Below are 60948 nucleotides of genomic sequence, written 5' to 3'. Positions count from 1 at the left end.
CACAACACATCTATATGAGTTCCCTGAGGGGTCTAGCTTCCAAAAATGGGTCACTTGTGGGGGGTTTACACATTTTAGGCACATCAGGGGCTCTCCAAATGCGCCATGGCATCTACTCCAGCCAATCTTGCGTTCAAAAAGTCAAACGGTGCTCCTTCCCTTTCAAGCCCTGCCGTGTGCTCAAACAGTGGATTTCCCCCACATATGGGGTATTGGCATATTCAGGAGAAATTGCACAACATTTTTTAGGATCTATTTTCTTCTGTTTTCGTTGTGAAAATAAAAAAAAAATTGGTCTAAATTTAAATTTTTGTGAAAAAAAGTTAAATGTTCACTTTTTCCTTTCACATGGCTTTAGTTCCTGTGGAGCACGTAAATGGTTAATAAACTTCTTGAGGGGTGCAGTTTTTAGAATGGTGTCACTTGTGGGTATTTTCTGTCATATAGGCCCCTCATAGTCACTTCAATGTGAGTTGGTCCCTAAAAAAAATGGTTTTGTAAATTTTGTTGGAAAAGAGAAAAATCGCTGGTCAACTTTTAACCCCTCTAACTTCCTAATGAAAAAAATAATGTTTCAAAAATAGTTCTGATGTAAAGTCGACATGTGGGAAATGTTACTTATTAACTATTTTGTGTGATATAGCTGTCTGGTTTAATGAAACTTTTTGAAACTTGCGAAGTGTTTTACCACTATCATGAAGTACAATATATCATGAGAAAACATTGGTCTCCGTATTGGTGGGAGCTTTTCCCGCGCTCCAGAGTTATGACCTCACAACCTGACACTGGTTAGAATTGAAAAAAATGGGCCTGATCCTGAAGGTGAAAGCAGGCTGGGGGTGACGGGGTTAATGATGATAATATAAATATGTTTTACATGATTTGGACATAATTATAATAATCTACAGAATAAAATCTAATATGTGATTATCACCAGATTCTGATTGCAGTGTAAAGAAGTAAAATCGACACTTAGATTGCAGAATTGTGGCCTCTTTGTCCCTCCCAACAGAAAAGTTCTAGAAGTTATTCAGTTTATTGTTTGTAACTGAAAATCTGGGAAATGAAAATCCAATCTAATATCCTACAAATCCAGCAGCCATAAGGAAGGATAAAAAAAAACATTAACTGTATCCAGGGGAACACTTGGACCTCAGGAGAGGAAGAAAGATTTCTGCAGACAATCCAATGTGTATTGTGTTAGATTTATTAGTTCCCTGCGATGTGATACAGCAGAATCTGCTCCGCGGCCAGGAATCAGCGGGAGATCCGTGACTTCACAGCACATGATGGGCGGAAACACGACCACTGCTCTCCGCAGGATCATTAGTGATGTCTGAGCTGCAATTCGAGGAATCATAAAAAGTAGCAGATTATCGCAATCAGGTTGGGTTGGCGTCTGGGAGGTGGACTGGACAATGTTACTTGTAACCCATTGGTTTCTGCCCATTTTAGCTCAGCACAGCTCTGCGCAGCGAGTGTTTATGGGGAAATCACTGTCAATCATTAGAAGGACCGCCTACTGGACTCCTAGACTCTTCTCATTTAACATTCATCTCCTCAGCATAAAGGGGTCTGCTGTGTACATTCATTTGGTAGGATTTATTGCCCCCTTTCTTAAGCGTCTTAAAATTTGTAACTGCAGGTATTGAGATCAGGAAGAAATCTGCAGGACACAAAGGCAAGCTGTAGATTCTAAAGCACAGTGGTAAAAAGCAATCACTGAAAATCAGAGGGAAGCTGCAGGCACTGATAATCAGAGGGAAGCTGCAGGCACTAAAAATCAGAGGGAAGCTGCAGGCACCGAAAATCAGAGGGAAACTGCAGGCACTGAAAATCAGAGGGAAACTGCAGGCACTAAAAATCAGAGGGAAGCTGCAGGCACTAAAAATCAGAGGGAAGCTGCAGGCACCGAAAATCTGAGGGAAACTGCAGGCACTGAAAATCAGAGGGAAACTGCAGGCACTAAAAATCAGAGGGAAGCTGCAGGCACTAAAAATCAGAGGGAAGCTGCAGGCACTAAAAATCAGAGGGAAGCTGCAGGCACTAAAAATCAGAGGGAAGCTGCAGGCACTGAAAATCAGAGGGAAGCTGCAGGCACTGAAAATCAGAGGGAAACTGCAGGCACTGATAATCAGAGGGAAGTTGCAGGCACTGAAAATCAGAGGGAAGCTGCAGGCACTGATAATCAGAGGGAAGTTGCAGGCACTGAAAATAAGAGGGAATCTGCAGGCTCTGAAAATCAGAGGGAAGCTGCAGGCACTGATAATCAGAGGGAATCTGCAGGCTCTGAAAATCAGAGGGAAGCTGCAAGCACTGAAAATCAGAGGGAATCTGCAGGCACTGAAAGTCTAACAAGTAAAGGGAAGCTGCAGGAAATAAGAAGTAAAGGGAAGCTGCAGGAAATAAGAAAGGGAGGCTGCAAGAACTAATAAGTAAAGGGAAGCTGCAGGAAAGAAGAAGCAAAGGGAAGCTGCAGGAAAGAAGAAGCAAAGGGAAGCTGCAGGAACTAAGAAGTAAAGGGAAGCTGCAGGAACTAAGAAGTAAAGGGAAGCTGCAGGAAAGAAGAAGCAAAGGGAAGCTGCAGGAAATAAGAAAGCGAAGCCATTGGAACTAAGAAGTAAAGGGAAGCTGCAGGAAATAAGAAAGGGAGGCTGCATGAACTAATAAGTAAAGGGAAGCTGCCGGAAAGAAAAGCAAAAGGAAGCTGCAGGAAAGAAGAAGCAAAGGGAAGCTGCAGGAACTAAGAAGTAAAGGGAAGCTGCAGGAAAGAAAAAGCAAAAGGAAGCTGCAGGAAAGAAGAAGCAAAGGGAAGCTGCAGGAACTAAGAAGGAAAGGGAAGCTGCAGGAAATAAGAAGGAAAGGGAAGCTGCAGGAAAAAAGAAGTGAAGGGAAGCTGCAGGAAAGAAGAAGCAAAGGGAAGCTGCCGGAAAGAAGAAGAAAAGGGAAGCTGCAGGAACTAAGAAGTAAAGGGAAGCTGCAGTCCCTAAGGCTACAGATATTATCTAAAACAAAGAAATTTATATATGTTATAGCTATGTCCCAAATTTTCAGCAAAATTCACATAATTGTCATTCTCATGAACTGGAGGTGATTTTTTATAGATCTTTCCATGATCCTTATGCACACTCCACAGATTCCCATCAGGGCTGAAAGCCATGAAGTGGGTGAGCCTCAGCCAGCCTCTTGTCCCAACTTTAGTTGTTGACGCCAGCCAGTCCCCGGGTTCGGTTGGTGGATTTCCCTTCACGAAGCTGTCATCTTTGCACACAGCGTATAGAGTGCCATTTGGATGGAAGCACAGCGCTTCGTACTCGTTCCAGTTTCCACACCCGATTCTGGTGGCTACGGAGTGACGCCAGCACACATTTTCGTTGTCAGGCTTCGGACCCTGGTACAAGTATCCATTATGTGTTGCTCCATACAAAGTTCCATTCGGATGGAAGAAAATGATCTTAAATTCATCCCATCCGCATTTCCCGACTCTTCTGGCAGCACTAAACCAGTCGGTGTCTTTATTGGAAGGCAATGGCCCCGTGTACAGATCTCCATTCCGGATACAGAACAGGGCGCCATCAGGGCTGCAGGCAATCTTACTGATATTATTCACTTTTCCACAGACCGGGGTCCTTCCATTAAAATCATCAAGATAAAATTTCGGAACTGGTCCGATCTTCAGATTGAAGTCTTTAGTGACCACGAGCAGCTGAGGGTCTACAAATGGGTTACAAAACACATAAGTGTAAGATTGTAATTCTACTTACAGTGAGCGATGAAACTTTATAAACTATTGTAGAACTGCAAAATAAAATCCATTGAAAGTAATGAAACAGATGAACAAATAATGAATTTTTACATTGCATTTGTCTTAGAAACAAGGTAATATTTTCAATAGTAAGTCCCAAAGAATTAGCTGCAATTCCTATTCTATCATGATTCCCAATGAGAAAATTTGTCGGAATTCCAATTTGTCTGAACAATCAAGTATGACTAGGGAATTACCATCAGCTTTATTCAATGTGAATGGAATGTACATTAAATGCTCTGAGTTTTCTATCTCTAAAGGCAGTAACATAACACAGTGGTCACTATTAACTTTATCGGCGGCCATAGCATTGCACTAGAGTAAAGATATGCAGTCGAGCCTTGGGTTCCTTCTCCTTTGCTCTCTGTCTGCAGGTCATTTTCGACCTGTGATCTAGAGAATGGCAGGATCATGCACAGGGCATCAGAGTCCCAGCACAAGTACTAGGATTTCATCATATTTAAAACTTTGCCAACTTTTTCGTTCTACTGCGCCAAGACGCTGAGTGCGCTGGTGGACTCTCCATGATCTGGGGTTAGGTAAGAATATTGTGTTCATTTTTTTAGTTTATCACACAGTATTTGTATGCACATTTGGGCGAATCATTCTGAGTGATGGGGACTGCTGTGGAGCCATGTTAGTGGGGTTCATTATACTGTGTGGGGGCTGTGGAATTGATGTGAGGGCAGCACACTGTGGTCAAGGGCTGTGGCTGTAGTCGTACTGCGTGTGGAGCGGCTATGGGAGTCATCATACTATGTGTGTGGGGATGTGGGGGGCATCATATTGTGTGTTGGGGACTATAAAGCATCATAGTGTGTATGGGGGACTTTTGGGGCCATTATATTTTGTGTCAGGCTGGTACAGCTATTATACTGTGTGTGGGGGACTATGGAGCCATCATACTGAGTTGGAGGCTGTGGGGGCCATAATACTGTGTTTGAGGATGTGGAGGACATTATACTGTGTGGTGAAGGCTGTGTGGCATCATACTATGTAAGGGAGGCTGTGAAGGCCATCAAGTTATGTAAGAGCCTGGGTAGACCATTATACTGTGGGGGAGGCTGTGGGAACCATCATACTGTGTGTTTTGGGATTGTGGATCCATCATAATTTGTCAGTGGCTATGGGGTCTCTCTTACAGTGTGTTGGTGACTGTGGGGCCATCATACTATGTGGGAGGCTGTGATGGCAATTATTCTTGATGCAGGGGGTTATCATACTTTATGTGGAGAGCTATGGGGGCCGTCATACTAAATGTGGGGTGCTGTTGAGATTATCAAACTATGTGAGTTGCCGTGGGGGCCATCATACTGTGTGGAAGGCTGTGGGGGCTATCTTACTGTATGCTAGGGACTGTAGTGCTATCTTACTGTGAGCGAGGCAGTGGTGACCATCATACTATGTACGGAGGGTATCATATTGGGTGTGGGGAGCTGTTTAGGCCATCATGCTATGTGTGGGGTGCTGTTGGGATGATCATACACTATGAGGGGCTGTGGGGGCCATAATACTGCCCGTGTAAAGGTGGTGTAGCTCTACACAAGCAGAGCTGTGTCCCAGGGCAGTTAAGATGGAACTTGTGATCCGGTGACTGTGATGGTGAATGCAGTGTATGGCAGGCGAGTAGGGCTATCTTTGTGGGAAGCTGTGGTGACCATCATACTATGTACGGAGGTTATCATATTGGGTGTGGGGAGCTGTTTGGGCCATCATGCTATGCGTGGGGTGCTGTTGGGATGATCATATGCTATGAGGGGCTGTGGGGGCCATAATATTTGGTGGGAGGATGCAGGGTACATTATACTATGTGTGTGGGTCTCCGGAGGACATTACACTGTGTTGTTACTCTGGGGTCTATCATACTGTGTGGATGGCCAACTGGGTCATCATACTATGACATGGGCTGTGGGGCAGCTATACTATATGGTGGGGGCTGTAGGGTCACCACACTATGTGAGGGGCTGTGGATCCATCATGCTGTGTAGGAGGCTGTTGGACCATTATACTGTGTGTGGGGGGCTTTTAGGCCATCGTACTATGTGGGGGCTATTATACTGTGTGGGAGGTTGTGCGCCCATCAACATTAGTGTGTGGGCATCTTTCTGTGTGTAAGGGACTGTGAGACCATCATACTGTGTGGGGGGCTATAGGGGGTATCATATTGTGTGGTGGAGATTGTGGGGATCATACTATATAAGAGGCTTTGTGGGCCATGATATTGTTTGTGGAGGTTTGTGGAGGCCACCATACCATGTGTGGTAGTATCACAATGTGTGGGGGAATTAGGGGATATTATTACTTTTCAGGGGCATGCAGAAAGATATTAAATGTTAAGTGGTCACTTAAAAGACATCATTAAATTTAGGAATGCTCAGGATATTGTAACTGTCTAAGGGACATATGGAAGGGTTTATTACTTTCTAAGACACTCACAGAAGGAAATCAAAATTTTCTAAGCTGTAATTTTACCATCTAGAAGGAACAAAGACGGAGTTCTACTATATAAGGGTCACAGTGGTTGGCATTATTATGTGGGGAAGTAAGAGGAGCTGTTACTGTACCACACGGCAGGTGCAGTAATAGGGAAACATATGGCAGCAGGGACTCAGCATTGGGGTATCAGCAAGATGTGGAGTTGTGCAAGTTGGAAATAGATGGATTGGTGCTGGAAGCAGTGCCGCCATCAGGGCATTACTGCCCTGACTGGCGTATGGGGCCCGATCAGCAGAGGGGGCCCGCATCGGGCCCCATCACTTCTACCCATCGGGCCCCACTGCCCCGCCCCCAGTGGTAGGATTCTGCCGATCAAGTAACTGAACCTGCATCCAGGACAGGATTGGAGACATGGAGGCAGGATGAAAGACATGGGGGCAGGATTGGAGACACAGGCGGCAGGATGGAGGATGGAGACATTGTGCGGGATGGAGACAGATGGGGTAGGATCATGGGGCAGGATGGAGACAGATGGTGCAGGTGTCATGATATAGGACATGGTTAATGTCCTGCTCTCTCAGGGTTAACTTTTGCTGGCCTTCCTTTGGATCTGGGAGGGGTATTTATACTCCAGACTAGGATTCCCTGTCAGCTATACTGTTGTTCTGGCTGTGTGTCAGACCCCCTGGTGTGCGTGTATACTGCATTGCTTGATTGCCTTCCGTGTATCACCCGGTCTGTCCCTCACTCTGTTCTCTGTCTCACGTTTTGGTACTATTGTCTTCTCCGGTTCTGACCTCCTGGCTTGGCTATTGTTACTCTGTTACTGTTTGTCCCTATTTTACCGTTTATTGCCCGTTCTGGTTTACTGAACTATTGCTACATCCTGAATATCCGTTCTGTCTAATCCTTTGATACTGTCGTGCTATCTCGTGCTTTGACCCTTGTCTGATCTGGTTTACGCCCCTGTCTATGCCCCTTGGTAACTTTGTCCCGTAGTTACCCTTCTAGGAGTTTTCCTACAGCTTCTAGCTCTCTGGAGCTTAGGCCATGCCCCCAGCAGTCATGTACTTCAGGTCCTGTTTGTCTGAAGCATGCATCTTTACCACTGCTGCTCCGCTCCACAGACATCTTTGAGCACAGTTTGTTTTACTCAGGACACGCGCACTGGCTCAGTGAGCAAGTGCAGTGCGGTGTTCCTCACAGCAGGATCATGGGGCAGGATGGAGACAGATGGTGCAGGATCATGGGAGCAGGATTGGAGACACGGGGCAGGGTTGGAGATAGATGGGGCAGGATTGGAGACAGATGGGTCAGGGTTGGAGACAGATGGGGCAGGGTTGGAGACAGATGGGGCAGGGTTGGAGACAGATGGGGCAGGGTTGGAGACAGATGGGGCAGGATTGGAGACAGATGGGGCAGGGTTGGAGACAGATGGGGCATGATTGAAGACAGATGAGGCAGGATGGAGACAGATGGGGCAGGATCATTTGGCAGGATGGAGACAGATCATGCAGGATTATGGGGCAGGATGGATACAATGGAAACAGATGGGGCAGGATGGGGAATCATACGGTGCAGAATGGATACTCATGAGGGCAGGATGGGAGAACATATGGCTGAAGCCAGGAATGAGACACACGGGGGTCAGGATGGGGAATATTATTACCATAGGGACTAATTAAGGGATATTATTACTGCAGTGATGTATTTATTTTATTTTTTGAGTATACTGGTTTAAATGGGGAGGCGGTCCTGATACTGTGCAGAGTGATACTATGTTGCCTTTTTTCTTCATGTGGTGTAATGTAGAAGTTGGGAAACAAATAAGTAATGTGTTCTGCAAGCGGAGCTCTAGATAATTGTGTTATTTCCTGCAGAGACAAGCCCTCGCTGGAAGAAGTGATGGCAGTCTGTGCTGGATGAAAGATGAAAAGTGAAGATGAAGGACTTCACCTAGAGATGTCCCTAGTGAGTCAGTGTGTTACCTATACAGTGACACTATACACTGTATACTATATACAGAAGTCCTGTGTATAATGTCACCACCAGTGATCACTGTATTACCTATATATTATATACAGAGCTCCTGTGTATAATGTCATTGATCACTGTATTACCTTTACACAGACACTACATACTAAGTACAGATCTCCTGTGTATAATGGCACTTATGGTGATAGTATTGTTTTTTTTATTACTGATCAGTATTGTAGTATTCAGTCACTATGTGGTGGCAATATGTGGTCTGGCCATGGTGTGGCGGTATTTGTTCCTTATATGTGGTATTATTGGTCACCATGTGGTGGTAATATGGTGTCTGGTCATTGGTGCGGTGGTATTTGTCCCTTGTATGTGATATTATTGATCATTTTAAAAATTAAAAAATAAATAAACATATACCAAAATTGTATTGGATATTTAACAAATGTTTAAAAGGATAGAGTAGAGTAGGGCCTGGCCAAAAGAGTCTACCATGTTGTGGTGGCGGCTTAAAAAATCTTTTGGCCAAAACAAAAGCTGCTGGCTATATGTGTGTTCTGGTGATGGGAACTGTTAATGTGTGATTGGTAAGAAGTGGAACTTTTCCAAGAGAGAGCGGTGGGGCTGTGGACAGTTTGAGGGATGGAGCCTAGGCGGAGTCTCAAGGGGGCCCCGAAAATTTTGCCATTATGGGGCCCCGAAATTTCTATTGGCAGCCCTGGCTGGAAGTGTGAGAAGTCAGATGTGCATTTATTGTAATCACTGTAGAGCATAATCTACCTCTGTAAAAAAATAAAATCAAAGTTGCATGGTCCTCAAATGTCCTGCTGCTTAGCCCTGATTCTAACCGATCATTTCCACCGGTCACATAGCCATACTCAGCATCTTCCAATGGCTGGCATCTTTGGCAACTCTTGTACTTACAATGCCACAGAATATATAGTTGTGTCGCTGTCTACTCAGCGCTAGAGAAAGGCAAACCCAAACCGTAATGTTCAGGGTCTGTACCGGACCCCTAGTGTACATGTATGGACGACGAACACGGACTTCTCCCGGAAGTCTGTGTCACAGTTTGGGTTCGGCAGCCTGAACAAACCATCTTAAAAGACTGCAGTGCAGCCAATCAACAATATTTTCCTGTGTGGGACCTTCCAGCCCCATCACAGTCATTTCAAGTATTGACATGGCTGTGATTGGCCGGCAAACAATGTTAAAGAAAATATATAATAAAAAAAGGTTTGGGGTCCACTCTATTTTTGATAACAAGTGCAGGTAAAATAGACAGCTGCAGGCAGCAGCCCTCAGCCATTTTATTTATCTTGGCTGGTTATCAAAAATAGAGGGGCCTCAACGCCGTTTCTGTAACTTATTTAAATTAATAATTTAAAAAACGTTGAGGGGTCCCCCTTAATTTTGACAACCAGCCAAGCTAAAACAGACAGCTGGGGACTGGTATTCTCAGACTGGGAAGGATCACTGACATGTGACCCTCCCCAGCCTAAAAATAGCCCTCCGCTGCCCCCAAAAAAGGCGCATACATTTAGATGCAGCAAATCTGGCTCTTTCCCCGGCATTTCCCACTTGCTCTGATGTGTTGGCAATTGGGGCAATATTTTGGGGTTGATTTCAAATTGCAATGCTAATTCCTCTGCCACCCTCTGCTACTCTTCCCTCGTTCGAGGTGCACTCCGTCTGCATCTATTCCCCCTCCAACTGGATGTCATCTACCGCCCCCCAGAATTAGCCATCTCCATCTTTCTCGATCACTTCACCACCTGGCTGCTCCATTTCCTTTTTGCTGACATCCCCACCATCATCATGGGCAACTTCAACATCCCCATTGACACTTCCAGCCCGGTTGTCTCTAAACTTCTATCACTCACGGCTTCCCTCGGCCTCACTCAATGGTCCTCTGCGGCCACTCACAAAGATGGTCACACGCTGGACCTTATCTTCACCCGTCTCTGTTCCCTCACTAATCTCAATAACTCACCCCTCCCCCTGTCTGATCACAACCTACTGACATTCTCTTCCCTGTCCTCTCCTACTGCGCAACCCCCACTGCATAAACTCGCTCACCCTCACAGGAATCTCAAACACCTCAATTTACAATCACTCTCTGAGTCCCTTCTCCCTCTTACAGACATAGCTTCCCTTCATGACACAGATGCTGCTGCCACTTTTTATAACACAACAATAACAGCAACACTTGATTCGGCTGCCCCCCTCATGCAGAGCAAAACTCGAACAATCAACAGGCAGCCCTGGCTGACCAGCCTGACCAAAGAACTGAGACGGGTTTCCAGGGCCCCTGAGTGGAGATGGAAGCGAACCCATTCTACTAAGCACTTCAGCGCATACAAGCAGTCCCTTGCTAGCTTTAAGTCCACGCTCTCTGCCGCAAAACAAGCTTACTTCGTATCTCATATCCTCCCTGTCTCACAACCCTAAACAGCTCTTCAACACTTTCAATTCTCTACTCCATCCCACAGCACCTCCTCCCTCTCCTCTCATTTCTGCTGAAGACTTTGCCTCCTTCTTTAAGCAGAAGATCGACACGATTAAACAAAACTTTGGCCCGCAGCCCCCAATGCCCCTTTTAGCTGCTCAGCCCTGTTCTGCAAAAGCCAGCTTCTCCACCATGACAGAAGATCAGCTCTCCACCCTTCTGTCAAGATCACACCTCACCACTTGTGCCCTCGACCCACTCCCGTCTCACCTCATCCCTAACTTGGCCACAGTCTTCATCCCATCGCTAACACACCTCTTCAACCTTTCACTTACAAATGGTGTCTTTCCCTCATCCTTCAAACATGCCTCAATCACACCCATCCTCAAAAATCCCTTCCTTGACCCATTCTCTATGTCTAACTATCGCCCGATATCTCTTCTCCCTTACGCCTCAAAACTACTGGAACAGCATGTATATATTGAACTGTCCTCCCACCTCTCCTCCTGTTTCCTCTTTGACCAGTTACAATCTGGCTTCCGACCGCATCACTCAACTGAAACTGCCCTAAGGTCACTAATGACTTACTCACCGCCAAGAGCAAGCGACACTACTCTGTCCTCCTTCTCCTGGACCTGTCCTCTGCCTTCGACACCGTAGACCATTCCCTCCTGCTACAGACTCTCTCATCTCTTGGCATCACAGACTTGGCCCTATCCTGGATCTCATCATACCTAACAGACTGAACATTTAGTGTCTCACTCTCACACACCACCTCCTCACCTCGCCCGCTGTCTGTCGGTATTCCTCAAGGCTCTGTCCTAGGACCCCTACTATTCTCCATCTACACCTTTGGCTTGGGACAGCTCATAGAATCCCACGGTTTGCAGTATCACCTCTACGCCGATGATACGCAGATCTCTATCTGGACCCGACCTCACCTCCTTACTGACTGAAATCCCACATTGTCTGTCTGCTATCTCAGCCTTCTTCTCTGCACCCTTTCTCAAACTGAACATGGACAAAACAGAATTCATCATCTTTCCCCCATCTCACTTTACCCCTCCACCAGACCTATCCATCAATGTCAGTGGCTGCTCTCCATCCCCAGCCCGCACGCTCGGTGCCTCGGGGTGATCCTCGACTTTGCGCTCTCTTTCAAACCACATATCCAAGCCCTCGCCTCCTCCTGCCACCTCAAACTCAAAAATATTTCCCGGATCCGCTCATTCCTCAACCACGAAACCACAAAAACACTAGTGCATATGTGGCGCCCCTGAGGCTTCAGTCGCCACAGAGGTACTGCACCTTCTCCTAAGGTGTAGTGCCCCACCATCCAGGTAAGGTGGGAACTCCTGACCACACTCCACACCTGCATTCCACACACAGGATAGTTCAGTGGGGCCACCTAACAGCTTCAGGCTGGGGGTTAGCAGAGCACCCCTCGCGGAACCCTGCTTCGTAACACGAGATGTGCTGGGAGGAGGGTGGAGTGAGATGATACAAAAGAGTGGGAAGAGTGAGTTAGTTGGTTAGTTGGAAAGAGAGAAAGAAGAGTGAAGATGGGTGTCTGAAGGACGTACTGCAGCAGGTCCCAGTGATCTGGGCTGCTGGCACGAGAAAGACCAGAGAAAGAGACTGATAAGATTGATAACCTAACCTTCCAAGAGAGAGAGAGAACAGATCGGAACAAAGGAGAATAGAAGGACGGTGGGAAGCTGGTTGAAGAAAGATAGAGAACCCTTCCAGTCCAGAGCGCAAAGGCCGGTGCCTGGTCCCCGAGGTTGATTGGATCTTTATGTCCGGCAACAGACACCGGAGGAGTAGTGAGCCACTAACGCCTTGCTCCCATCATAGACTTGGGACACAACAGCAACTGAATAGAGAGCCGGGACTCATACAAGTAGAGACTAGGAACACCTAGAGAGAGGCATTCCAGGGTAACTAAGTACTGGAGTGCTTCGCACCTAAAGGCGCATTGGAGGAGTCGTTCAGTAAGGTACATATTGGCGGAGTGTGGAAGGGAGAATCCTATCCTGCCTGGAGGTTGACTGGAGCCCTGACCTGGAGAGCACAGTACGGAGGCAGGCAGTTGTGTGAACTGCAAACAGTGAGTAAAGCTTTGGAACCGCACACCCTGGTGTCCTCCAGTTATTCTGCACCGTTACACCTGAGTACCAGCATCCATACCATTCTGTGCCTCTCCTCATCCATTGCACCTACACTGCCCTGGGACTACAGCTCCACCTGTGGGGAGCTACACCATCTTTGCTGCACCACACCATCAGTCCCAGTGGATCTGCACACAGCGTTGGCTCAACATCTTACTTGCGAAACACCACGGGTGGCATCACGAACTATTCTAATAAACTTTAACACCATTAACATCACCGCCATTGATATTGGGCACCCAGGACCACGGACCGGGTCACTGCTGCTGTGACACACATTCCCCCTGACACCGGCCCGGTACCGAGTACCCCGCTGCCCTTGGTGTGAGGGGTGACCCACATGCTCTTATCATCTCCTGCCTCGACTACTGCAGCCTCCTACTCTCTGGCCTCCCCTCTAGCACTCTGGCACCACTCCAGTCTATCCTTCACTCGGCTGCCCGACTAATCCACCTGTCTCCTCGCTATTCCCCAGCCTCCCCCTATGCCAGGCCCTTTACTTGATTCCTATTGCCCTGAGGCTCCAATTCAAAACCCTAACCATGACATACAAAGCCATCCACCACCTGTCTCCTCCATACATCTGTGACATGGTCTCCAGGTACCTACCCGCATGCAACCTTCGATCATCTCAAGATCTCCTTCTCTACTCTCCCCTTATCTCTTCCTCCCACAACTGCATATAAGACTTCTCTCGTGCTTCCCCCATACTCTGGAACTCTCTGCCGCAACACATCAGACTCTCACCATCAACGGAAACCTTCAAGAAGAACCTGAAGACCCACCTGTTCCGACAAGACGACAGCCTGCAATGATCCTTGGTCTACTGAACCAATGCACGACCTGCTCTACCCTCTCCTACTGTATCCTCATCCATCCCTGTAGACTGAGCCCTCGCGGGCAGGGTCCCCTCTCCTATGTGCTTGTGTGTCCCTTGTCTTAAACATGTTTATTATACTTGTCTATATTTCCCCTTTTCACATGTAAAGCGCCATGGAATAAATGGCGCTATATAAATGCATAATAATAATAATCTGGACCTGTTGAAGCGTGTGTAACGCGAAACAGCTGTAGTCTTTTTCCCTGCATGTTGTTCACGCACCTAGCCCTCAAGCTGACCTTGTCCAACTAATTCAATAAAAGACTATGGTTTTTTAACGGATTCCACGAGTGCTGCATTTTTCTTCATTTTTTGGCTTTATACTATGTGTGGTGTCATGCAAACACCGGATTAACCGCTGTGAATATCGTCCAGACGCCCGGATTTCAGATATCCATATCTCCACCAGTGAGTAGACTTTGCTTGAGTGCCGTTTTGCTGTTTCTCTCTGTTTGCTACTTTGCACGACTCCTGAATCCAACATCTGCCTCAATAATGTCTTCATCTCTTGCTACATCTTGGGTGGAATTTGCCGGTATCGTTCTCGAATTGGATGAGCGTCCCAGGTCAGTATCTCGTGTGTGATCGCTTCTGTACAGCCAAAATCTTCGGAGTGACGGGCGAATGTGGCCTGATTTTCCCACAGCTTAGCTTCTATTGCCCGCACACGCTCAGGGCCAAGAGCCTTAACATCCACTTCCATTTGGTCAAGGATGATCCGCCCATTCCACTCTGGGGATGGCTTCTCTTCGGGGCCCCGCAACGACTGCCAGGGTCCACCCCACACCTTCGATCGGCAATAAAGACATCTCCTTCTGACTCACCACTTTGCCCTTGGGTAGGTACACCTGGGCCATATCTGTCCCCCAGAGCAAGCTGACTTCCCCGGGGCCCACGTTCAAAACTCTTATGGGGATGTGTCCTCGCTGGACCACAGCTATCGTACGTGCTATCATGACTTCTTGGTCCGCTCCTCCGTCTACCACATGCTGAACTATCACCTCCAGCCCATCAAGGTTGCTATGAGTCCCCACTGTAAGGTGTAATATACTTTCTCGCTCGGGAGGCAGGATTACAGACTCCTTCGCAGGAGCCCTGATGACTCCTACTGCCTGATAAGACGGCACACTCTTCTGCGTCCCACAGACACGGATCAATTGCTGAAGGGCTTCTTGAGTAGGCTTTGTGTGGCAGCCTTCTTCCAATAACTGGGTCCCCGTTTGGTGAACATTATCTGATCCAATTCTTGTAGGATATTCATTCCCAGTACTACAGTCATGGCCAAAAGTTTTGAGAATGACACAAATATTATATTTTCACATGATCTGCTGGCCTCTGATTTTTATGTGTGTTTGTCAGATGTTTTTATCACATACAGAAATATAATTGCAATCATATTATGAGTAGCAAAAGGTTATATTGACAGTTAGAACGAGTTAATGCAGCAAGTCAATATTTGCAGTGTTGACCCTTCTTCTTCAGGACCTCAGCAATGCTCCCTGGCATGCTCTCAATCAACTTCTGGATCAAATCCTGACTGATAGCAGTCCATTCTTGCAAAATCAATGCTTTTATTTTGTCTGAATTTGAAGGTTTTTGTTTGTCCACCCGTCTCTTGATGATTGACCACAAGTTCTCAATGGGATTAAGATCTGGGGAGTTTCCAGGCCATGGTCCCAAAATCTCTATGTTTTGTTCCCTGAGCCATTTAGTTATCACCTTTGCTTTATGGCAAGGTGCTCCATCATGTTGAAAAAGGCATTGTTGATGGCCAAACTGCTCTTGGACGGTTGGGAGAAGTTGCTCTTGGAGGACATTCTGGTACCATTCTTTATTCATGGCTGTGTTTTTAGGCAAGACTGAGAGAGAGCCCATTCCCTTGGCTGAGAAGCAACCCCACACATGAATGGTTTCAGGATGCTTGACAGTTGGCATGAGACAAGACTGGTGGTAGCACTCACTTGGTCTTCTCCGAATAAGCCGTTTTTGCAGATGTCCCAAACAATCGAAAAGGGGATTTATCAGAGAAAATGACTTTACCCCAGTCCTCAGCAGTCCACTCCCTGTACCTCTTGCAGAATATCAGTCTGTCCATGATGTTTTTCCTGGAGAGAAGTGGCTTCTTTGCTGCCCTCCTTGAGACCAGTCCTTGCTCCAAGAGTCTCCGCCTCACAGTGCGTGCAGATGCACTCACACCTGCCTGCTGCCATTCCTGAGCAAGCTCTGCACTGCTAGTAGCCCGATCCGCAGCTGAAACACTTTTAAGAGACGGTCCTAGCGCTTGCTGGTCTTTCTTGGGCGCCCTGGAGCCTTTTTGGCAACAAGGGAACCTCTCTCCTTGAAGTTCTTGATGATGCGATAGATTGTTGACTGAGGTGCAATCTTTCTAGCTGCGATACTCTTCCCTGTTAGGCCATTTTTGTGCAGTGCAATGATGACTGCACGTGTTTCTTTAGAGATAACCATGGTTAACAGAAGAGAAACAATGATGCCAAGCACCAGCCTCCTTTTAAAGTGTCCAGTGGTGTCATTCTTACTTAATCATGACAGATTGATCTCCAGCCCTGTCCTCATCAACACCCACATCTGTGTTAATGGAGCAATCACTGAAACGATGTTAGCTGGTCCTTTTAAGGCAGGGCTGCAATGATGTTGAAATGTGTTTTGGGGGATAAAGTTCATTTTCTAGGCAAATATTGACTTTGCAAGCAATTGCTGTTAAGCTGATCACTCTTTATAACATTCTGGAGTATATGCAAATTGCCATTAGAAAAAATGAAGCAGTAGACTTTGTAAAAATTAATATTTGTGTCATTCACCCTACATCTCCTCCCTTGTTTCAGTATACCACCCTACCCGCGCCCTCCGTTCTGCTGATGACCTGAGATTAGCATCCTCAATAGTCAGAACCTCCCACTCCCGTCTCCAAGACTTTACACGTGCCACACCAATTCTTTGGAATGCACTTCCCAGGTCAATACGATTAGTCCCCAATCCCCACAATTTTAAGCGTGTCCTGAAAACGCATTTATTCAGACTGGCCTACCACCCCAACACATTAACCTAATCTATCCCTGTGTGGCAGAGCCAAAAGTTTTACCATAACCAGGTTCCCCGCATCATGTTCCCACATGCTTTATGCCTCCATTAGCCCTCTGTGTCTGTACTGTTACACACTTAACATTATATTAAACAGGAAAAAAACTGGGAGTACAAGTCCAATCACATAAAAGGAGCAAAGTTTATTAAACATATAATACTGACAGTTACATAAATGACAAAATATACATAAAGGATCAGATAAGTATCTGCTGCTTGTTAGTCCTAAGAAATTAACAAAATAAAGTGCTTAGTGCCTGTAACAAATATGGGCCATATTTGAGGGATATAAAGGTAAAAGAGATCCTAACAGGTGCGCCTCCTGAAAAAATCACTATCCCAAGCCATAGTGCTTACCCATACTAAACTTAGCCAAGGACCACAAGCAGCGCCGCCACCAGGTCCCTCAAATATGGCCCATATTTGTTACAGGCACTAAGCACTTTATTTTGTTAATTTCTTAGGACTAACAAGCAGCAGATACTTATCTGATCCTTTATGTATATTTTGTCATTTATGTAACTGTCAGTATTATATGTTTAATAAACTTTGCTCATTATTTTTATGTGATTGGACTTGTACTCCCTGTTTTTTTCCTGTTTAATATGTTATGCGGGAGTGTCTATTTCCCATTGAGACGACACTATATAGTGGGCGACTCTACTGGGATTTACATTTGGTTCCGTATGGTTTTGTTTTATACACTTAACATTATGACTGGTCCATACAATTCAGGGTAACTGTTACCACCCACCTTTCGTGTCTCCCTCTTTCCTCATAGACTGTAAGCTTGCGAGCAGGGCCCTCACTCCTCTTGGTATGTGTTATAATCTACTGTATGTGATTATTGTTATGCTGTAATGTCTATTGTCTGTACAAATCCCCTCTGAAATGTAAAGTGCTGCGGAATATGTCGGCGCTATAAAAATAAAATTTATTATTATTATTATTATTCTCAAAACTTTTGGCCATGACTGTACAGGCACATCTTCTTTGATGGGCTCAGGGACTAGTAGGATCCCTTTCTTTCCTACTTCTTGCCCACAGATTGAAATATTCATCTACACGACCCCTGCGACTGGGATCGGCTGTTGATTGGCAGCAAACAACCGGATCAATGTCTCCTTCTCTGGCTTGGCCAGGGCTTGAAAATGCTGTTTGAAATATGATTCTGGCATCGCTGTCACTTGTGACCCGGTATCTATCAAGCAATCCACTGGAACGCCCTCAAATTCAGCACGCAGGATGGGACTCCCAGCAATCAGGTGTTCATTATGATAAGAAGTGGCCTCTCTTCTTTTTTCCCCCACAGAGTGCCGCATTACTGCGGGGGTTGGTAGTTTAACAGCGGCTGTTGCTGGCTTTGAGCATAATTCCGGCAGTCCCTGGCAAGGTGCCCTTGTCCTCCACATTCCCAGCATTGGATGCCTCCTTTTTGCCGAGGGGCACCCCAAGCCTGTCTTTGTGCCTCTGATGCCTGGCGGGGGGAAGCATGCACCCACTGAACCCTTAAAGGTCGGGCCAAAGGATGGTTATATGAGTGCGCTGAGACAGACTGTTGTTCTCCCATTCTTTGCTCCATCCGGGTTAATTTATCTTGCATACTGACAAGTACAGACTGCTGCAAGTCGTGTACTACCTGGACCAGCGCCTCCTGATGATTTGGGTCTGGTATTGGCACCCTGGACACGCATCATGCCAGATGCGTAACTGTCTTCCTTGCTTCGGGCCACTGCTTCTGCCAGGATTTGACGGAATGAAAGAGTCGGATCTACACGGACCCATTCTGACAGTGCTCTCCTCAAGGATGTGCTATGCAGTCCCAGAATGAATTGTACCCCAGAGTATCCGGCCCATGCCACCAAGCCCATCCGTCTATTTCCTTTGCACTTCTGCCAACACTTCCTGCAGTGCTGTCGCATACTGAGAGATCCCTTCTTCTTCCTGCTGCAGTCTAGAGAAAAATTTGTCGTGGAGGTGTCCCGCGCTAGCGGTCTCGCCGTAGCTCTCTTCCAGGAATTTCACTAGCTCCTTCAGGGTACTACGGGTGAGTTCTGACTGTAGACAGACATTTTTACAGGCCTCTCCCTCCAAGGCAGTCAATGCAATGTCCACTTCAATGTCGGTGCTGATGTTATAAATCTTCAGGGTGCTTTGCAGCCGGGACACCCAGTCAGACAGGGGCATATTATTGCCATCAAATTTTGGAAGCACACTAAATATGGTGCCCATAGGGAGTGTCCTTGCAGGGGTTCCACCAACGCCCACAGCATCCCCACTAACACTAGCATTTTTGCCGTTGCCGCTTCCTGCCTGCATCTTGGTGATAGTCACTGTCATGGTTTGCTCAGCTTGTGGGATTAGGTAGTGAGGAGGTTAATGTGGACGGCCTCACTCTGAGATTCTGGGAGGCTTTTTATAGCCTCATTGTGGGCTCATTCCTCGTCGCTTATACACAGACCCTTGGCCGAGTGTGTGACCCTGGTGTGCTTTGTGACTGTGATACTTTGTGCTAGCTTGGTTTTGATCCGGTTCTGTCCCAGTTACGAGTTCTGCCTATTCCTTTTGTACTGCTCTGCTATTCCCATGTATGACTCTTTTGCCTTGGACCTGACTACTCTCTGACTGCCTCCCTTGTACTGCGTTGCTATCTCTGTGTATAATTCATTGCTTTCGTTCTGACTATTCTCTGCTTGTCCCTCTGGTACCGCGCCGTCCTCCCCGTGTATGACCCCCGTTTGTCTGACCTGAGTTTCCCTAGCCTTTGCTCCAGGATTCCTGTAATAGAACCCTATCCTGCAGCAGGACGCTAAGCCACGCCCCCTGTGGTCACATGATCGTAGGTCATTTACTGCTAAACTACTTTCAGTGTTGCAGGTCCTGTTGTCTGAACTTTCCCTGCAGTATCGGACCCTGGGCCCTCCCGTAGTCTGGGTGAGTTACCCTGTTCTGCCGCGGCAGTCCGCTGGCGCTGACACGATCCTGATAGTCACCCTGCTCACAGCGCCACTTGAAGAGATGGCCCAGGGACCACCACAATGATGGGAGACTACAGCATGCAAGATGAGGTGCAAACAACAAAGGGTTAATTTATTTACAGGCAAGGGATGCAGTGTTAGGAAAGAGTAAGCAGGGGTATGCAATGACATAAAACAATTTACAAAAGTGATATTCTCTAGCTGGACCGTACAAATGGCATGGTGCACCAACTATTACAGATCAGTGTATTTCTCACCAGCCACACGGCTACCGTGCTCTGTCTATTGCAGCCTATCCTAAGCCCTAAACATGTGCGCACACGGGGTTAACACTCACAGTACAGTTGGTGTTGCAGTTCCTTTCTGGGAGCCCCCTGCAGTTCTCTGCAAGATGAAGCGACGTCCTCCCTGGAAGCTCTGTGCAATGTGGTCTTGTCCTTGTGTGAAGACCCCGAGCCTGTTCCTTCCTTGTATATCTTCGTGGCTCCTCGCAGTAACACAGGAAAAACCACCTTTCTTATCCCCAGAAGGGTACACAATCCCACAGGTTCAGTCAGTTCTAAGCTGCACGTTTTTCTCCTCACAGAATCCAGCACGCCAGCTTCCTTCAGACTCCAAGCTCAGAACACTCCCTGGAAACACAGCCCCTCCCCTCTCCTTAGCTGGAAGAGCAAACCAAAGCAGATGTCAGGGTCCTGACAGCACCGGCGTACAGCCTCCGCTAAGCAGGGACTCACCCGCACCGTAGGGACCCCTGGGGACAACAGCCGGAAAATAAAGATGCACAGGACCAGAATGGAATGGAAGTTTAGCAAGCCGGCACAGGACCTGCGGTCATGTGAACGGTCATGTGACTGCAAGGGGGCGGGGCTTAGCATCCTGCTTTCAAAGAAGGTAGAAAACTCAAAGTCGGGCAAAGCGGGGGTCATGCACAGTACAGGCAAGCGAGGTACAGGAGGGATAAACAGACGGGAGGTCAGACAAAGCCAAAGGTCATACACAAGATATCAGTAAAGTACCAGGGATGAGACAGAACGGATAGTCAGGGCCAAGCAGAGATCAAAAACCAAACAGACGTAGAAGGTACCAAGCAGAATCCAAAGCGATATCCAGAGAACAGGCCGAGTCATACACAGAGAATCAAGCAACCAGAACACAGCATTAACACACTCAGGGGTCACCACACAATGCCAAGGGCGAAAGTATAACTGACGGGGGATGGGAGCTTCCTGAGGCTATAAGAAGCCTCCCCAGAACCAATGAGAGGCCACCATAATAGGTTCCAGGTGTGCAGGTGAGAGTCTGCACTGAGGTCAGAACATTAACCCCAGCAGTGCCAGTCACCCAGCACTGGTATCATGACAGCAGGCTTTTGAAGGGTAGAATGGAATGTACCATTGCATCAGCCATGGGGGTGCTGTCTCTTAGAGGCAGCGTGTCTCTGCTGTCCATAGCAATGTCAGGCCCTTACAGTAGCATGAGACGGACTCTACAACCCACACAAGTGGCTCAGGTAGTGCAGCTCATTCACAATGGCACATCAATGCCAGCTGTGGCAACAAGGTTTTCTGTGTCTGTCAGCGTAGTGTCCAGAGGTTGGAGGCACTACCAGGAGACAGGCCAGTACACCAGGAGACGTGAAGGGGGCTATAGGAGGGCAACAACCCAGCAGCAGGACCGCTACCTCAGCCTTTGTGCAAGGAGGAACAGGAGGAGCTCTGCCAGAGCCCTGCAAAATGACTTCCAGCAGGCCACAAATGTGCATGTGTCTGCACAAACAGTTAGAAACCGACTCCATGAGGATGGTCTGAGTGCCCGACATCAACAGATGGGGGTTGTGCTCACAGGACGCCAAGAAGAAGACTGCGTTTTCTACGCCGGACAGATGCTTCCATTATGTCTGGATGCAAGGGACTGCAAGGGACTCCGGCGACCTTCCAGAGAGCTATGGATAGAATCCTTGAAAATCATATGCAATACATCGCTGCATACTTGGACAATATTGATATCTTTAGCCCGGACTAGGAGAGTCATCTAGAAAAGGTCCAAGCATGCTTGATGCTTTAAGGAAGGTGGGGTTTTTAAAAAACCCGAAGAAGTGTGCCTTGGGGAAAGAAGAAGCCAAGTATCTGGGTTACGTAGTGGGTCGAGGCACGATCAAATCCCAAATCAGTAAAGTGGAGGCAATTCAAACATGGCCGAGATCGCTGTCCAAGAAGCAAGTTAAAGTCTTCCTGGGAATCGTGGGATACTACAGGAAGTTCACCCCAAACTTCGCCATGATGGCTACGCCCCTGACTGACCTCCTTAAAGGGACGAAATCAGTAATGGTTAAATGGTCTGAAGAGGCTTAGATGGCTTTTTAAAATATGAAAGGGTCTCTATGTAAGCAACTGGTTCTGGTAGCCCCTGACTTTCAGACAGACGCCTCAGATGTCGGTTTAGGAGCAGTCCTTTCCCAGAAGATACACGGGGAGGAGCACCCTGTTCTCAACCTGAGTAGAAAGCTGCCCTCATGTGAGAGGAATTATTCAGTCATAGAGAAAGAGTGCTTGGCCATAAATTGGGCTCTGGACACCATACGGTACTATCTGGTAGGACGTAAATTTAGATTCGTATCCGACCATGCCCCACTCAGATGGATGAGGGAAACAAAGGGTAAAAATGCTAGGGTCACCCACTGGTTCTTAGCCCTGCAAGACTTCAACTTTCAAGTGGAACATAGCACAGGGAAGCTACATGGTAATGGTGATGCCCTCTCAAGAATCCCTTGTCTGGTAGTAGAAAGTGCCAAGCCCCACAGCTTAAGGCAGAGAGGGAGGTATGTAAGGAGGCTAATGGCCACGTAGTCAATGGGAGGTATGTGTCACAGAGATGGTTGCTCTCTGTGATGTAACCCAGAGCATTTTTCCTTAGTGCACGTAAGCACTAAGAGGTTCCTTTGGTGCACCTTTGTCCGGGTTGCGGGTAGCTATGAGAGATGGGCGGGTCTGGCTACACCACTTCCAGCACAATGTTGCTAGGGCCCATGCGTGCTCTTATCAGCTCTATGTGCACCCATGCCCTCTCTATGGTCCTGGAGGACTTGACCCAGAAGTCCCTGTGCTCTTGCCTTATATCAGGCTACCTCTTCCTATGGGAGGTGCCTGATTATCGTTGTGCTTCCTGCACTCAGGCGTCCTTCCCAGCACGCGCTCTGTCTAACTCAGTACTCAGGCATGCTCCTTTGCACGCGCCATGCTTTGCTCGCACCCGGGCGTGCCTGTCTGTGCACACCATATGTGCTCCTGTGTACTCGTCTTGCACTATCCAGTATCTAGCGCACTCCGGTGTACACCTTGTATTGTCCTGTACCCTCCGTGCTTTCGTGCACTTGTCCTGTACTGTCCTATACCCTGCATGCCCACGCTTTGCACACTCCTGTTTTCTGCACACTCCCTGTTGCATCCTGCAGACACACTCATTCGTGTCTCCTGTGAGCCAGCCACCTGATTCCAGCAGTCGTGGCACCTTACCCCCTTGGGCCTGCCCCTGACACTCCCTGTACATTATAGGGGGTGGTCCTCACTAGGTCAGCTTGCCCTAGGTGGATTGGTGCCACGACCCAGAGGGTCCACTCCAGGGGTCGTCACAGAAGTAACTTGAATCTGACAAAAGTAATAATAAATCAAAAAATTATGAAAATGAACAAATGAAAGTCAAACATTTTTCAACCATGCTTTCACAGAATTTAAAAAAAAAATAAAACTCATGAAATAGGCTTGGAGAGAAATGATGGTTCCTTAACTAAATGTTTTGTTGCACAACCTTTTGAGGACATCATGCAATCAAACGATTCCTGCAACTGTCAAGGAGACTTCTGCACCTCTCAACAGGTATTTTGGACCTCTCCTCAAGAGCAACCTGCTCCATGTGTCTCGTGTTTGGAGGTTGCCTTTTCCAGACGGCATGTTTCAGCTCTTTCCAAAGATGCCCCATAGGATTTAGGTCAGGCCTCATAGAAGGCCACTTCAGAACAGTCCAATGATTTCCTCTTAGTCATTCTTGGGTGTTTTTAGCTGTGTGTTTTGGATCATTATCCGGTTACAAGACCCATGACCTGCGACTGAGACCAAGCTTTCTGACACTGGGCAGCACATTTGTCTAGAATCCCTTGATAGCCTTGAGATTTCATTGTACCCTGCACAGATTCTAGACACCCTGTGCCAGATGCAGCAAAGCAGCCCCAGAACATAACAGAGCCTCCTCCATGTTTCACAGTAGGGACAGTGTTCTATTCTTGATATGCATTATTTTTCCATCTGTGAACATAGAGCTGATGTGACTTGCCGAAAGCTCCATTTTTGCATCATCTGTCCATAGGACATTCTCACAGAAGCTTTGTGACTTGTTAACATGTAGTTTGGCAAATTCCAGTCTGGCTTTTTTATGATTTTTTTTTCAACAATAGTGTCCTCCTTGGTTGTCTCCCATGAAGTCCACTTTAGATCATACAATGATGGATGGTGCGATCTGACACTGATGTTCCTTGAGCTTGAATTTCACCTTTCGAAGTTTTTCTGGGCTCTTTTGTTACCATTCGTATTATCATCTCTTTGATTTGTCATCAATGTTCCTCCTGCGGCCACGTCCAGGGAGGTCGGCTACAGTCCCTTGGATCTTAAATTTCTGAATAATATGTGCAGCTGTAGTCACAAGAATATCAAGCTTCTTGGAGATGGTCTTATAACTTTTACCTGTAACATGTTTGTCTATAATTTTCTTTCTAATCCCCTGAGACAACTCTTTCCTTCGCTTCCTCTGGTCCATGTTGAGTGTAACATAGTAACATAGTAAGGCCGAAAAAAGACGTTAGTCCATCCAGTTCAGCCTATAAAATTCTGTCAGAATAAATCCCCAGATCTACGTCCTTCTAAAGAACCTAATCACTGTAAGATAGAATATTGTTACGCTCCAGGAAGACATCCAGGCCTCTCTTGAACCCTTCGACTGAGTTCGCCATCACCACCTCCTCAGGCAGGGAATTCCAGATTCTCACTGCCCTAACAGTAAAGAATCCTCTTCTATGTTGGTGGAAAAACCTTCTCTCCTCCAGACACAGAGAATGCCGCCTTGTGACCGTCACCTTCCTTGGTATAAACAGATCCTCGGAGAAATATTTGTATTGTCCCCTTATATACTTAGGCCTCTTTCACACATCAGGTTTTCGCCGTCAGGCGCGATCCGGCGCTTTTGACAGAAACCGGATCCGGCGAAATGCAATGCCGGATCCGGTTTCCCCCCCATTGACTTGCATTTGCGCCGGATCGCGCCAGATGGCCATGCGTTTCATCCGGTTTTCGCCGGATCCGGCAATGTGTTGCGATCCGGCGTCTGGAAAAAACGGCTACTGTAACGTTTTTTGTCTCCGGCGAAAAAGCCGGACACGCCGGATCCGGCGCGTCCGGCTTTTTCACACAATGAAAGCCTATGAGCGCCGCAATGCGCCTGATCCGGCGAAAGCCGGATCCGGTGGCCGGATCCGGTTTTTTTGGTCTGAGCATGCTCAGTAGCTCTGCCCACAAGACATATATAAATGCAAGACAGTGGGACCCACAGCCACACCCAACATGCCACCCAAGAAAGCAACCAAGCGCAGCAGGAGAAGGCAGGAGACCACTGCAGCACCATCAGCACCACCACCACCCCAAATGGAGCAGCAAATGGAACATGCTGAGGAGGGGAGTCCAGCAGCAGATGAGAGACGGTAATTATCAAATCCCCCATTCCTCCAAACTAGGGCCATGGAATATCAAGATATTCATTGGCCCTTTGTTTCTCTTTATTCAACAGCCGCCCAAGAGATGCAGCAGCAGCAGCAGCAGAAATGGCATCACTGGCAGCAGCAACAGCAGCAGCAATACCCACAGCCATGGAGTCTGGCCATCAACAGGACAGCACATCTTCTGGGAGCCCTCCCTCGCATCGTCAGCGTTTGACGGTAAGTTTTTATTTCCAAAATCCATCATCTCTGTAATATATGTCTATTCATTGCCTTTTATTTCAAAACAGGAATCACAAGATGAAGAGGAGCTCCCAGAAGAAGAAGGAAGGGGTGGACAGACACCTGGAGTGGGCTCACAATTGGTAAGTTTTTTGCATCAAACGCAGAAACACAACATCACACTACACACAACACATAGAAAACAATGTTCTGCAGACCACACACAGCAAACAAATGCCTACATCCAAAGACATAACATTTTTTGTTTTCTTCTCTAGTCTTCCCAATCTGGTGCTCGGCCAAGAGGTCCTCGCAGTGCCTCCCAGGGTCGTCGGCGACAGCAACGCGGCGGTCACCAGCGTGTAAGTATAAATATTTTTGCTTTGTTTTTTTGCACTTTTTATTTCATTTCTTTTGTGGAGGCTAATTATGTTATTTTTGTCTTTTTCTTTAACAGCCTTCACAGCGTGCTCCCGACTCTGACGGTGAGGATGGAGGGACTGATGTGGACCACCTCATCGATCTCGTCAGAGAAAGGGAGCCGCTCTGGAATATGGCTGACCGCCGCCACGCTGACCTGATCGTTACCCGACGACTCTGGGAGGAAATCTGTTCGCTCCTTGTGGGCCGCTGGGAGGACCTCGATGTTCGGGCCCAGATTAAAGAGCGTAAGTATATACAGTACCGGTTGCTTGATGTAAACCAGTGTTTCCCGAACTCCAGTCCTCGTGTTCCCCACGGATCATGTGTTCAGGATTTCTATTTACTATGGAAATCCTGAAAGCATTACCCCTGGGGACCATGAGGACTGGAGTTTGTGAAACACTGATGTTGTATACTAACCACTCCTTTCTCGTTTCAGGGAACAGAATTGTGAATCGGTGGCGGTCTGTGAGGGATCGTTTCAAGAAGGAGTTCAATAAAGAGATGCGGGCCCCGAGTGGATCTGGAGGACGCAGGAGCAAGTACAAGTACGCACGAGCCCTGTCGTTCCTCCGGGAAACAATGGTCACTAGAAGGTAAATATTACACACCACATGTGAAAAAAAATGTTAGATGTAACTTTTTTTTTTCAGCCAGGGCCATACCATGTCAGTATTTTAATTGTTTTTTTTTCTCTTTATTCCACAGCACGGTGAGCAGCACTCGGGAGCCTGCACGATTGGACCCTTCTGAGGCGATCCCTGAGGAGACCGGCACCGAGGGACACTTCGACCGCCCCGGTACATCTGCACCTTCCCAGCCTTCCCACACATTCGACCCATCTGTCCCATCCACCAGCACAGGAGCATCGTGGCCGCCTACATTACATGAAGCTGCTGGTGAGGAGATCGCTTTCCCTTTACCCCACCCTTCTGCCCCTGCCACCTCTAGTACACCTGCGGGTACTGGGCGACAGCGGCAGAGGGGTCAGGAAAAGAGTTATGCGCAAGAGTTCTTGCATCTGAATGCATCTTTCCAGAACTGTCTAAAAGTCTTGTCAGAGCAAATCTCCGCAGGCTTTCAGCAGATCAACTCCAGCATTCTGGAGGTGAAGACACTTCTGCAAACCATGCATTCAGAAGCAAGATCTTCGCCAAACCACACCTTTTTCAGGTCTGTTGTGGAGCGCATGGCAACACTATCTCCTACCCAGCAGATGCATGTAATGCATTCGTGCCACGGTGCTCTACAGCAGGTTACCTCCCAACCTCCACCTCCCACCACTGTAGTTCCTCCACCTGCACCCCCTCCAGCCACTTTCCATCCTCCCCCTCCTATTACATCTGCACCCCCTCCAGCCACTTTCCATCCTCCCCCTCCTATTACATCTGCACCCCCTCCAGCCACTTTCCATCCTCCCCCTCCTATTACATACCAGCAACCTCACCAGTACCAGCAACCTCCCCAGTACCAGACATCTCCCCACTTCCAGCAACCTGCCCCGTACCAAACTCCTTCCCCGTACCAAACTCCTTCCCCGTACCAAACTCCTTCCCCATACAACTTTCCATCAACATCATCTGCTCCTACAGTCCCTGCCCAACCCTCCACTCCACCGCCCACCACCTCTTCTGCCTCCCACATGTCCACCCATTCTGTAGCTTTTTCCACACCTTCACCTCTAACTGTTCCTTCCCCACCACGATCCCAGTCCTCTCTCCACACACCCAGTGTCGAAGTGTCCCGCAGCCCCTCCAGCAGTATTTCCACCCCACACTACACAGATTTGTAATGTGTGTTTTTTAATAAAAATGCCCATTGGGTTTAAAACCTTTATTAAAAAAGTTTTTTGCACTTTAAAAACATTTTACAAAAAAAAAAAATTTTAAATAAAAGTTAAATTATCGTTTCACATTGGTTGTCTGTCATTTCTTTCTGCGGCGAACTATGTTTAAAAAAAAGGTTAAATACAGGGTATTTCAAAGGTAAAAAGGTATTCAAAACCAGGTATATAACTGTGGGTAAATTTTAGCTTTTTGCCACAGTTGTGTTCCTGGTTGTGTTTGAAGCAAAGTATTTCACCGAAAAAGTTGTGTTTATTGTTGGTGATTTCCTAACAATGTACACAACTTTTGTTAAAAGGTGAAATACTTTGCATAAAACACAACCAGGTACACACCTGTGGCCTAAAGCTAAAAATAGAGACCATGACAAGATAGCCAACTTTGGTTGGCAAAGGTATATACTGTTGGTCCAGAAGGTACACAAGTTTAGGGCACAAATCTCTCACACTCTGTCATCCCAGTGTACTCTGCCTTGAGGTGACATAAAGTATAGTGCAAAATTGTCCCTCATTACTGAAACCGTCACAGAACTTCTAGTGGTAATATTTCCAATGACAACATCCATCTTCGCCAGTAACTTGCTCTTCTCTCCAACCTGCACTTTCTTCTCTACAACCTGTCAAAGAAGGGCTGTAGGAACACGCTATATATAGTTTTCCAGTAGCCAATCCCGTTCGGAAGGCCACAAGGGTCAATTTTAAAAACCGGATCCGGCGTAATCCGTCGAAAAACGGATAGAAAAACGGATGAACCGGATGAGACGGATCCGGTTTTGTCTGTCAAGAACAAGACGGATCCGGCAGAAAACCGGATCCGGCACATCAGGTTTTACAAAACATTTGCCGGATCCGGCATTCCGGCACGACGCCGGATCGCGCCTGACGCCGAAAACCTGATGTGTGAAAGTAGCCTTATACATGGCTATTAGATCGCCCCTCAGTCGTCTTTTTTCTAGACTAAATAATCCTAATTTTGCTAATCTCTCTGGGTATTGTAGTTCCCCTATCCCCTTTATTAATTTTGTTGCCCTCCTTTGTACCCGCGCTAGTTCCATTATATCCTTCCTGACCATCAGTGCCCAAAACTGTACACAGTACTCACATGTGCGGTGTAACCAGAGATTTGTACAGAAGCAGTATAATGCTCTCATCATGTGTATCCAGAGCTTTTTTAATGCACCCCATGATCCTGTTTGCCCTGGCAGCCGCTGTCTGGCACTGGCTGCTCCAGGTAAGTTTATCAGTAACTAGGATCCCCAAGTCCTTCTCTATGTCAGATTTACCCAGTGGTTTCCCGTTCAGTGTGTAATGGTGATATTGATTCCTTCTTCCCATGTGTGTAACCTTACATTTATCATTGTTAAACTGCACCTGCCACCTTTCGGCCCAAGTCTCCAACTTATCCAGATCCATCTGTAGCATAATACTATCTTCTCTTGTATTGACTGCTTTACATAGTTTTGTGGATAAAAACTGAGGAAAGAAAGAGCGCAATAGGGTCTTATCTGGGTAAAAGTTGGAATAAATTCAAATGGTATCTACTCACCTTTACCGAAGCAGATTAAAGCATGTAAATCAATGTCAGCCTGCTGTACGCCCGAGGTTCACAACCGTGACCGCCAATGTAACTCCTTTTGGATAAAATATTTAGGCTTACTGTGCGCTGCTGAGACCAGGATAAAATTCACCACATAAGGAACTTTTTAAATCTTTATTCCCAACGTGTTTCAAAGTGAAAAACCACTTCTTCTTCAGGGGATGACATATAGATAGACTATATGTCATCCCCTGAAGAAGAAGTGGTTTTTCACTTTGAAACGCGTTGGGAATAAAGATTTAAAAAGTTCCTTATGTGGTGAATTTTATCCTGGTCTCAGCAGCGCACAGTAAGCCTAAATATTTTATCCAAAAGGAGTTACATAGTTTTGTATCATCTGCAAATATCGATATTTTACTGTGCAAACCTTCTACAAGATCGTTAATAAATATGTTGAAGAGAAGAGGCCCCAACACCGACCCCTGCGGTACCCCACAGGTCTCAGCGACCCATTACCATTTATAACCCCCCTCTGCTTTCTATCACTCAGCCAGTTACTTACCCATTTACACACATTTTCCCCCAGACCCAGCATTCTCATTTTATGTACCAACCTCTTGTGTGGCACGGTATCAAACGCTTTGGAAAAATCAAGATATACCACATCCAATGACTCACCTTGGTCCAGTCTATAACTTACCTCTTCATAAAAACTATGATACCCACCATGTCACCACACAGCACAGTGAGGATCTGTAGCCTCTGTACAGGCCACTCACTGACTCCAGGATTGTAGACAGCTGTGATGCTAATTAGTGGACACACCACGATTTAACATGTCCCTTTTGTCACATTATTTTCAGGGGTACCATCATTTCTGGCCAGGCCTATTTCATGAGTTTTATTTTTTTTCTTAATTGTGTGGAAGCATGGTTGAAAAGCAATGTCTGACTTTCATTTGTTCATTTCATTTTCATAGATTTTTATTTATTATTTTTTGTCAGATTCAAGTTATTTCTGTGACCATTGTGGGTTTTTCTGTCATTAAATGAGGGGTACTGTCACGATCAGGGGTGTGACCTTTGGCCAGCACACGGCTATCACATGGGCAGGGGGCTTATCTTACTTATCCCACCACTGCCACAATGTGATGAAAAACAGCAAGCTAGTCTTGACCTATCAATTTACCGCAAGGGTTTTTTTTTAGTTATCCCACCACTGCCAACAATGACTTACAAACTTCCGGGATTTATGTATATCCCACTTTCCAGTTCCGCTTTGGAGCTTGCATCTCCCAGGCACCCCCTTTACCGTCAGGTCAGTCAGGGAACTGCACCTAGGATAATTAGTCGCCGGATGGGCTACTTGTTTTGCACTGGCTATTAGGCCCGCTGCAGCGAGGGAATTATAAATGCTTTGGCCGCAGCCACATAATCAGCTTATAAGACCCACTCTGTCACTGCCAGCGCTACCCACCTAGCCAAAACACACTTCGCTGCCACCAGCTTCCGATTTCTAGATTAATATTTTAAATTAATACAGGGGTTCCGAAGCCAACCCAAATTAGTAGCGTAATCAACTTTAGGCACGTGTAAATTCATCATAAAACATAGAGATCAACTAGTAATAATTTTATATTTTACTCCAAAAGGTAAGCAGTGTTTACAAAAGGTATAAAAAGATTTTACAATATGAGTCGATTAAATTATGTGCACAGCAATAAAAAATAAAAAAGAGGATTAACAGAAGAAAAGAGGCACTCACATGTTACATAGATCATTTCAGGCAAAATCATGCTGGTGGGAGGAGCCAGATGTCCCAATGCATTGGGGGATCTGGATGCAGCAGTTTCCCAGGCTAGAATAAGGGCTGTCCTGCGTGAATGTGACTTATACCCCTGGGCTTGTGACATCACTAAAGGGGCTGACTTGTGACAGTCCTCCCCCTGCTTTCAGAGTTACAGTCTGGCTAAGAAAACTATAATAATCATATCTCGCAGGGGGCACCTCACATGGAAACGCACATAGTATCATCTTATTCAGCTTGTCGCTGGTGTTCATTCAAAAGCAAACACGAAGCATCGGGCTGCCTCGGCTGCGCAGGAATCCACTTCTCGAATTACTCTGAAGCTAGAACTGGGAAAAACATTGGCTAAATCGTCCCATCTAAGAATGTCCCGGATATGTAGTTTTTATTTTTCTATCACAACCTCACATCGCTTTATGTCCACATGATTAGATTCTCATTATTGTCTATGAGAAGTCATCACATGGTGGAAAGACAAAGAAGCTCCCTGCTGTGAGGAGGAAAATCACTCACTGGTGTCTCAGGTTACACTGAGTGTGTGTGCAGGCTGGGGGGGTGGACAGTGTCAGGCTGTGAGCAGAAATTTGCAGGCATGACAGGCAAAGGGAAAAGAACAGGGGGGTCAAACCCTCACCACTGGCATAGCAAAGTTCAGTATGTGAATAGCAGATTCTGGAATGGTCCGGAAGGTGTGATAATAGGAAAAAATACATGACACTTTACATTATCGTTACAGGTACCAACAATTTTGACCGCGTGTTTGTATACATATATAAATATATATATATATATACACTGTATATATATATATATATATATATATATATATATATATATATATATATATATACAGTGTGTCCGTAAACTCATGGTGCACTTTTGACTAGTCACAGGAATGTATACCAGTATACCATGATCCCCGGATCTGACGTCCTTAGACTTTTCGTTTTGGGGTTATGTGAAGCAACATGTGTACATTGAACGTATCAATGACATTAATTACTTAAAACAGAGAATCACAGACGTTATTCACTCTGATACACCTGACGTCTTTACCCGTGTGTGGCAAGAACTTCACTATCATTTGGATGTCTGTAGGGCAACAAATGGAGCCCACATCAAACTGCACAGAATAGGTATGAAACTGGGAGAGTTTTTCTTTTATTTGAGGAGATTTCACATTTCTATCGCTTTTTGTTGCTTTCCTGTGACTGGTCAAAAGTGCACCATGACTTTACGGACACACTGTATATCTAATATATAAAGCTCAAAGTGTGTATGTATGTATGTATGTATGTGTGTATGTATGTATGTGTGTGTGTATGTGTATGTCCGGGATAGGCATCCGCACCGTCGCAGCTACAGCCACAAAATTTGGCACAGTCACACGTCTGGACCCCGAGAGCGTCCTAAGCTATGTTGTGAGGCGAAATTTTAACCCCACACATTCCAATTCACCAAACAATTTTGCCCCTGTCTACATACTGGGGAAAATGTATGTGCGTGTCAAGCCCCGCCCCTCATTATGTCATAATGCCCCTATTTGCATACTGGGGAAACAGTGTGTGCGTGTCAAGCCCCGCCCCTCATTATGATGTCACAATGGTTGCCATGGCGATGCTGATGTCATCAAGCCCCACCGCTCATTATGATGTCATAATGGTTGACTATGGAATGGAGGATGTGTGATGGGTATATGGGCACTGGACTATGGGATGGAGGATATGTATGACAGCTATATGGGCATGGGACTATGGGATGGAGGATGCGTGATGGGTATATGGGCAATGGACTATGGGATGGAGGATATGTATGATGGGTATATGGGCACGGGACTATTGGATGGACGATATGTATGACGGGTATATGGGCACTCGACTATGGGATGGCGAATATGTATGATGGGTATATGGGCATGGGACTATGGGATGGAGGATATGTATGATGGGTATATGGGCATGGGACTATGGGATGGAGGATATGTATGATGTGTATATGGGCATGGGACTATGGGATGGAGGATATGTATGATGGGTATATGGGCATGGGACTATGGGATGGAGGATATGTATGACGGATATATGGGCACGGGACTATGGGATGGAGAATATGTATGATGGGTATATGGGCACTGGACTATGGGATGGAGGATATGTATGATGGGTATATGGGCATGGGACTATGGGATGGACGATGTGTGATGGGTATATGGGCACTGGACTATGGGATGGTGGATATGTATGATGGGTATATGGGCACGGGACTATGGGATGGAGGATATGTATGATGGGTATATGGGCACGGGACTATGGGATGGAGGATGTGTGATGGGTATATGGGCACGGGACTATGGGATGGAGGATATGTATGATGGGTATATGGGCATGGGACTATGGGATGGAGAATATGTATGATGGGTATATGGGCACGGGACTATGGGATGGAGGATATGTATGATGGGTATATGGGCACTGGACTATGGGATGGACGATGTGTGACGGGTATATGAGCACGGGACTATGGGATGGAGGATATGTATGACGGGTATATGGGCACGGGACTATGGGATGGAGGATGTGTGATGGGTATATGGGCACGGGCCTATGGGATGGTGGATATGTATGATGGGTATATGGGCACGGGACTATGGGATGGAGGATGTGTGATGGGTATATGGGCACGGGCCTATGGGATGGAGGATATGTATGATGGGTATATGGGCACGGGACTATGGGATGGAGGATGTGTGATGGGTATATGGGCACGGGCCTATGGGATCGTGGATATGTATGATGGGTATATGGGCACGGGACTATGGGATGGAAGATAATTATAATTTGTTATAACTAACCACAGTTAGTTACTGTGCCCGGGCAGCGCCGTGCTCTTCAGCTAGTATAATATATATATATATATATATATATATATATATATATATAGTTCCACCGCCCCAATCGCTCCACATACCTGACCTCTGCCCTTCCCTAATAACCTCCCTCTCCAACTTCACTGAAGGAGCGCTTACTCATCTCCTTTCCAAATCACGCCTCACCTCCTGTGCACTTGACCCCATCCCTTCCCACCTGCTTCTCAACCTCAATAACATGATCATTCCAGCCCTAACCCATCTCTTCAACCTATCCCTAACTTCTGGTACCTTCCTCTCTGCCTTCAAACATGCCACCATAACACCCATCCTCAAAAAATCAAACCTTGACCCAACTGCTCTGCCCAGCTATCGCCCCATATCACTGCTCCCGTTTGCTTCCAAACTCCTTGAACAGCATGTCCATGCTCAACTTTCCTCCCTCCTCTCATCTAACTCCCTCCTTGACATCCTGCAATCTGACTTCTGCCCCCACCACTCCACTGAAACTGCCCTGACCAAAATTACTAATGACTTACTCACAGCCAAAGCTAACAGACAGTTCTCCATCCTCCTCCTTCTTGACCTGTCCTCTGCCTTTGACACAGTTGACACTGACTACTGCTACAGATTCTTCCCTTGGCATAAAAGACCTCGCCCTCTCCTGGTTTGCCTCATACCTTTCTGACCACACATTCAGCGTTTCCCACTCCCACACTACCTCCTCATCCCGCCCCCTCTCTGTTGGAGTCCCCCAAGGCTCTGTCCTGGGGCCCCTACTTTTTTCCATCTATACTCTTGGCCTAGGACAACTCATAAAGTCCCACGGCTTCCTCTACCACCTGTATGCAGATGACACTCAGATCTACCTCTCTGGCCCAGATGTCACCTCTCTGCTGTCCAGAATCCTGGAGTGTCTATCAGCCATATCCTCCTTCTCCTCTCGCTTCCTAAAACTCAACGTAGACAAAACTGAACTCATTATCTTTCCTCCATCTCACGTATCTTCCCTACCCGATCTACCTATTATGGTAAATGGCATCACGCTCTCTCCCGCACCTGAAATCTGCTGCCTTGGTGTAACTCTCGACTCTGCCCTGTCCTTCAAACTGCACGTCCAATCTCTTGCCACCTCCTGTCGCCTCCAACTCAAAATATTTCCAGAATCCGTCCCTTACTCAGTCCTCAATCTACTAAAACTCTTGTACATGCCCTCATCATCTCCCACCTTGACTACTGCAACACACTCCTCTGTGGCCTCCCTGCTAACTCTCTTGCACCACTCCAGTCTGTCCTCAATTCTGCTGCCTGACTAATCCACCTCTCTCCACGCTACTCCCCTGTCTCTCCCCTCTGCAAATCCCTTCATTGGCTCCCAATTCCCCAACGAATCCAGTTCAAACTACTAACACTGACCTACAAAGCCATCCACAACCTTTCCCATCCCTATATCTCTGAACTAATCTCCCAATATCTTCCCTCACATACTCTTTGATCCTCCCAAGACCTCCTACTCTCCTCCACACTTATTCGTTCCTCACACAACCACCTCCAAGATTTCTCCCGAATATCCCCTATCCTCTGGAATGCCATGCCTCAAAACGTCCGATTATCCACCACCCTCGGATCCTTCAAATGAAACCTGAAAACCCATCTTTTCAGGAAAGCCTACAGCCTGTAATGACCATTCTGCTGCCTCACCACCGCCTGAGCTGCCGCCTCATCACCACCAGAGCTGCTGTACCCCCCAACCTTCTGTCTTTTCCCCGCTATCCTGTAGAATGCAAGTCCGCAAGGACAGGGTCCTCTCCCCTCTGTGCCAGTCTGTCATTGTAAATTTGTTGTGGAAACTTGTTTACTGTTAACGATATCTATAACTTTGTATGTAACCCCCCTTCTCATGTACAGCACCATGGAATTAATGGCGCTATATAAATAAATAATAATAATAATATATACATATACAGCCCCCTGGAACTTTTCAGCCTTCTCCCACATATCCTGCTTCAAACATAAAGATACTAAATGTAAATTTTTGGTGAAGAATCAACAACAAGTGGGACACAATTGTGAAGTTGAACGAAATTTATTGGTTATTTTAAATTTTTGTGGAAATTCAAAAACTGAAAAGTGGGGCGTGCAATATTATTCGTCCCCTTTAACTTAATACTTTTGTTGCGCCACCTTTTGCTGTGATTACAGCTGCAAGTCGCTTGGGGTATGTCTCTATCAGTTTTGTACATGGAGAGACTGAAATTCTCGCCCATTCTTCCTTGGCAAACAGCTCGAGCTCAGTGAGGTTGGATGGAGATCATTTGTGAACAGCAGTTTTCAGCTCTCTCCAGAGATTCTCGATTCGATTCAGGTCTGGACTTTGACTTGGCCATTCTAACACCTGGATACGTTTATTTGTGAACCATTGCACTGTAGATTTTGCTTCATGTTTGGGATCAATGTATTGTTGGAAGATAAATCTCCGTCCCAGTCTCAGGTCTTTTGCAGACTCCAACAGGTTTTCTTCAAGAAAGGTCCTGTATTTTCCTCCATCCATCTGCCCTTCAATTTTATCCATCTTCCCTGTCCCTGCTGAAGAAAAGCAGGCCCAAACCATGATGCTGCCACCACCATGTTTGACAGTGGGGATGGTGTGTTCAGGGTGATGAGCTGTGTTGCCTTTACGCCAAACATATCGTTTGGCATTGTTGCCAAAAAGTTCGTGACCAGAGCACCTTCTTCCACATGTTTGGTGTCTCCCAGGTGGCTTGTTGCAAAACTTTAAATGGCGCTTTTTATGGATATCTTTGAGAAATGGTTTCTTCTTGCCATTCTTCCATAAAGGCCAGATTTGTGCAGTGCATGACTGATTGTTGTCCGGTGGACAGACTGTCCCACCTCAGCTGTTGATCTCTGCAGTTCATCCAGAGTGATCGTGGGCCTCTTGGTGACATCTCTGATCAGTCTTCTCCTTGTCTGAGATGAAAGTTTAGAGGGACGGCCGGGTCTTGGTAGATTTGCAGTGGTATGATACTCCTTCCATTTCAATATGATCGCTTGCACAGTGCTCCTTGGGATGTTTAAAGTTTTGGAAATCATTTTGTATCCAAATCCGACTTTAAACTTGTCCACAACAGTATCACGGACCTGCCTGTTGTGTTCCTTGGTCTTCATGATGCTCTCTGTGCTTCAAACAGAACCCTGAGACTATCACAGAGCAGGTGCATTTATACGGAGACTTGATTACACACAGGTGGATTATATTTATCATCATTAGTCATTTAGGACAACATTGGATCATTCAGAGATCCACAATAAACTTCTGGAGTGAGTTTGCAGGACTGGAAGTAAAAGGGCCGAAAATATTGCACACCTCACTTTTCAGTTTTTGAATTTCCCCAAAAATTTAAAATAACCAACAAATTTCGATCATCTTCACAACTGTGTCCCACTTGTTGTTGATTCTTCACCAAAAATTTACATTTGGTAGCTTTATGCTTGAAGCATTATATGTGGGAAATGGTTGAAAAGTTTCAGGGGGCCAAATACTTTCACAAGGCTCTGTATGTGAAAGGCCAGAGTTCCCTCAGTTCCATGGTTTCCTATGCGGTGGACTCCAGGAAAATGGCTGCCGGGGGCTGCGCATACGCTGAAGGAGATCTCGGCACCAAGATCTCAGGAGATGAGCGCTGCTAAAATGCTCCAGTTACATTGTATCACTATAGTGCAGACTCAAAAACAACTGAAAGCGAGGTTTGTTACTATAAATTGTTAAATGATGGGGGAGTGAGAGAAGTGAGACCCCCACTGATGTATTTCAGACAATTTGCAATTTCTATCTCGGCAGTTTGATTGTGATCTACATCTCAAAGGGCTTTACTGCAACTTACTGCAATATCAAAACTCGAAGCCCAACATTGTTTTAGACACTTTTCCATGAGTTTCATGCAGTCACAAGGATTCCTAGAGCATTGTTATATTGTTGTTACCTTCCATTTTTAGATGTCCGGTATAACAAGAAGTTATAAATAAATAAAATTCTCACCGGAGCTCTCGGACATTTTGTTTTTTGTTGATGCTTTCTTGTGGTTTACGTGTAGAACACTTGGTCTCCTCTTCCAAATTCTTTTATTAGTCTTGTATCACTCCTTGAAGCTGAAGTTGATTATTTTGGATGTTGTGGATGTGAAGTGTGAGAACGTGTCTGTAATGAGAGCAATTATAAAGAGATCATGAAGACTTCATATTATCTTCTACACTAAAGTGGTTGGCCAAGACTTTCCATCCCCCTTTGCGCCAAAAATGCATGGACATGCCTCCTGATGAAGTAATACACGAAACGTGCGTTGGGGCGAAGGGGAGCACTGGTGTCTGCTAAATGTGTAAGTATTATATTGTCATCTTCATTTTGCCTTTCTATTGACTGATAGTATTATGCAGTTACTAGGGAAGTTCTGCTGATAATTTATTAACTATCTAGTTGGATGCATGATAAGCTTTTTAGCTTCATGCATTTTTGGCACAAGTAATTTATTTATTCATGATCTTTGGAAAAATAATTTTTTCGCCTAACACATGACAGTCACCTAGCTCCCCTCAATTTGCTTATGTAGTCTCTGTTGTTTTAATATTTGAATGTTGAATAAAATTTATTTTTATCTGGATTTATACTCGTTGATCTAATTTTGGTGGTGTACATTGATGAGAGTTGTTCCTTAATAATGTCTTGGGCATTTGTGTAATACACTTCAGCAACCGGCTTAAAGAGATTGTCCAACTCTGAGAGCCCCTCCAAAAAAGATTAAACTAACTTGTGCTTTATTGTAATATACAACATTCCTACATTTTGTAATTCTACCTTTTCTTCCTTCTGAATTTCACTTCATTGCATACACTCAGTTTGCTTACATGCTGCTCTCCCGGCCTCAGCAGCTTACTGGGCTTTTTTCTCTAAGCTCACAGCCTGTGCTTGCACTGCACCTGCCTAAGTGTCCAGCACTGCCCTCCCACTACACACTCATCGGCTGTATCTGCCCTGGCACCGCCCTCTGCCGCCCACTACACACTCATTGGCTGTTAGTATCTGCCCTGGCACCGCCCTCTGCCGCCCACTACACACTCATCGGCTGTATCTGCCCTGGCACCGCCCTCTGCCACCCACTACACACTCATCGGCTGTATCTGCCCTGGCACCGCCCTCTGCCGCCCACTACACACTCATTGGCTGTTAGTATCTGCCCTGGCACCGCCCTCTGCCGCCCACTACACACTCATCGGCTGTATCTGCCCTGGCACCGCCCTCTGCCGCCCACTACACACTCATTGGCTGTTAGTATCTGCCCTGGCACCGCCCTCTGCCGCCCACTACACACTCATTGGCTGTTAGTATCTGCCCTGGCAGCACCCTCTGCCGCCCACTACACACTCATTGGCTGTTAGTATCTGCCCTGGCACCGCCCTCTGCCGCCCACTACACACTCATTGGCTGTTAGTATCTGCCCTGACACCGCCCTCTGCCCTCCCACTACACACTCATCGGCTGTATCTGCCCTGGCACTGCCCTCTGCCGCCCACTACACACTCATTGGCTGTTAGTATCTGCCCTGGCACCGCCCTCTGCCGCCCACTACACACTCATTGGCTGTTAGTATCTGCCCTGACACCGCCCTCTGCCGCCCACTACACACTCATTGGCTGTTAGTATCTGCCCTGGCACCGCCCTCTGCCGCCCACTACACACTCATTGGCTGTTAGTATCTGCCCTGGCACAGCCCTCTGCCGCCCACTACACACTCATCAGCTGTTAGTATCTGCCCTGGCAGCACCCTCTGCCACCCACTACACAATCATCAGCTGTTAGTATCTGCCCTGGCACCGCCCTCTGCCGCCCACTACACACTCATCGGCTGTTAGTATCTGCCCTGGCACCGCCCTCTGCCACCCACTACACACTCATCAGCTGTTAGTATCTGCCCTGGCACCACCCTCTGCTGCCCACTACACACTCATCAGCTGTTAGTATCGGCCCTGGCACCACCCTCTGCCACCCACTACACACTAATCAGCTGTTAGTATTTGCCCTGGCACCGCCCTCTGCTGCCCACTACACACTCATCAGCTGTTAGTATCGGCCCTGGCACCACCCTCTGCCACCCACTACACACTCATTGGTTGTTAGTATCTGCCCTGGCACCGCCCTTTGCCGCCCACTACACACTCATTGGTTGTTAGTATATGCCCTGGCACTGCCCTCTGCTGCCCACTACACACTCATTGGCTGTTAGTATCTGCCCTGGCACCGCCCTCTGCTGCCCACTACACACTCATTGGATGTGAGTATCTGCCCTGGCACCGCCCTCTGCTGCCCACTACACACTCATTGGATGTGAGTATCTGCCCTGGCACCGCCCTCTGCCGCCCACTACACACTCATTGGCTGTTAGTATCTGCCCTGGCACCGCCCTCTGCCGCCCACTACACACTCATTGGTTGTTAGTATATGCCCTGGCACCGCCCTCTGCTGCCCACTACACACTCATTGGCTGTTAGTATCTGCCCTGGCACCGCCTTCTGCTGTCCACTACACACTCATTAGCTGTGAGTATCTGCCCTGGCACCGCCCTCTGCTGCCCACTACACACTCATTGGCTGTTAGTATCTGCCCTGGCACCGCCCTCTGCTGCCCACTACACACTCATTTGATGTGAGTATCTGCCCTGGCACCGCCCTCTGCCACCCACTACACACTCATTGGCTGTTAGTATCTGCCCTGGCACCACCCTCTGCCACCCACTACACACTCATTGGCTGTTAGTATCTGCCCTGGCACCACCCTCTACCACCCACTACACACTCATCAGCTATTAGTATCTGCCCTGGCACCGCCCTCTGCCACCCACTACACACTCATCAGCTGTTAGTATGTGCCCTGGCACCACCCTCTGCCACCCACTACACACTCATCAGCTGTTAGTATCTGCCCTGGCACCGCCCTCTGCCACCCACGACACACTCATTTGTTGTTAGTATATGCCCTGGCACCGCCCTCTGCCGCCCACTACACACTAATTGGCTGTTAGTATATGCCCTGGCACCGCCCTCTGCCGCCCACTACACACTCATCGGCTGTTAGTATCTGCCCTGGCACCGCCCTCTGCTGCCCACTACACACTCATCGGCTGTTAGTATCTGCCCTGGCACCGCCCTCTGCTGCCCACTACACACTCATCGGCTGTTAGTATCTGCCCTGGCACCGCCCTCTGCTGCCCACTACACACTCATCGGCTGTTAGTATATGCCCTGGCACCGCCCTCTGCTGCCCACTACACACTCATTGGCTGTTAGTATCTGCCCTGGCACCGCCCTCTGCTGTCCACTACACACTCATTAGCTGTGAGTATCTGCCCTGGCACCGCCCTCTGCTGCCCACTACACACTCATTGGATGTGAGTATCTGCCCTGGCACCGCCCTCTGCCACCCACTACACACTCATTGGCTGTTAGTATCAGCCCTGGCACCACCCTCTACCACCCACTACACACTCATCAGCTGTTAGTATCTGCCCTCGCACCACCCTCTGCCACCCACTACACACTCATTGGTTATTAGTATATGCCCTGGCACCGCCCTCTGCCGCCCACTACACACTCATCAGCTGTTAGTATCTGCCCTGGCACCACCCTCTGCCACCCACTACACACTCATTGGCTGTTAGTATATGCCCTGGTACCGCCCTCTGCCGCCCACTACACACTCATCGGCTGTTAGTATCTGCCCTGGCACCGCCCTCTGCCGCCCACTACACACTCATCAGCTGTTAGTATATGCCCTGGCACCACCCTCTGCCACCCACTACACACTCATTGGTTGTTAGTATATGCCCTGGCACCGCCCTCTGCCGCCCACTACACACTCATCGGCTGTTAGTATCTGCCCTGGCACCGCCCTCTGCCGCCCACTACACACTCATCGGCTGTTAGTATCTGCCCTGGCACCACCCTCTGCCACCCACTACACACTCATTGGTTGTTAGTATATGCCCTGGCACCGCCCTCTGCCGCCCACTGCACACTCATCGGCTGTTAGTATCTGCCCTGGCACCGCCCTCTGCTGCTCACTACACACTCATCGGCTGTTAGTATCTGCCCTGGCACCGCCCTCTGCTGCCCACTACACACTCATTGGCTGTTAGTATCTGCCCTGGCACCGCCCTCTGCCGCCCACTACACACTCATTGGCTGTTAGTATCTGCCCTGGCACCACCCTCTGCCGCCCACTACACACTCATTGGCTGTTAGTATCTGCCCTGGCACCGCCCTCTGCCGCCCACTACACACTCATCGGCTGTTAGTATCTGCCCTGGCACCGCCCTCTGCCGCCCACTACACACTCAACGGCTGTTAGTATCTGCCCTGGCACCGCCTTCTGCTGCCCACTACACACTCATTGGCTGTTAGTATCTGCCCTGGCACCGCCCTCTGCTGCCCACTACACACTCATTGGCTGTTAGTATCTGCCCTGGCAACTCCCTCTGCTGCCCACTACACACTCATTGGCTGTTAGTATCTGCCCTGGCAACTCCCTCTGCTGCCCACTACACACTCATTGGCTGTTAGTATCTGGCCCGCCAATTCCATCTGCCGCCCACTACACACTCATTGGTTGTTAGTATATGCCCTGGCACCGCCCTCTGCCACCCACTACACACTCATTGGCTGTTAGTATCTGCCCTGGCACTGCCCTCTGCTGCCCAATACACACTCATTGGCTGTTAGTATCTGGCCCGCCAATTCCATCTGCCGCCCACTACACACTCATTGGCTGTTAGTATCTGCCCTGGCACTGCCCTCTGCTGCCCACTACACACTCATTGGCTGTTAGTATCTGGCCCGCCAATTCCATCTGCCGCCCACTACACACTCATTGGTTGTTAGTATATGCCCTGGCACTGCCCTCTGCTGCCCACTACACACTCATTGGCTGTTAGTATCTGCCCTGGCACTGCCCTCTGCTGCCCAATACACACTCATTGGCTGTTAATATCTGCCCTGGCACTGCCCAACAGCTACACATTTATTGGATGTCAGCAACTGCTCAGACATCCCCCTCTGCTGCCCACTGCAAACTAATTGACTGTCAGCATCTGCCCCGACGCTGCCTACTACACATTGATTGGCTCTTAGCATCTGTCCCACCGCCTTCTGCCTGTCTACTACACACTCATTGGCTAGCAGCATCTGCCTTGGCACCGCCCTCTGCCTGCCTACTACACAGTCAATGGCTGTCAGCATCTGCCCCAAGACTTCCACAGTGGTGACAGAGCCGTCACATATTTCCACATCACATCCATGTCCACTATTATACTATTTCTACTGTGGTGATATTGATGCCACTTTGTTGGTGTCTGCCAATAATTATTGGAAATGTGAACACTCCTGGTTGGGTCTCCTTCATGGTGCCTGTAGCAGTAGGCCTCCGAGACCGTCAGGCCTCCACTTCCTTGGACTCAACAACCCGTGTTACTATCCTTAAATTTTTCTGACAATGGTAGTCTACAAAACTGATATTTGTGCCACCTGTAGCTCAGCATGAAAGCAGGTAGAGGTGATGCATGTGGTATCAGGGCTCCCAGCACAGGAGCCTACACCGATCCCTCACCCACCTCATCTGACTGTGACGTTCAATTGAAAGCTGTAAATGCTGTTCCTGACCCGATATCTCATGCCTGGCTGATTGCTGCAGTGTCGTGCTACAATCTGTACTGTGGGTGGATTGAGGCCACTCTCCTGGTGTCTGTCCCTCATTTGATGAGTTTTGGCAGCATTTGGGGCTGTTATAAGGTGTTGTGTTTGCCTCCCATTGACCTGAATGGCATTGGGTTATATTCAGCTAATATTCGACTAATTAATCGAACTTCTGTGAACGTCATCCGAACCGAACATTGAAATATTCGCTCATCTCTAATCCCAACCCAGCACGTCCCAGGATCAGACTGGATAACTGGACTGTCACTCACACAACTGACAGTCCAGCACGCTCCAGATCCCCTATGGCGTCTGAGCTGTCACAGCGTTCCTTGACCACAGTCAATGTCGAAGCCATGACATATTATCCGTTTATAGAATATCCTATCAATATGCCGTTCTACAATGCATGGACCCCAGAAACGTAACTCGCTGTTGGAGCAGACCTTCCCGGGATTACAGGACCACTGACCTGTATGGTTTGGGATTCTGTAGATTTAGTTGATGTTCTTCTCTTGGGATGGAAAATGTCCTTGTGATGCCGGAGAGCAGACGGCACAAGCAGAAGTGCAGCTCACTTTATACCTGTCTTATGCCACACGTCGTATGTCATCATCCATTCACAGTAAATATCTACACCCAATTTATGTATATTCATGATCAATGACAGTGCAGTCTCGCAATTGATTTAATATTAACCCCTTCATGACCCAGCCTATTTTGACCTTAATGACCTGGCCATTTTTTGCAATTCTGACCAGTGTCCCTTTATGAGGTAATAACTCAGGAACGCTTCAACGTATCCTAGCGATTCCGAGATTGTTTTTTCGTGACATATTGGGCTTCATGATAGTGGTAAATTTAGGTCGATAATTTTTGCGTTTATTTGTGAAAAAAATGGAAATTTGGTGAAAATTTTGAAAATTTTGCAATTTTCAAATTTTGAATTTTTATTCTGTTAAACCAGAGAGTTATGTGACACAAAATAGTTAATAAATAACATTTCCCACATGTCTACTTTACATCAGCACAATTTTGGAAACAACATTTTTTTTCGTTAGGAAGTTATAAGGGTTAAAAGTTGACCAGCAATTTCTCATTTTTATAACAAAATTTACAAAACCATTTTTTTTAGGGACCACCTCACATTTGAAGTCACTTTGAGGGGTCTAAATGGCAGAAAATACCCAAAAGTGTCACCATTCTAAAAACTGCACCCCTCAAGCTACTCAAAACTACATTCAAGAAGATTATTAACCCTTCAGGTGCTTCACAGGAACTAAAGCAACATGGAATGAAAAAATGGACATTTTAATTTTTCCAACCAAAATTTTATTTTGGCATCAGTTTTTTCATTTTCACATGGGTAACAGGATAAAATGTATCCTAAAATTTGTTGGGCAATTTCTCCTGAGTACACTGATACCTCATATGTGGTGATAAACCACTGTTTGGGCGCACGGCAGGGCTCAGAAGGCAAGGAGCGCCATTTTACTTTTTGAATGTAAAATATGCTTGAATGTTTAGCGGTTGCCATGTCTTGTTTTAAGAGTACCTGTGTGCCTAAACATTGGAGCTCCCCCACAAGTGAGCCCATTTTGGAAACTAGACCCTCCAAGGAACTTATCTAAATGCATAGTATGCACTTTGAACCCCCAGGTGCTTCACAAATTGATCTGAAAAAAAAGTACTTTTTTTTTTTTCACAAAAATTTTATTTGGCCTCAGTTTTTTCATTTTCACATGGGCAACAGGATAAAATGGATCCTAAAATTTGTTGGGCAATTTCTCCTGAGTACATCAATATCTCATATGTGGTCATAAACCACTGTTTGGGCGCACCGCAAGGCCCGGAAGGGAAGGAGCGCCTTGTGACTTTTTGATTGGAAAATTAGCTCCAATCGTTAGCGGACACCATGTCGCATTTGGAGAGCCCCTGGGTGCCTAAACATTGGAGCTCCCCCACAAGTGACCCCATTTTGGAAACTAGACCCCCCGAAGGAACTTATCTAGATGTGTAGTGAGCACTTTGAACCCCCAAGTGCTTCACAGAAGTTTATAACGCAGAGCAGTGAAAATAAAAAAATATTTTTTTTTCCTCAAAAATGATTTTTAGCCCGCTATTTTTTATTTTCCCAAGGGTAACAGGATAAATTGGACCCCAAAAGTTGTTGTCCAGTTTGTCCTGAGTACACTGGTACCCCATATGTGGGGGAAAACCACTGTTTGAGCGCACGGCATGGCTCAGAAGGGAAGGAGCGTCATTTGACTTTTTGAATGGAAAATTAGCTCCAATCGTTAGCGGACACCATGTTGTGTTTGCAGAGCCCCTGTGTGCGTAAACTTTGGAGCTCCCCCACAAATGACCCCATTTTGGAAACTAGACCCCCTAAGGAACTTATCTAGATGCATAGTGAGCACTTTGAACCCCCAGGTGCTACGTAGAAGTTTAGAACGCAGAGCCGTTAAAATAAAAATATTTTTTTTCCCTCAAAAAATAAATTTTTAGCCTGCTATTTTTTATTTTCACAAAGGTAACAGGATAAATTGGACCCCAAAAGTTGTTGTCCAGCTTGTCCTGAGTACGCTGGTACCACATATGTGGGGGGACCACTGTTTGGGCACACGTTGGGGCTCAGAAGGGAAGTAGTGACGTTTTGAAATGCCGACTTGATGGAATAGTCTGTGGGCGTCATGTTATGTTTGCAGAGCCCCTGATGTACCTAAACAGTGGAAACCCCCCACAAATGACCCCATTTTGGAAACTAGATCACCCAAGAAACTAATATAGATGTGTGGTGAGCACTTTGAACCCCCAAGTGCTTCACAGAAGTTTATAACGCAGAGCCGTGAAAATAAAAAAATATTTTTTTTTCCTCAAAAAATTATTTTTAGTCCACTATTTTTTATTTTCACTAGGGTAACAGGATAAATTGGACCCCAAAAGTTGTTGTCCAGTGTGTCCTGAGTACGCTGGTACCCCATAAGTGGGGGGGACCACTGTTTAGGCACACGTTGGGGCTCGGAAGGGAAGTAGTGACGCTTTGAAATGAAGACTTGATGGAATGGTCTGTGGGCGTCATGCTACATTTGCAGAGCCCCTGATGTACCTAAACAGTGGAAACCCCCCACAAGTGACCCCATTTTGGAAACTATATCACCTAAGGAACTAATCTAGATGTGAGGTCAGCACTTTGAACCCCCAAGTGCTTCACAGAAGTTTATAACGCAGAGCTGTGAAAATAAAAAATCTTTTTTTTCCACAAAAATAATTATTTTAGCCCCCATTTTTTAATTTTCCCAAGGGTAACAGGAGAAATTAGACCCCCAAAGTTGTTGTGCAATTTTTCCTGAGTACCCTGATACCCCATAAGTGGGGGTGCACCACTGTTTGGGCACACGTCGGGGCTCGAAATGGAGGGAGCACCGTTTGACTTTTTGAACGCAAAATTGGCTGGAATAAATGGTGGCTCCATGTCGCGTTTGGAGAGCCCCTGATGTGCCTAAACAGTGGAAACCCCTCAATTCTATCTCCAACCCTAACCCCAACACACCCCTAACCCTAATCATAACCCTACCCACAACCCTAATCCCAACACACCCCTAACGAAATCCCATCTCTAACCCTAACCACAAGCCTAACCGTAATCCCAACCCCAACCCAACCCTAACCCCAATTCCAACCCTAACCCTAAGTTCAACCCTAACCCTAAGTTCAACCCTAACCCTAAGTTCAACCCTAACCCTAAGTTCAACCCTAACCCTTAGTCCAACCCTAACCCTTAGTCCAACCCTAACCCCTAGTCCAACCCTAACCCTTAGTCCAACCCTAACCCTTAGTCCAACCCTAACCCTTAGTCCAACCCTAACCCTTAGTCCAACCCTAACCCTTAGTCCAACCCTAACCCTAGCCCTAACCCTGGCCCTAACCCTAACCCTAACCCTAGCCCTGGACCTAACCCTAATGGAAAAAAAAAAAAATATTTTATTATTTGTCCCTACCTATGGGGGTGATAAGGGGGGCGGTGATTTACTTTTTATTTATTTTGATCACTATGAAAGTTTATCATAGTGATCAAAATAAATGAATGAATCTGCAGCGTTGCAGATTCGATTCGGCGCACTGCGCATGCGCCCGCCATCTTGCAAGATGGCGGCGCCCATGACGCTGGATGGCAGGACACCGGGACGGATAGCGGGAGGTCGGAGGCACAAAGGAGGGTGAGAGTGGGTGATCGGAGGGCTGGGGGGGCGGAGGGAAGGCGGAGGGGCAGATCATGACGGCGGCTGCCGATCGGTGCCGTCAGACGGTGGCGGCAGCCGATCGGTGCCGTCAGTCGGTGTGGGGGGGGTCGGGTCTCGGTGTCCAGCCATGTCCGATGCTATTTCAGCATCGGCCATGGCTGGATTGTAATATTTCACCAATTTTCATTGGTGAAATATTACAATCGCTCTGATTGGCAGTTTCACTTTTAACAGCCAATCAGAGCGATCGTAGGCACGTGGGGGCTAAGCCACACCCCCAGGTGTTAACTCTGAAGGGTCCTTTGTGTGCAGGTCGGGTGACCTTTCAGTGACCCCGGTCACCCGACCCGCAGGGGGGCTATTTATAGCATGACGCCTACGTAGGCGTCATAGGTCGTTTGGGCACTGCTTTTCATGACGCCTACGTAGGCGTCATGGGTCGTGAAGGGGTTAAAAGTTTTGGTTATTTCGCAAACATGAATATTCATAACGTGAAAGGTGGGAAAACAAAGAACTGCAATATTAACACATTTATGAGCCGGGATAAATGACATTGGTGTTACGGATAGTGCCCCCTAGATGGTTTATAGCAGCATGACAGCAGACTCCACTATTAACAAAAGTTATGGATATTCAGACTGAGTTATTCTCCACTTTCCTGCACTGGTTCTGCACTTGCACAATTGTTCTTCCCTTTCCTGCACTAGTTCGTCACTTGCACAATTGTTCTTCCCTTTCCTGCACTGGTTCAGCACTTGCACAATTGTTCTTCCCTTTCCTGCACTGGTTCAGCACTTGCACAATTGTTCTTCCCTTTCCTGCACTGGTTCAGCACTTGTACAATTGTTCTTCCCTTTCCTGCACTGGTTCAGTACTTGTACAATTATTCTTCCCTTTCCTGCACTGGTTCTGCACTTGCACAATTGTTCTTCCCTTTCCTGCACTGGTTCAGCACTTGCACAATTGTTCTTCCCTTTCCTGCACTGGTTCAGCACTTGCACAATTGTTCTTCCCTTTCCTGCACTAGTTCATCACTTGCACAATTGTTCTTCCCTTTCCTGCACTAGTTCATCACTTGCACAATTGTTCTTCCCTTTCCTGCACTAGTTCATCACTTGCACAATTGTTCTTCCCTTTTCTGCACTGGTTCATGACTTGCACAATTGTTCTTCCCTTTCCTGCACTGGTTCAGCACTTGCACAATTGTTCTTCCCTTTCCTGCACTGGTTCAGCACTTGCACAATTGTTCTTCCCTTTCCTGCACTAGTTCATCACTTGCACAATTGTTCTTCCCTTTCCTGCACTGGTTCAGCACTTGCACAATTGTTCTTCCCTTTCCTGCACTGGTTCAGCACGTGCACATGTTCTTCCCTTTCCTGCACTGGTTCAGCACTTGCACAATTGTTCTTCCCTTTTCTGCACTGGTTCATGACTTGCACAATTGTTCTTCCCTTTCCTGCACTGGTTCAGCACTTGCACAATTGTTCTTCCCTTTCCTGCACTGGTTCAGCACTTGCACAATTGTTCTTCCCTTTCCTGAACTAGTTCATCACTTGCACAATTGTTCTTCCCTTTCCTGCACTGGTTCAGCACTTGCACAATTGTTCTTCCCTTTCCTGCACTGGTTCAGCACTTGCACATGTTCTTCCCTTTCCTGCACTGGTTCAGCACTTGCACAATTGTTCTTCCCTTTCCTGCACTGGTTCAGCACTTGTACAATTATTCTTCCCTTTCCTGCACTGGTTCAGCACTTGCACAATTGTTCTTCCCTTTCCTGCACTGGTTCAGCACTTGCACAATTATTCTTCCCTTTCCTGCACTGCTTTGGCACATTTGCAGTTCTTTCTACTTTCTTGCTCCAGCTTCACGGCTTCACATACGCTCAGTTTCAGTTTTATTCCATGTGGAATTATTGGAGCATGAAGAAGCTGAAGAGCCGCCGCTGCTTCACTTTTTACACCAGGTGAACGCTTGTCCAACTGTTTGGGCCGGATGCACCTTCTCTATACTTCCATGTTTACCTGGATAAAGGCGGATTGTAGTCATGCACTTGTCTTAGATATTGTCAGTATTGTGTATGCACAAGCAGTCATGCAGAGCAGTAGGGGGACGTATAATGGCCGACTCCACTGTAAGTGCATATAATGGGTCATCAGTAGAGATGAGCGAATAGTGAAATATTCAGATTCTGGAAAATCGGCATGAATAATTTCTAATATCCGTGTATTTCTACAAGGCAAGTATAAAACAACAAGGATTTAAAAACAGAGTAACACTTACATGTGCTTAGTTGGTATTAGGCAGACTATGTGCTAGGGGGAGGGGCAGCCAGTCACACATCCCCGGACATCTGCAGGTCTTTTCAGCAGGGGTTCTGCAGCTTAACTGAGGAATTTCAAGGAAGGGATATCTTATAGCCTAGGGTCGGTTACATCACGAAAGGGGCAGTCTGCAGAAGTTCAGCCCCCCTTTCTCCAAGTTGCCATTTAACTAAAAAACTTATAATAACCATATCTTAACTAGGGAAGCTCGTATAGATGCGCCAATGGTCTCATTGGTTGTTGTTTATCGAATACAATAAAACAATATCAAACATGCCATAATTAAGACACTCCATTGGGGAGCAATCCATATATCAGTTTCTGGAAGGGTTAGAACCATGAAAATTAGGGGTTAGAAAGCTGGTATCGTTGCCTACACAGAGATGTGATTATTGTATCCCTGCGGTGTATGTTTTTTGTGATATGACTTGTTTTAATACTTCCCATAGCTGAATTCAAGCCCCTGGTTTTAAACAAAGACATGCTCTCCTGTTGTGAGTTCATTCTCACCAGTTGTCAGTTCCCCTTCTGGACTCCCTCTGGTGGTGACAGGAGGTGGTGCTGCTGGTTTGATCGGTGGACATCTGCCACCTGAGAATGAGGATGACGATTGGATCTCAGGATTCTCAGATTGGAATTAAGACAGCCGACGCCCTATTCAGTTGCTGGTGATTCCTTCTGGCTTGTCAGCTCTTGGTTTTCAGCTCTGTTCCATTCATCTAAAGCTAAGTTTTTCTGCTAATGTTCACACTTGATTTTGTTGGTCTATTCAGTTTTTTGTGTGGTCTGCCAGCCCCGGCTGGGGGCTGGGCTGAATTTCCACTCTTATTTATCAGTATTTTGCCAATTGGCTTTTTGTCCCTTACTAGTTCGGTCTCTTTTTGCTCTGTCTCAGAATATTTCAGAGTGCTGATATAGTGGGAGAAGTCTAGTGACTTCAGGGTTAATTTTGCTATCAGAAGTGTTGGACATTATTTTTGTAGGGTTTTTTGCAGGTTGCAGACAGTGACTTGCCTTTCCTTTCCTGTCTAGTTAGTTTGGGCCCCATCATTTGCTCAGCCTATTTTCCTGCCTGTGTTTGTGCCTCCATCTTGTTTCACCGTCAGTACATGTGTGGGGGCTATCTATTCCTTTGGGGTCTGCTCTGGGGCAGTTAGTTTTCCCTTTTCTTGCTTTAGGCTTATGTAGTCCTCCGGCTGTGACGAGGCATCTAGGTTCATCGTAGGTACGCTCCACGGCTGCTGCTAGTTGTGTGGTAAGATCAGGGATCTGCAATCTGCATAGTTACCAACCACTCTGGTTTTCTGTGGCTTAGCTTGTTTGTTTTTTTCTCCTCGGTGACCCATTCATAACAGAATCATCAGCCATATCGCAGATTCTAGGGTACTCAAAAGCAGGAAAGAATTGTAAAAAAAAGTGTCAGAATTTTTTTTTTTTTTTAAATATGTATATTTTTTCCTCTTTTTCTCTGGGGCCATAGGAGGATTTTTTTTTTTAAATGGAGATTAAGCAATTGTCTGATCGTGTGGAGCAGCTCACTGCTGAAGTGCGGGGAATTTCCGTCTATCTCGCTCATTCACATGCTGCAGAACCAAGGATCCCTACTCCTGATGTGTTTTTTGGGGATCGGTCTAAATTTTTGAATTTTAAGAATAATTGTAAATTATTTCTTGCCTTGAAGCCTAACTCATCGGGGAGCTCTGCGCAACAGGTTAAAATTGTCATCTCTTTGCTGCACGGCGATCCGCAGGATTGGGTGTTTTCTTTGACACCTGAAGATCCTATTCTGACTAATGTGGATGCATTTTTGCAAGCCTTGGGGTTGTTGTATGATGAACCTAATGCTGTTGATCAAGCTGAGAAAGCCCTATTGGCATTGAACCAGGGTCAGGATTTTGCAGAGTTATACTGTCAAAAATTCCGAAAGTGGGCGGTCCTTACTACATGGAATGATGGTGCCTTGGCAGCTCTCTTTCGGAAGGGTTTGTCAGAAACCGTAAAAGATACTATGGTAGGATTTCCTGTTCCCTCTGGTTTTGACGATTCTATGTCATGAGCCATTCAAATTTATCGGCGTTTACGTGAACGCAAAACTACACGGGAGGCGCTGCCATCTTTTGGACAAATGTCTGAACCTATGCAATGTGATAGAGTTTTGTCTAGGGCGCAACGTCAGGAGTTTAGAAGGCGTAATAAGCTGTGTTTTTTTCTGTGGAGACGCCTCTCATATTATTTCTGTCTGCCCAAAACGAGAGAAACATTTTGCACACACATTTGCTGTGGGCAGTATACAACCTAAGTTCCTTTTGGCAATTACACTGATCTGCTCCTTATCCACTTTTTCCACAAAGGATTTTGTGGATTCAGGAGCAGCTCTGAATCTGATGGATTTGGACTTTGCTAAACGTTGTGGTTTTTCCATGATACCTCGGCGGACGCCTATTCCTTTGAGGGGTATTGATGCTACTCCTTTGGCGGAGAATAAACCTCAGTTTTGGACCCAGGTGACGATGCGGGTTGCCCCAGACCACCAAGAAAATTGTAAATTTTTAGTGCTGCATAATTTGCATGACACCATTGTTCTGGGTTTCCCCTGGTTGCAAACTCATAACCCAGTTTTAGATTGGAAATCAGTGTCTGTGGTGAGTTGGGGTTGTCAGTGTGTTCTTAGGGACGCTCCTGTTTTCTCCACCTCTCCTCAATCTCATGATGTTCCTGATTATCTGGCTGATTTCTCTGATGTATTTAGTGAGAGTAAGTCTGCGTCTTTGCCTCCTCATAGGAGTTATGACTGTGCAATTGAGTTGATGCCTGGGTGTAAATTTCCCAAGGGTCGGCTTTTCAACTTATCTGTACCCGAACATGATGATATGCGATCCTATATTAAGGAGTCGTTGGAGAAGGGTCATATTAGACAATCCTCATCACCTTTAGGTGCTGGGGTTTTTTTTGTGGCCAAGGAAGATGGTTCATTAAGACCGTGTATTGATTATCGTTGCCTTAACAAGATGACGGTTAAATATCAGTACCCGTTACCTCTGATGCCTGATTTATTCTCCAGAGTTAAGAGTGCCTGCTGGTTTATGGGGATGAATGGAAGACTGCGTTTAATACTCCGGAGGGACCATTTTGAGTACCTGGTGATGCCTTTTGGGCTCACTAATGCCCCTTCTGTCTTCCAGTCCTTTATGAATGATATTTTCCGTGACTTTGTGGATAAATTTTTGATCATCTATCTGGATGATATTTTCATCTTTTCTAGTGATTGGGATTCTCATGTGGAACACATCCGGACTGTGTTCCGGATTTTGAGAGAGAATTCCCTGTTTGTTAAGGGATCGAAATGCCTCTTTGGTGTACAGAGGATTTCATTTTTGGGATTTATCTTATCTCCATCGACTATTGAAATGGACCCGGCCAAGGTACAGGCCATTTATGATTGGGTTTAGCCTACTTCTTTGAAGGCCCTCCAGAAGTTTTTGGGTTTTGCTAATTTCTATAGTAAATTTATAGGTAATTTTTCTGGTATTGTCAAACCACTGACTGATCTGACCAAGAAGGGAGCTGATGTGCTGAATTGGTCTCCTGAGGCTATCTCAGCATTTCAGGAGCTTAAGCAGAGATTTAATTCAGCTCCAGTTTTACGGCAACCTGATGTCTCACTTCCATTTCAGGTGGAGGTAGATGCTTCTGAGATTGGTGCAGGAGCTGTTTTGTCCCAAAAAGACCCTGTGACTTCTAAGATGAATCCCTGTGCCTTCTTTTCTCGAAAATTCTCCCCTTCTGAACGCAACTATGACATGGGGAATCGGGAATTGTTGGCCATGAAGTGGGCATTTGAGGAGTGGAGACATTGGTTGGAGGGAGCTAGACATCAAGTTGTGGTCCTCACCGATCACAAGAATTTGATTTATCTGGAGTCGGCCAAACGCTTGAATCCTAGACTGGCTAGATGGGCCTTGTTTTTCACGCGTTTTAATTTTGTGGTCTCTTTTTTGACGGGCACTAAGAATGTTAAGGCAGATGCCCTTTCTAAGAGTTTCTTTGCCGATTCTCTTAGTGTGACCGAGCCTACTACTATCCTAGGTGAGGGGGTAGTTCTTTTTCTGCCATTTCGCCCGATTTGAGACGCTCCCTGGAGGAATTTCAGGAGGATAAACCTGAGCGTTGCCCTATGGGAAAATTGTATGTTCCTGACCAGTGGAGAAAGAGAGTGATGTCTGAAATTCATTGCTCCGCATTGGCTGGTCATCCAGGTATTTTTGGTACCAGAGATTTGGTGAGTTGGTCCTTTTGGTGGCCTGCCTTATCTCGTGACGTCAGGGATTTTGTACAGTCCTGTGGGACTTGTTCTCGGTCTAAACCCTGTTCTCGTTCTAGTGGGTTGCTGATGCCCTTGCCGGTGCCCAAGAAGCCATGGACCCATATCCCAATGGATTTTATTTCTGATCTTCCTGTCTCTCAGAGAATGACTGCTATCTGGGTGATTTGCCATCTTCTGCTGAGTTGGTGCCCTTGTTTTTACAACAGGTGGTTCGGTTACATGGGATTCCTGAGAACATTGTGTCCGACAGAGGAGTCCAGTTTGTTTCCAGATTCTTGAAAGCCTTTTGTTCCAATCTGGGAATATAGTGGGAGAAGTCTAGTGACTTCAGGGTTAATTTTGCTATCAGAAGTGTTGGACATTATTTTTTGTAGGGTTTTTTGCAGGTTGCAGATAGTGTCTTCCCTTTCCTTCCCTGTCTAGTTAGTTTGGGCCCCATCATTTGCTCAGCCTATTTTCCTGCCTGTGTTTGTGCCTTCATCTTGTTTCACCATCAATACATGTGTGGGGGATATCTATTCCTTTGGGGTCTGCTCTGGGGCAGTTAGTTTTCCCTTTTCTTGCTTTAGGCTTATGTAGTCCTCCGGCTGTGACGAGGCGTCTAGGTTCATCGTAGGCACGCTCCACGGCTACTGCTAGTTGTGTGGTAAGATCAGGGATATGCAATCTGCATAGTTACCAACCACTATGGTTTTCTGTGGCTTAGCTTGTTTGCTTTTTTCTCCTCGGTGACCCATTCATAACACTCTCCACTCAACTTAATTAACATTCCTAGCTGTGGAGAGGGGCCAAATGCTTGTAGAGGAAGTGTCCAATGCGGACACAGAGCTGTTTAGGAGGGGGGAAGGGGGGATGCTGCAGCTATGACAGGCCACAATGTCCTCAGTAGTGTGAGATGGGAGATTCTAGAATGTTCCAGAAACATATTTTACCAACATATCTTAACATTACACCTCCCCCTTTTAGAGAGCGCTACGGAGGCATAACCTGACGGTAATCCGCTATGCACACCTCAGTGGGTTCGCCCCGGCGGGACAACCCATCGGCATTACCATGTTCGCTGCCCTTTTTGTGTTGTACAGTAAAGTCGTATTGTTGAAGGGCAAGGCTCCAGCGGAGCAACCTTCCATTGGTTCTGGACACTGTGTGCAACCAGCTCAGAGGGTTGTGGTTGGTTACCACCGTGAAGGTGTGCCCGTATAGGTAGGGCTGCAAAGGTTGCAGTGCCCACACCATGGCCAGGCACTCCTTCTCGATGGTGGAGTATGCCACCTCCCTCGGCAAAAGTTTCCGGCTCAGGTACAATACGGGGTGCTCCTAGTTCCCCGATTCGACCTGGCTGAGCACAGCACCGAGGCCAAACTCACTGGCGTTGGTCTGTACCAGGAATGAGCAACTGCTGTCGACTGCTTTCAACACTGGAGAGTTGTACAGGGCTGTTTTCAAAGCTTGGAAGGCCGCCTCACAGTCATTTGTCCAGTTGACTGTTTGGGGTAGCCTCTGCTTGGTGAGGTCAGTCAAGGGTTTTGAAAGGGCTCTGTAGTCCTGCACGAACCGCCTATAGTATCCTGCAGTGCCCAAGAAGGACTTCACCTGTTTCTTGGTCCTGGGGGTGGGCCAGGACACGATTGCGTCCACCTTTTCTGGCTCTGGACTCATGGAACCCCCGCCTACTCGGTGCCCCAGGTAGTGGACCTCGCTCATGCCCATCTGGCACTTTCCCGGTAGTCAGGCCTGCCTGGTGAAGACGCTTGAGCACCTCCTGGAGGTGCTGAAGGTGTTCCTCCCAGGTGGAACAGAAGATGGCGATGTCGTCCAAGTACGCCACAGCGTACTCCTCCAGTCCCCGAAGCAGGTGGTTGACCATCCGCTGGAAAGTGGCAGTGGCATTTTTCATGCTGAAGGGCATGACTGTGGACTCGTACAGTCCATAGGGGGTGATAAAGGCGGATTTCTCCTGCGCCTCAGGGCTCAGGGGGATCTGCCAGTATCCCCGACTCAAATCCATGATGGATATGAACTTTGCTTTCGCCAACCGCTCAAGCAGATCCTCGATGCGCAGCATTGGGTGTGCATCAGAGGTTGTGATGGCGTTGAGCCCCCTGTAGTCCACGCAAAACCGGGTGGTCCGATCCTTTTTAGGCACGAGAACTACAAGCGAGGCCCACATGCTTTTTGACCGTCTAATCACCCCCAGCCTTAACATCTCATCGATCTCTTGGCACATGACCTGTTGCACCTCCTCAGAGATTCGATAAGGTGTTCGCCGTAGTGGGGCGTGATTCCCGGTGTCCACCTCATGAACCGCTAACTCCGTCCTCCCAGGTCGGTTCGTGAACATGGCCCGGAAGAGGTCAAGGGTGACCAACAACTGCGACCGCTGGGTTACGGTTAACAAATCACTTATCTGCATGTCCTCAATGGACCCATTGGCCTTGGCTTGGGCCAGCATGTCCAGGAGGGGATCTTCCTCCCCATCCTTGGGCAGGTTGCAGATCGGTAGGACGCAAACTTCACGTTCGTGGTGCGCCTTCAGCATGTTGACGTGAATGGCCTTGCGCCTACCCCGAGCATAGTCAAGCATGACCACGGAGGTGACCGGGTTGAGCTGTTGGTGGACGACATATGGGCCTTCCCAGGCTGCCTGACGCTTATCCGTTGGTACGGGGACCAGCACCCACACCTTTTGACCCACCAGGTAGGTCCGCTCCCGGGCGTTCTGGTCGTACCCTTGCTTCTGGTCAGCCTGAGCCCGCGTCATGTTGTCATGCACCAACTGTGTCAAGGTATGCATTTTGTCACGGAAGCGCATGACATAATCCACGATAGACACTTCTGTGGGGTTTGGCTCATCTTCCCAGGATTCTCTTATCAACCCAAGGGGTCCCAGGACTCGCCTGCCATACAGGAGCTCGAAGGGGGTGAACCCCGTCGAGGCCTGCGGAACTTCTCTGTAAGCGAACAGCAGGTGTGGGAGGTACCGCTCCCAGTTGCGCCCTTGGGTCTCAACCAGCATGCGGAGCATCTGTTTGAGGGTACCATTGAAGCGCTCACACAAACCATTAGTCTGTGGGTGATACCCACTTGATACCAGGTGCTTCACCTGAATTTTCTCACAGAGAGCCTCCATTAGGCGAGACATGAATTGGGTCCCTTGCTCTGTAAGCATCTCCCTGGGAAATCCTACCCTTGAAAAGATGGTCACCAGTGTGTCAGCCACCTTATCTGCCCTGGTTGAAGACAGAGCTACTGCCTCTGGGTACCGGGTAGTGTAGCCTACCACGGTGAGAATGTATTGCTTTCCAGAGCTGCTGGGGACGGCCAGCGGACCTACAATGTCCACCGCGATTCTCTGGAAAGGCTCCTCTATCACCGGCAAAGGGATAAGGGGAGCCTTAAGAGCAGGCCCCACCTTACCCACTTTTTGACAGGTGGCACAGGAGCGGCAGTATTGTGTTACATCTGTCCCCATCTTGGGCTAATAGAAGTGTTGAGACAGCCGTGCCTTTGTTTTGCTGATCCCCTAGTGTCCAGTGAGTGGAATCTCATGGGCAATCCGCAACAACTCAGTTCTGAACTGATGGGGGACGACCAGCTGTCTTTCCTTCAACCACTCCTGTTGGGAATCTCCGGGTACTGTCTCCCGGTACAACCTTCCTCGTTCCCAGATCACCTTCTCCTTATCAGACTCAGAGGTGGGCGTCTCGGCGAGATCTCTCAATTTCTGGAGGCAGCCAGAAGTGACGTCAGGGTGCCTTCCTCACTGGGACCCTCTGGAACCTGCTCTGGGTCCAGAAGACAGGGCGCTACCTGCGATTAGAGTTGAGCGAAACGGGTCGGTCATATTCAAAAGTCGCCGACTTTCGCTGAAGTCGGGTTTCATGAAATGAAACCTGACCATAGCGTGAGGTCGGCCACGAGGTCGGTGACCAGAGCGCCAAAGTCGCGTTTCAAAAGATGCTTCCAGCGCCCTTTTCAGCCAATGATGGAGGACGCACACTTTGGGCAACGCGATGACATAGGCATCGGTCACCACCATCTTTGAGAAGGGCATGCAAGTGATTGGCTGGCTTTGTGTGGCATCACAGGGGCTATAAAAGGGAATGCACACCGACCGCCATCTTACTTATGCCGATCTTAGCATAGGGAGAGCTGCTGCTGATGATGATTCTGTAGGGAGAGCGTTAGGCAGGGAAGAAGAACCAAAAAACTGCTTCTGCTGTTAGCGATTTCCACTTACAACACAACACTTTGTGTGCAGTGACAGGGGAGGCTATATTTTTGTGCATCAGCTCTGTTGGTTATTAGGCTGCCTTATAAGGCTCCCTGATAGCTGCATTGCTGTTTTTACACTGCTGTGCAAACTGCCTTTTTAAAAGCAAAAATACTTTTCTTCCTCTTTTCTGCACAGTTACCAATGGTTCATTTTTCCACCCTTTTGTGTGTGCACTGTGCAGCAGTCCTGCTTATTAGGTTGCCTGCGTTCATACTTGGACTGAGAGCATCATTGTCAGCGTCCTCACATCTCTAGTGAGATCCAAAATCTCACCAATCCTATAGACACCCTCCACCTTGTCATTCACCATCCAATTTCAGTCTGTTACATTGTGGTGTAATCTCTACTGGGCCAGAGACAATAGTTCTGCGTCCTCAAATCTATAGTGAGATTCAAAATCTCACCAATCCTACAGACACCCTCCACCTTGTCATACACCATCCAATTTCAGCCTGTTACATTGCGGTGCAATCTCTACTGGGCCTGAGACAATAGTTCTGCGTCCTCAAATCTATAGTGAGATTCAAAATCTCACCAATCCTATAGACACCCTCCACCTTGGCATACACCATCCAATTTCAGTCTGTTACATTGAGGTGTAATCTTTACTTGGCCAGAGACAATAGTTCTGCGTCCTCAAATCTATAGTGAGATTCAAATTCTCACCAATCCTATAGACACCCTACACCTTGGCATACACCATCCAATTTCAGCCTGTTACATTGAGGTGTAATCTCTCCTGGGCCAGAGACAATAGTTCTGCGTCCTCAAATCTATAGTTAGATTCTAATTCTCACCCTTAGTAAATACACCTTCTACCTTGTTTTACAGTACCATGTAGCTGGTGGTATTTTGGGTACATTTTCACAAAAATGAGCAAGTATGGTGGAAGACGCCATGGAAGTGGGCGGGGGTTGCCAGCTGGTCCCGATGGTGGTGGTGTTGCATCTGTTGGTAGTGGCAAAAGCACAATAGCACCTAAGGCAGGAGGTGTTGAGCCTGCGTCATCGTCTGGCTCCACAAGGCCTCGAAGGCTCTCTTTTCTGGGAGTAGGTAGACCACTTTTAAAGCCGGAGCTTCAGGAACAAGTTTTGGCTTACTTTGCTGACACAGCCTCCAGCTCTCTTGCCTCCTCTTCTGAAGTTTCAAAAAATAAAAGCACTGAGTCGTCATTGGAGGCTCCTGGTCAGGAACAACACATTTCCTTGTGTCCTTCACCCCTACCAAAAGTGAAGGATGTGGCAGGCCACACTACCGATTACTCCATGGAGCTCTTTTCACATACCATGCCTGGGTTAGCAAGTCAAATCGTGAATTCCCCAGTCCAAGATGAATCTGACATGGAGTGCACTGATGCACAGCCACTGCTAGATTTTTCTGCTGGTACATTCACTCAGAGCACTACATTGTCCTCGCAGTGTACTGAGGCAGAATCAGACCTTGATGAAACTCAGGTGCCCCTTCCTGCATACTATACCACCTTACACGGTGACACAGAGGAAGGTGCACATGAAATTGAAGAGAAGGTGATGGATGACCCAGTTGTTGACCCCGATTGGCATCCATTGGGGGAAGAGGGTGCCGCTGCCAATAGCTCAGAAGAGGAGGAGGAGGATCTGCAGCAGGCAACGACATCGCAACAGCTGTTTTCTGGCAGGACCGTAGCAGTCCAAAAACGTGTTACAAAAGCGAAAAGAGTTGCAGGACAGCTTGGCCAGACGGTCAAATTAGCACAGCGTGCAAAAGTTATCTGTAAGAAGTGCGCAAAGACCTTTAGCCGAGGGAA

General features: G+C 47.2%; 1 protein-coding gene across 1 annotated transcript; it reads right to left on the bottom strand.

Moving 5' to 3' along the window:
- Positions 1-1189: 1189 nt before the first annotated feature.
- On the bottom strand, positions 1190-44602 carry LOC141072618 (uncharacterized). The gene is made up of 3 exons (XM_073559907.1): positions 44470-44602; positions 38299-38457; positions 1190-3714 (listed from the first exon to the last, which is right to left on the bottom strand). Exons 2-3 carry the CDS (start codon positions 38312-38314, stop codon positions 3002-3004), a joined length of 729 nt encoding a protein of 242 aa, XP_073416008.1. The 5' UTR covers positions 38315-38457; positions 44470-44602; the 3' UTR covers positions 1190-3001.
- Between the last annotated feature and the right edge of the window lie 16346 nt (positions 44603-60948).

This window comes from Dendrobates tinctorius, unplaced genomic scaffold (assembly GCF_039654945.1).
Source record: "Dendrobates tinctorius isolate UK_male_01 unplaced genomic scaffold, ASM3965494v1 ptg000282l, whole genome shotgun sequence".
NCBI lineage: Eukaryota > Metazoa > Chordata > Amphibia > Anura > Dendrobatidae > Dendrobates > Dendrobates tinctorius.
Note: the sequence above shows the minus strand (reverse complement) of the source record. Positions and strands in the feature narration are given on the sequence as shown.